General features: G+C 45.0%; 4 protein-coding genes across 6 annotated transcripts; 1 reads left to right on the forward strand and 3 right to left on the reverse strand.

The window, feature by feature from the left end:
- Positions 1–5,656: 5,656 nt before the first annotated feature.
- On the reverse strand, positions 5,657–12,375 carry LOC123167396 (protein NRT1/ PTR FAMILY 2.3). The gene is made up of 4 exons (XM_044585235.1): positions 12,136–12,375; positions 11,820–12,037; positions 11,141–11,700; positions 5,657–6,716 (listed from the first exon to the last, which is right to left on the reverse strand). The coding sequence occupies exons 1-4, from the start codon at positions 12,251–12,253 to the stop codon at positions 5,906–5,908; spliced, it is 1,707 nt and encodes a 568-aa protein (XP_044441170.1). The 5' UTR covers positions 12,254–12,375; the 3' UTR covers positions 5,657–5,905.
- A 4,936-nt stretch (positions 12,376–17,311) lies between these two features.
- Positions 17,312–21,482, reverse strand: LOC542936 (rRNA N6-adenosine-methyltransferase METTL5). Its single transcript, XM_044581497.1, has 9 exons — positions 21,321–21,482; positions 21,172–21,228; positions 20,479–20,576; positions 19,703–19,772; positions 18,854–18,902; positions 18,353–18,441; positions 18,217–18,264; positions 17,964–18,023; positions 17,312–17,768 (listed from the first exon to the last, which is right to left on the reverse strand). The coding sequence occupies exons 1-9, from the start codon at positions 21,378–21,380 to the stop codon at positions 17,658–17,660; spliced, it is 642 nt and encodes a 213-aa protein (XP_044437432.1). The 5' UTR covers positions 21,381–21,482; the 3' UTR covers positions 17,312–17,657.
- Positions 21,483–21,599: 117 nt separating this feature from the next.
- On the forward strand, positions 21,600–25,110 carry LOC123164082 (transcription factor MYB3R-4). Of its 3 annotated transcripts, none has more exons than XM_044581492.1 (4): positions 21,600–21,760; positions 22,709–23,061; positions 23,187–23,313; positions 24,230–25,110. In XM_044581492.1, the coding sequence occupies exons 1-4, from the start codon at positions 21,608–21,610 to the stop codon at positions 24,962–24,964; spliced, it is 1,368 nt and encodes a 455-aa protein (XP_044437427.1). In that variant the 5' UTR covers positions 21,600–21,607; the 3' UTR covers positions 24,965–25,110. The 3 variants fall into 3 exon arrangements, with proteins under 3 accessions (XP_044437427.1, XP_044437430.1, XP_044437428.1); XM_044581495.1 differs by having other exon boundaries at positions 21,629–21,760; positions 22,566–23,061; XM_044581493.1 differs by having other exon boundaries at positions 21,639–23,061.
- A 308-nt stretch (positions 25,111–25,418) lies between these two features.
- On the reverse strand, positions 25,419–32,551 carry LOC123164083 (MADS-box transcription factor 5). Its single transcript, XM_044581496.1, has 8 exons — positions 32,198–32,551; positions 28,680–28,755; positions 27,865–27,926; positions 27,225–27,324; positions 26,998–27,039; positions 26,862–26,903; positions 26,007–26,143; positions 25,419–25,652 (listed from the first exon to the last, which is right to left on the reverse strand). Exons 1-8 carry the CDS (start codon positions 32,380–32,382, stop codon positions 25,613–25,615), a joined length of 684 nt encoding a protein of 227 aa, XP_044437431.1. The 5' UTR covers positions 32,383–32,551; the 3' UTR covers positions 25,419–25,612.
- Between the last annotated feature and the right edge of the window lie 34,298 nt (positions 32,552–66,849).

The following is a 66,849-nucleotide window of genomic DNA, read 5'->3' on the forward strand; positions in this document are numbered from 1 at the left end:
TCCGTCTCTGCCCGCTCCACCGCGCGCCCCGGCCTCCTCCTCGCCGGATCCGGCCGGCCCGACCCCGACGACCTCCCCCCGAGCTCTTCTCCGGCCGCCCCTTCCTCCAACTCCGGCGAAGCTCCGGCCCCGCCTCGGTTCGCATGCCCACGAAGAACCCTAGATCTGGAAAAGGTTGACCCCGAAATCCTCCAAGTTCAGAGATTATCACATTATGTTGCCATGTTCATCATGCCATAACTCTTTGTGTGCTGCTCCGTTTCATGCGCATGATATATCGAAATGTTCATCAGGTTATGCTCTTCATTTTGTTCCATTGTGCCATGTCTGTTTGGGCTCATCTTGATGCCTAAATCTTCGTTGCAAGAGTGCTATATGATGTTTACTGCTGTTACTTATCAGAACTTGATGTTTTGTTATTTTTATTGCATTGGATGTGTGCATCTTATGAGCACGAGCTCTACATGTGTTTTGATCTATGTCATGCCATATTTACAGGGGTGTATGCCATGTATTTTTCTGATCTATGTGGTGACTAGCACAAGCATGCAAACTAGGCTTTGTGATGTTTCTGTTTTCAGGGACTTAGAATTTTGTTGTCTTTTCCTGTTGTTATTTGGATGCCATGTATCCATGTGGCTACAGTGAGATCCATGCTTCTTTTGAGTATGTTCAGTAAGGATGTTTTGGACATATAGTTGTTCTCTATCCATCATGCCCCTGTTTGCAATTATGGAGTGCCCTAGCATGTCTTAATCTTGCTCTACTTTTGCTATAAAATGTTCCTAGCAGATTGTTAACATGATATTCAATTTTGCCATGGATGTTGCTAGTGATCCATGCATGCTATGAACTTGATCTTGCCATGCTTAGCTTCATGAACATGTCTTCTTGCTGTAGGTATGCTTGTTTTGTCATGCATTGGTTTGTGACGACTGAATCGAGCTCGCAAAGATGCCTTCATAATTCTGTTAATGCCATGCTCTGTTTTCTGCTAAGTCTGAAACCTGTTAACGAAACTTGCTATGTTCACATGGGTGCATTCATATCTTCTGTGCCTTTTTCGCTCATGATCAGTAAGGGACTTTTGTGCTATGCATTTAGTAGATTCATTCTGTGCCTTTTTTTGCTATGATAAGTTTCTGCAGCATCTGTTTTTCTTGCTCTGAACATTGCTACCTGATGCTGTTTCAACCATGTTCAGTATTTTCACTAAGTCTGTGAAGCTGATATCTTTTGCACTTTTGCCATGCTTGTTTGAACCTGTAATTGTGTGATCTAACCGTAGCTCAGTGTCCATCTTTTGTCAAGCATCTCTTGTAGATCACTACCATATGCTTTGTTGCTATGTTGGGGTGCTGTAGCATACTTACTTGATGTATTCTAAGTGCTATCATGCTGTTAATCGCAGAATTGTGACATCCTTGTTTTGCTTGCCATTTGCAAACCGTGCATCCGTTTCCGGTGATCTTTATATCGATTTCGACCGAAATCATCTCATCTTTCCAGTGGAAAACTTGGTTTGCCAAGTTGATGCCTTGTTCATCCTTTTTCTTCCGGAGCACGCATATGCATCGCATATCACATCTTGCATATCATGCATGTATTGCATCATGTTGCTTGTGCATTTCCCGTGATTGATTGTGGTTCCATTGCTTGTGTTCTTGCTGTGGGTAGATCCGGGAGACGAGTTCGTGAACGAGGAACCTGTTGAGTACGCTTACGAGGATCAAGCTTTCAACAACTCTGAGAACCTCGCAAGCAAGATGACCATACCCTCGAAATCACTTCTATCTTTGCTTGCTAGTTGTTCGCTCTATTGCTATGCTGCGCTACCTACCACTTGCTATATCATGCCTCCCATATTGCCATGTCAAGCCTCTAACCATCCTTTCCTAGCAAACCGTTGTTTGGCTAAGTTACCGCTTTTGCTCAACCCTTCTTATAGCGTTGCTAGTTGCAGGTGAAGTTGAAGTGGGTTCCATGTTGGAACATGGATATTTTGAAATATCACAATATCTCTTATTTAATTAATGCATCTATATCTTTGGTAAAGGGTGGAAGGCTCGGCCTTATGCCTGGTGTTTTGTTCCACTCTTGCCGCCCTAGTTTCCGTCATACCGGTGTTATGTTCCTTGATTTTGCGTTCCTTACGCGGTTGGGTGATTTATGGGACCCCCTTGACAGTTCGCCTTGAATAAAACTCCTCCAGCAAGGCCCAACCTTGGTTTTACATTTGCCTACCTAAGCCTTTTTCCCTTGGGTTTTCGCGAGCCCGAGGGTCATCCTTATTTAAACCCCTGGACCAGTGCTCCTTCGAGTGCTGGCCCAAACCGGGCGATGTCCGGCGCTCCCTAGGCAACCAGGGTCTATGCCAACACGACGTCTTGCCCATCCGGTGTGCCCTGAGAACGAGATATGTGCAGCTCCTATCGGGATTTGTCGGCACATTCGGGCGGCTTTGCTGGTCTTGTTTTACCATTGTCGAAATGTCTTGTAAACCGGGATTCCGAGACCGATCGGGTCTTCCTGGGAGAAGGTTTATCCTTCGTTGACCGTGAGAGCTTATAATGGGCTAAGTTGGGACACCCCTGCAGGGTATTATCTTTCGAAAGCCGTGCCCGCGGTTATGTGGCAGATGAGAATTTGTTAATGTCCGGTTGTAGAGAACTTGACACTTGACTTAATTAAAATACATCAACTGTGTGTGTAGCCGTGATGGTCTCTTTTCGGCGGAGTCCAGGAAGTGAACACGGTTTGGGTTATGTATGAATGTAAGTAGTTTTAGGATCACTTCTTGATCTTTTCTAGCTTCGTGACCGTTGCGTTGCTCCTCTTCTCGCTCTTATTTGCGTATGTTAGCCACCATATATGCTTAGTGCTTGCTGCAGCTCCACCTCATTACCCCATCCTTCCTACAAGCTTAAATAGTCTTGATCTCGCGGGTGTGAGATTGCTGAGTCCTCGTGACTCACAGATTCTACCAAAACAGTTGCAGGTGCCGACGATACCAGTGCGGATGACGCAACCGAGCTCAAGTGGGAGTTCGACGAGGAACGTGGTCGTTACTATGTTTCGTTTCCTGATGATCAGTAGTGGAGCCCAGTTGGGACGATTGGGGATCTAGCATTTGGGGTTATCTTCCTTTCTTTTGGATTTGACCGTAGTCGGTCTATGTGTGGATTTTGGATGATGTATGAATTTAATTTATGTATTGTGTGAAGTGGCGATTGTAAGCCAACTCTCTTTATCCCATTCTTGTTCATTACATGGGATTGTGTGAAGATGACCCTTCTTGCGACAATACCTACAATGCGGTTATGCCTCTAAGTCGTGCCTCGACACGTGGGAGATATAGCCGCATCGTGGGCGTTACACATACCTACTGCCTTTCTATACAACACTCTCCATTCTTCTTCCGTGACACTTGTGGGTATTTTGTCTTTCACAATTGGCTTATACAAATCCTTGCAATAAAGGATGTCTTTCATCATGGGCTTCCATAATGAGTAATTGGAAGAATCAAGTTTTATCATGCCACTTGTAGTAGCGCTTTCTTCCAAAGCCATTGTGAGCAGCACTTCCAGCAACAATCAAGCAACTGAGATTTGCAACCTTCTAAGCAACCAAGGCTCTGATGCCACTCTGTTGGGAATTAGCACACAAATGCACTTGTGGTTAACTGAAAAACTGCAGCGGAAACAAATAATCTCAGCACCACATTGTGTACTAACTCAAGGATCGTTGCTTAACACGGAAGGAAATCATCTCAGCAGCATATATGGAGGCAGAAAATATTACTCAGCAGGCAAGACACTCCTCAGCCTAGTGTCTTGTGGTAGGAGTAAGTTTTCCTGACAGCATCAAGCATCAACAAAGAGACACCATATTTTTACGTGGAAAACCCCTCAACTTGAGGGAAAAAACCACGGACCGAAGCCACCCAAATCCTCTTCCACTCTTATCAAATGTGGGATACAACAAGTTCTTCTCTAGACAACACTAGAGGATCTCATACATCAAGATTTCTGAATCTTGGATGAACACAACAAGATTTGGGGCTCAAGAACTAGTGATTGGAACAATCTCACCAAAGATGGTGGAACCGAAGCTTGAAGAAGGCAAGGTAATGGATCTGGACCATCACAACCTTGGGGAGGAGCTCCCTTTGCTTCTTCCTTCAACCTTCCTCTTCTTCCCTTGCTCTCTTGGTTTTCTCTCTTCTTCTCTCTTGGAGGATAAACTAATTTTCGTCACTCTTAGTGCTGGCTGCTGGATGGAGGGTAAAGCATCCCCATCCACTCATGTGCAAAGTCCAAAATGACCCTAGGTCATAACCCTAATGGGTAGTGGGCTTCTGCACCTTTTGGGCTGCCTAAAAGGTCTCAAAGGGTTCGGCTCACCTGCAGGGATCCCTGCAGGAAATACTGTGCAGGGCCAATAATAGATCGCCATGTGTCTGCGTGGGCCAACTTCTCCAATTAAAAATAGACTTAATTTGATACGAGAAGAGCTCGCGGGGCAGTTAGGCGAGCATGGAGGACTCAGGCGACATGCGGCGCGCTGGAACACTGACGTGAGCAGCCTGTGCGGCCGAGCAGAGCATCGCCGCCGTCCGGGCGGTGCTGCTCCTCCATGATTCCCGGGGCTCTGGCCGTAGTGACGCCACCAGATGGCCGCGCTCGTCGCGCCCTCGTCCCTGACCTCCGCGGCTTCAGCGACTCCGGCGTCCCAGCCGACCCCGCCGTCTATGTTGTCGTGCTCCTCGACAACCTCCTCGAGGCGATGGGCTCACTGCATCACGCGGTACCAGGTGGCATGCCATCTCCTGTGTCTTTCAGCATACGTTCTTCTTCTTCTTTTGACAGGAGCATACGTTCTTCTTGTTTATCAGTTAAAGGAACTGAGTTTTGTGAATGAGAGTTCACACAACCAATCGAATAAAATGTGAGCAAGTAGTTTGGAGCAGATGGTTTTTCGAGGGGGCTAGTTGAATGAGCCTTTCAACCTCGATGACATGGAGAACGTTGTACCACTGCAGCATGGCTGGTTCTCACGTGAATATGCTAGAGATGACTCCAACCGATGCATATGCTAGGACGTCCATATATAGTCGCTGCATCAAACTCGGCATGGATGGAGGCAAACTGCACCGCCACATCCCGCATAGCAACAGCGCTCGACAACATCCTCTGCGAAGGAGAGACCAGTGTGGACCGTCATCCCGGCAAGGACGCAACCGCAGCGTGCACCTAGTCGAAGGAGAGACCAGCGCCGAAGCCGCGGAGGTCGCGGACGAGGACGCGGCGACCGACGAGCGCGGCCATCTGGTAGCGCCACTACGGCCAGAGCCCCGGGAAGTCGTGGAGGAGACCACCGGACGGCGGCGGAGCTCTGCTCGGCCACGTGAAGGGACACTGCTGCTCACGTCCGCGTTCCAGTGCGCCGCATGTCGCCGGAGTCCTCCATGTTCGCCTAACTGCCCCGCGAGCTCTTCTCGTATCAAATTAAGTCTATTTTTAATTTGAGTAGTTGGCCCACACAGACACGTGGCGGTTTTTTATTGGGCCTGCACAATATTTCCTGCCAGGGATCCCTGCAGGTGAGCCGAACCCGGTCTCAAATGGTCATCTCCTTACATCCCACATGAGGAGGATATCCCAACAAAAAGCACGGTTTATCCAGCTTGTTACAGAACCGACCATACAGAGAATGGAGATGGTAGCATGCATTTAGTTGGAAGCTCATCAAAATCCACACAGTAATAACATCTCTTCTCAAACCAGGCAAACCGCACAGAGTTGGAAGCTTCATAGCTCTGCCAAAACTGTCGTTCATCACACCCAAATCAAGCACACACACACCATGCCATATAGAGCAACGATTGTTGTCTCCTGAGCTTGAGCTACTTGCCGATGTTCTGGTACCTGTAGAGCTTTGCGCACGTAAGGAAGTAGCCGAAGTTGAGGGCGACGAGCAGGGTGAGCAGCCAGTAGAGGTTCTCCAGCCTGGAGGCGTTCATGTTGTCCGGCAGCCAGGTGGTGGCGCGCTGGACGATATTGACGAGGGCGGTGCTCAGGTAGAACCCCAGCGCCACGATCATGGCCATCATGCCCGTGGCCGTGTTCTTGAGCGACGGCGGGAACTCCTGGTAGTAGAGCGTCACCTGCGCCGGGAAGTGCAGCGCCTCCCCGGCCCCGGCCACGGCGAACGGCAGCACCAGCCACATGGCCGACAGCGGCGACACCCACGCCGGGTCGCCCTCCTGGCCGTGCGCGCGCACGGTGGCGGTGCGCTCGCGCTCCACGAGGGCCGACGCGGCCATGCTCAGCACGGTGAGCGCCTGGCCTGCGCCCACCAACTGCAGCGGCGTCGGCGTGTGGCCGGTCACGCGCCTCCAGAGCGGGAGCAGGACCCGGTCGAGGAGGCCGAGGAAGATGACGACGGAGATGAGGGTGCCCACGATCATGGAGCCCGCCGGCACCGTGAATGGCCCCACGGCGCGGTCCATGACGAGCGCCTGCAGGACGGTGAAGTTGATCTGCACGCCGATGGCCACGCTCAGCACGATGGCCGCGCTCCAGATCGGCAGGATGCGCAGCACCGTCTTGAAGTCCTCCACCTGCTGCACAGTGCAGACGCGCCACGGCCGGAGCGCCGAGCCGCTCGCGCCGTCCACGTCGCCGTCCGTGATCACCGCAGCACGGTTCAGGAAGCTGCACGCGATCGGTTAGCGTGGAATTAAGCGGATGTCATTGTCGTGGATGATTTCTCAATTATATGACCATGCATGTTTACAAGAGTGCCATCCATTAGTTGTTAAGATCTTCATTTCATCCATCTTAATTAATGGCGACCATTTGTAGTTGCAGTCGTTGAGATTCAGGTGACGTCACACTTGATGCTTTCATATTGAAATGTTTTTATAATCATACCTCCATAATCTTGCTTTCATTATGTTACTCAAGTTTGTGGGTGAGACTAATTTGCCGAGCTGAAATTTCAATTACAGTGACATTTTGGTTCTATAGAACGCACGTGAGCTTAAATTATAAATTTATGATTGTTTAAGCTCTTGGTCCTGGACTTCTCTTTTATCACTCAGAACTGGTAGCATATATTGTAGCCTCCTCCTGTGCATAGCGCTTAGATGAGGTGCTAAGTGCACAAAAAAGTTTAGCAGCTCTGCTCTTCAATGCATAAGTGATTAGCTTCTTGTTGCTAAGTTTTCTTCATTTAATGAGTTGTAAACTGTAAATTGTGCTTTAATCTAGGTACATGGTACTTATAAATAGTACTTATATTTGTGTGTGAGACTAATTTGCCGAGCTGAAATTTCAGTGACAACGATAATTTGGTTCTTGGATCCATGTAAGCTTAAATTATACTCCCTTTGTCTCAAAATAAATGCCGTGGTTTTAGTTTAAATTTTTTCACTTATTTTAGGATGGAGAGAGTATTCTTTTTGGCTCTCTCTGGACCTATTGTTTTATTTTATTAGCTTTTTAGAACCGATAGCATATATTCTAACTGATGAGCTAGTGCATTCCTTTACTAGCTACCGCCTAGTAGCTAATACACTACTTTTCTGCATGCAATCTTGGTATCCAGGATATGGACGGGCTAATAGTTTGATGGGCTGTAAAGCCAATATTTTTCGTGCCTGAGGAGTTTACTAATCAAGAAAATTAAGCACCATTAATTTGTGTAGCATGATGGTGTGATAATATGTCCATGTCATTGCTTCAATGGTAACCATATGATAAGATTATTATAGCGCGAAGGTGGGAGTTAACTTGCACTGGACAGGGACATCGAGGCAAACCCTTGCCCCACACATACCCAACACTGGCCCCATTATGCTCAAAACCAAATTTGTGTAGAGTTGATTGTAGATTTATGTCACGTTTTACAAAACTCTGCATAACCACCAATAGGGACAGATGAAAAGTAGTGTACAAACCTACAAATTTTGACGGAAAGAATATTTCCATTTTCAGTATGCATGAAGATGAGGAAGAGAGGCTAATATAGCTAGCAAATAATAGTGATGTGTTTTTTTTTGGGTGGAGAATATAAGCTTCTCACAATATTACGATATTCTAACATATGCTATTTTCTGTTAAAGAATCTCTAGCCATTTCCCTAAAATTTAATCCCTACACTTATCCCGAAGCCTTAACTCCCCAAATTGAAGGAATAAAAAACTAGGAGCTCATATTTTGCTTGCTCAACTTGGAGTGGACCTTGCAAGGCCTATGAATTCAAGGAGGATATGAAAATAACCTTCGATCTTGGGCCCGAAGATGAAATTGACAATAATATCGACATTTGGGTGGATGTGGACACACTTCCAATTCTACCTTTTTGTGAGTTTGTCAATAAAGTTGTTAAGTAATTTATATTGTTTATTTAAAAATCATTGACGACCTATTTTCATTAACAACTTATTTTCGTTCTTCAAAAAATGTACGAAAAATAGTAGACAAAACCTACTACACTGATGGCTCTGAACTAACTTATGAGGAGAAAAATCATCTTGTCTCATTTATTATTGATGTTGAGACCTTCAATAACAATTATGAAACTCCTCCACATTATGGTCAATATGTGCCTCTAGTCCACGTGTTGAACTATGGTAACATCCATGGAAATGGCATGGTAAGATTTTTTACTATTATGACACTAGTACATCTTTTGCATACATTCTTCTAAAGCTAAACTACATTGCTAAATACGTTATTATTATGCTCTTCAAAAGAAAATCCCGAAGGATTGTGTGCCACATCTGATGCATACGAAAGGTCGCATTGAAGTTATTAGCCTACAGCAAAGTCTGCAACCGTTGTGCATACATGATTTCTCAAAGAGATGAAGACCTCACAATCAAAGAATGAAAAAAAAATTGTGAATGATCGCAGGGAGTTACTTGGAGGCAAAATGGTCCGAAGCCACGAATTGGAGACAGGATAATCTCCATTCTCCATAATGGAGAGTCAGGGGCTATCCTGTTTTACACTATTTTACCTTAGAGGGGGTAGCAGGTCCTAGCTAGCTAGTACTCATGATAATATGCTAAGAACACTTCTAGTGTTGGTTATGACTATGATGACGAGGAGGAGTTGTTTTTATGATGATGATGATGAGTGATATGATGTACTACAATGATGAGTTGTTAGATGACTATGATGATGATGAGTATGACTTGTTATTATGATAATGATGATGAGTTATTATGATGATGATGATGTTGGGTTGTTATATCATTATGAGCATGATAAGTTATTATATCAGTCGGTGAAAGAAACGTGGATTAGATTCAAGTGGAGGCAACTTACTAATCAAATTAGTAGTACTTTGGATCTGCACCATGTTGCCTCCACTGAATGTAATCCACGCTTTTTCACCGACTGATATAATAACTCGTTGTGATCATAATGATATAACAATCTCTAAATTGCTACTGTATCAAAACTTGTTGAACGGTTGATAAATAATTAAATACACTACACAAAAAAATAGACAAATGAAATACAAGACGAGCAGTAGTAGCCCGGGTCCTGGACTCGCTGCTAGTATATAGCCGTGGCGCGGTCTTTGGGACACCCCTACTGCTATCTGATTTATCAGTAGTGCCATGTCAACCGCACTACCGTTAAACTTTAGTTGTAGCGCTGTACTAGTAGCGCGCCCCCCGCGCTACTGCTAGGGTTTTCCCTAGTAGTGGGACGATGTGGAAGATGAGAAATCGAAGGGAATCCTCGTCAGAGGTCATAAGGCCATGGTCAGGGACGACAGGGAGGAGCGTCGTCGTGGGGTTGGTGGGAGAGAGAGTGCGTGTGTCGCAAGAGGAGAGAGAAGTTACTGATAGAAAGCTTTTTGAAAGGATTAAAAGATTTTAGAGGAAGTGTTAGAGATGGTCTTACTGCGCAAAAATGTATATATCTAACCTACATATATTGTTTTCATGGGCAAAAGTATTTATATCGAGGATAAATGTTCTCCACGGATGTTGAAAGATATGGCACCACGGGTAGTTACATCTGACGGAACCAATTCTCAAGTATTGTGCTGTCGGACGGAGGAGACAAGGAAAGGGGGCCGTAGCCACTGCCACTCCAATTGGAAATATTAATATTCTGAGTGGACGTGGTAGCTATAGCATTTTGGAGCAAAGGTGTCGGAGTTGTGTACGATCCAACAGGGTCCACACGCGCAATAGTTGAAGATTGTGCGCCATCGGTTGTGGCACAATCGTGCTAAGCAAATGGCAGGAATATATGTATGTACATGTCAGAAAGGATTGCAGGCACATATGCTAGCTATAGATGCCCGTGAAAGGCTAAGCACGGTTGGTACACTCTATGATTTTAGCCACGGAGAGGATGTGCTTATGATCGTGGCCTTGCTTGTTTTACTTGTATGTCAAGCTACGTAGGTGCAGTGCAGCAGGGCCCTTTTGCACATACTTTTGTTACTCGGTCGAGGATGGGCCGGTACAATACGAAAGCAGCACTATCCTCTCATTAGTTGGTCAGCCTTTTATGGTGAAATCTGCTCATCTAAATTCAAGTTCTAGAATCTAGACTTAGCATGAGTGTTTCCTGGATTTATTTCAGAATTTAACAATTTTATTTTTCAGTGATTAGTGATGGGCCAACAGCAGTGATGCACTTGTGGAGCTTCGTCAATCTTAAGACTTTGACTTCGTCAACATTAAGATTTGTTGAACCAATCTCTTACAGGTGCTCATACGAGTATTATATGCGTGTATGTCTTCATTGAGGTGAATGTATGCATGCATGTGTTCGTGAGCGTCTATTTCTATGTTTTGCATAAGAAAATCATCCCGGCGAGGAAAAACCAAAATAAATTCATATTGTTCTTTCACATTTCCCTACTTATTACTAGTTCGTCCCATAATGCAAGATGTTTTTGACACTGGTGAGACAGAGAGTAGTTATTATTCCCTACTCCAATCATTTTCCCGAAAAAACTATTTGCACCATAGGTTTCTAAAATTGGCCACGATCTATTAAAATTTAATTTCGGACGTAGTGGGGTGGATTATATAATTATTACTTTTGTTGGGGAGCAGATTCAGCATGCACATGCATGTGCATGTGAAATCTTTTCTTACCTAAAGCTGTCGCTCGGAGGAAGGACATCGTCGCCGCCGTTCTTGCCGTCGTCGTCTTCCCTACGTAGCCCGTGGTAAAACTTCAGCTCCCCCGGAGCCACGACACTGACCTTCCTCTTCCTCGCGGCGGCGAAGACCACCCTGGCGAGCCCCGTGAAGGGGCTGCCCTGGGCGGCGGGATGACGGTAGTACCGCGCGCCGAGGAGCAGCGCGGCCAGGCCGACGACGCTGGCGGCGCAGGAGATGCCGAAGCCGAGCGTCCAGGACACCGTGTCCTGGACGTAGACGATGACGGTGGCGCCGAGCACGGAGGAGGCGTAGAGGAGGATGAAGTACCAGTTGAAGAAGACGTCGCGGTCGGCGGCCGCCTCGAACTGGTTGGCGCCCATGGTCGCCTGGTTGAACCGCGCCCCCGCCGCGCCCAGGCAGAGCAGGAACACGGCCGCGTACAGCGCCGCCATCTGCCCCGTCGACGCCTGCTCGCACGGGCCGGCGCCGGGCTGGCACGCCGCCGGCCGCAGGCCCGGAAGGCTCGCCGTCAGCGTGAACATCACCAAGGACTGCACGCACGCATGTACGAGGGAAGCAAAAGCTTAATATATGCTTGTGCTGTGCACACAGGCGCAGACCGATCATCGGCCGTTTAATTTGGAAGGAAGTTGGTGTGAGTGTGACTTACGAGGACGGACGTGGCCATGGCGATGGCGACGATGGGGTAGCAGCCGAAGAAGGCGTCGGCGACGATGGCGCCGGCCACCGGGGCGACGCTGATGGAGCCGGAGATGATGGTGGAGATCTGCGCCGCGTCGACGCTGGGCACGTGGTACTCCGTTATCAGGTAGACCACCATGTTGGACATGGCGCCCCCGCTCGCCAACCCGAGGCACAGTATGGCCACTGCAAACATCACACACACAAACTTGTAAACATGCCTGCCTTTGTCTCGGTTTCCTTGAGGAACTCGTCATCCTCAAAGAGCTAGCTGAGGCACAAACCTGCGAGGAAAGGGAAGGTGATCCACCCCCCCTTCCTCTTCTTGGGGTCCTTGAGGGACTCGTGATCACCGGAGCTGAGGCGCCGAGGCTCCTCCTGCTGCGACCCGTTGGCCTCCATGCCGTTTCTGCTGCTGTGTCGTGTTCTTTCGCCCTTGCAATGATTGAGCTAATTCAGCTGGCTCGCCCAAAACAGTTATATATAAGAGCGCAAGCGTAACAAGTGAGTGTGACTACTGTGTGAGTATGTGTAGTGAGAGTGAGGCACTAGCTAGCAAGCAAGCTTATTATGGACGCAGACGTTTGGTTCCTGGGTGTATCTACATCCTATATGAAAAAAAATTAGTAATTCAACAAAAAGTCAAAAAATTCTAAAAATATTTTTAAATAAACTTGATCTTTCATTGTACTTGTTTGAAAAATTCCACGAAAAGAAAATCCCCCTTCGACTTCTTTTAAAAAAATTACAAATTTGTAGCTAAAATAGTGTGAATAGTGACCAATAATAGCAAGTAAATTTTGTCTTTTTTGCACTAAAGTCACGTTAGTTTTTTTTCTTGAAAATTTATATACTAGTGCGAAATTAAGTCAAGTTTATTCAAAAAAACTTCTAAACTATTTTGACTTTATGTTTAATTATTTAAAAAAAATCTTCATATAAGGTGTATATACAATCCGGCTCCGAAGTGTATTTCTCGCTTATTATATACTCACATTATCTCTAGGAGAGCTGTTGATTGCAACTAGACTGGTAGACAGTGGAGTTGGCCAGCCATCTCCTTTAATAAGACAAAACAATCAATCACGGAGAGCAAGTTAAAGCTCCACGTGTGACTCGTGTGGACAATAGTCTTGTCTACCTCTACAACCAGCTGTCAGTGACCCTGGTTTTTCAAAAAGATCAACTATTGAATATCGATATATGTTAATTTGCTGGTAGCAAACCGGGGGCAAATTAAAAATCAGAACTTGTTAGTACTCTCATGTCGATTTTACAAGACCTGTTGGTTTGACTTAAAGTCAAACTTGTTTAAATTTGAGCAGGCTTATGATATTAACATCAACAGCTTCATATAAACACAATATAAAAATATATTTCATTTCATATCAAGTGGCATATGTTTGGTGTCGTAGACGTTAACATTGATAAATTCTACATAGCCGCATCAAACTGAAAAGGATTTGATCTAGGACAGACAAACGGAGCTTTGTGAATTCATCCGTAGGTATAGACGTATAGTGCCCTGATTTTATATCCAAGGCATAATGCGTAACCTTATAGATTAATAAAGCTACAACGACAGATACAAAGTGTTGAAAATCAGCTGACATGCAACGTACGCATCAAGCAAACATAGAAACAGAAGAAAGCAGCTTAACGTCGAGGCCCTCATCCAACCTCACAGTCATGGTAGATTTATTTTAGAGAATAGACGCTTACCCGATTTTAGCAAACTGAAGCCCTTAAAAGTTTACAAACCATGTCTGAAACAAAGAAATAAATGACACAAACACGCGATACAAACCCCGTAGGGGCCTTGGCTCAAAAGCCAAACATAACATAAAATAGTTGGCGACGAAATCCCTCCGACACCTCAACAATCGGGGATATTGCCGTGAACCATGGCATGAACACGAAGCTTTGTGCAGAGAACCTCAATCGCTTCCGCCCCTGTTTGTAAAGGCCATCAGCCGGGTGTTTAAGGAAAGTGCCTTCAATAAGCGTTTTGTTACGGATTTGCCATAAAGACCACGAAATCGAAGCAACAAAATCCAGGCATTTCTCGCCCGTATACTCGTCCGACCTGTAATTTTTTTTTTTGCCGCGGCCAGCAAACCTCACCCCCGATGCCGTATATCTACAGGTTTGCGGGGCAGATACGGGTCGAAACCCTTCCCCCCGCCGCCGCGTTTCGCCGCGATTCCCCACTCTCTCCCTCGCATTTCTCGCCGCCGGTGAGTGTCGGGGTTATGATCCTGACAATGAGTACCAGGGGCACGAATAAGGGGCAGAGCCTAGCTACGGCGTAGGTATAACACTCGTGTTTAACGAGTTCAGGCCCCTCACTCGGTGGAGGTAAAAGCCCTACGTCTCGTGCCCTGAGGCTTGCTTTGATTTGATGGATATGGTTACAAGGGTTGAACGTGCCCGACTATGGAGAGGGGAGCGGCTTATATGGAGTGTGCTGCAGTCCCATGTCTCCCACGCCGCCGGGGTAATTAATGCCATTGAATGAGACAGTGACTAGTGTAATGAGCCTCTACTACAGCGGTTACAGGTAACGGTAGCTGTAACTCTATTTAGTGGATGACTTAGGATTCTTCAACCGTTGCAGCTCCCACGACGCCTCCCTGTCCGGTACGTCCGAGTGGTAGTTCGTCCGTCAAGTGACGTGTGGTTGTCCGAGTGCTGCAGAGCAGTCCGAGTGATCCTTCTGATGTATCATCCGAATGCTGACATGGTCCAAAGACCTACCTATGATGGTGAAGGGACCCCTATGGGTCCCGGATGATGGGCCCTTGACCCTACCTGTAATAGGTGACCACATCATTAGCCCCTGAATCAGTTGGGATTTCGTAGGACAAACAAACCAATTCTTCAGTTGGGTCCGAGTGCTGCAGGGACGCTCGGGATATGTTTCCGGACCGTGATTTGTTTTCCCTTGGACGAAAACACAACAAATTCTGGACTTTAGTTTTACCCAGATGACCGGGTGCTGTTGATAGTCGAGAAAAAAACCCAATGGCATTCGTTTTGTCTCTCGGAGATGGACTAGGAGCCCGAGTGAGGGCATGCCATGGCAACTCGAGTGGCGACGCCGGCGCGTGGTTTGACTCTCCAAAGAGATGCCACTCCTTATCCTAGGGGAACGCCAGCGCAGCCCTCCTACGAGTCCGGGTTTACGAGTCATGCGCCTTGGAGCCTACCGAGAGGGCCAAGTGAACCCGCAGAGGGGCGTCAAGCTCGTCACATAACGATCCTGAAGGGGACTTCGGTCGGGTGTTTAACGTGGCCGAGTGCACGGGTCCCCATGGTGGATGGTCAGTCGAACTGACGCACGCCCTTCAGGAAAGGAATCGCTGGTAATCAATCGGATTGATCTGTCCCGGAAATCTCGGGATTTGAATTCGCGTGTTCGGGCAATGAAGCGGTAACGTCGTGCGTTAGTGGGAAAGTGGAGGGGCGTGGCCGGCGGGGCCGGAGTGGTGGCCGGCGGGGCCGGAGTGGCGGCCGGCGCTTAGGAGGAGGGGGAGGCGCTCCTCTCTGCTTGATTAGTCAAAACTTACTCGTATGAATTTAGAGACCTTATTTGAGGAACATGTAATTCAAATTTGAATTCCATCCACCCAACAGCTCGAAATTTATTCAATACCTAAATATTTCAGAAAATTACCTAGGTAGATTCTGCGTTAATAATAATGTACTATTATGGTACATTTCGTGTAGAAAAAAAAATGTTGGATAGTTTTGGATGAATATTTAAAGGCACCTTAACTTACTGGGACTGCGATGCAGTTGAAATGGAGTACCCGCGGCAAATCTCGTGGTGTGTGAGATGTGTGCTCGCATTGTGCGACGCGACCTCGGCGGTGGAGTGCCCGCACGCACGAACACGGCCGCGCGGGCTTGCTGTGAACTGTGATGCCGTTGGCGAGATGCGTGGAGGTGAGAAACAAGTGTAGGATCCAAAATCGATCACCTCTAACGTCGATCAAGTCATCCTCCGGGCGCCCACCATGGTCATCAGTGCCTGCCTGTCTGCACCAGCGATCGATCAGTTGAAGGCCGGCCGCTCGCTTCGCTAGTGGTGGCTACGTATCGGGCCGGGGCAAGGCCGGCCGGCCGGCGCCACGGCGAAGCGGAGCCGCCGCCATCAATCACGTCACCGTCACGTCGCACGGGTGTGCTTGTGACGTCGCGATCCCTTGCCCCGTTAGCGTTGCGCACCGGCGGGAAAGCTGGCTGGACGACTGAATGATTGAGCGGTCAGCAGAAGCACTGGGCTATATAATCATCAGCGGATAAACTCAACTTTGCCAACGCGGTGGGTATAAAAGGCCAGCAATGTGGCCGGCAGATGCATGCGTCTCACCAGTGAGAGTGAGAAGCAAGCCGGACGTGTGTGTGCGCGCTCCTGTGGCCACTGTGGTGGTGGTTGCGTGCGGTACGCGAGTGCGATCCTCGCACAGCACGTAATAAAAGTTGGCAGATCTCCCTCCCACTCCCACTCTGACCTGCATCCGCTTTATGTGAACCGGCCGGGCGGGCAGGCGTATATGCGCGCGCGTGGCGCACGAGACAGGCGGACAGGAGCGAATGAACCAACAGCTGACCCTCTCCGACTCTGAGTGGAATGTACAGTAGGCAACATCACGTCATATGTAATGTACCCACGGCCGGCGCGCATGTCACCACCTGCAGAATCGACGGCTGCAAGTTTGTAGGTACTAGTATATATCTGGATGTTTGCTGATGGAGAGGAGAGGCCCGTGCAGTACAGACTGGCTGTGACCGTTGACACAACACAGTTGGAGCACTTGGAAGCCACGCGAATTCCTGCGTCAAATTATATGCTATGGGTGCTGACTGCATGCATTGTCGGCTTTCCGCCGGTTCAACTTTCATCGTGCACACCACCATGGCATTGCCATTGCCATGCATCAGGACAAATAGGCCACAGTGTGTGTACCTGCCTCTCCATCTTCTCTCCTGACTTTCCATCGTGCTCTCAGGAAAAGGACCGCCCAAGAACGCCGCACCACATCCTGGCTAATCTTGTTATGGAAGCTCTGTGCTCTCTTCTCTCTCTGCATGCATGCATGTGGAACATCCGTGCCCTTCTATCATGTACTCCCTCCGTTTCATATTAGTATGTACTCCTTCCGTTCCATATTACTTGTCGCTTAAACGGATATATCTAACACTGAAATACGTCTAGATACATCCATTTCAGCGACAACTAATATGGAACGGAGGGAGTAGTACACCAGTACCGGGATGTGGTCTACTGGACCGACCATTTGCCATCACCCTCCTCTGCGCAAGTCCATGCGTCTAATGTCCTCGCTGATTCAGCAAAAACAAATACTCCCTCCGTCTCAAAAAATAAGTGTCTTAACCTTACTAGAACACTTATTTTGAGACGGAGGGAACATTACTCGCAGCAAAAAATTTCACTTTGCAGAGAATAACTGGGCGCAGAGACGATGCTCGCCGATTTAACTCTGAATTTTGTTCCAAGACGCTGTTTCTCTCTGATAGTATAAAACGAGAAAAAAAACTGAACAAGTGCTGGCACAGAGAGAGCACCAAACCTGCCTGGCAATGTGCTGGAAAGCCCTATCACTGCCCAGGGTGGGTATGGCTGCTAAACTACTGGGGTTTGCCTGCCGCTTACAAGGGGGGTAAAAGTGTGTAAATCGCCCATGCGTTTCCTTCTTCTAGCAAGTCCAGCCATCACGCTGTGGTGGTTCAACGAGCGTGATGTCACGACCTCGTCACCTTGCCACGTCATGCTAGGCTGCTAGCTTGCCCTTTCGTCTCGAGCTTGAGGGACGAAGCGCCACAGATCGACTGCGATATCGAGCTCCTTTTGCTTGTGGAACCTGTAGGTCCGAGGTAGATCGTAGCGCAGCTGTAACAAGGAGAAAAAGGAGCACGTTGCAGATATTACCACAGCAGGTGCGAAACAAAAGACATGGTTTGGGCCCAGAACCCCGAATGCAGAATAACCTTCCCATGAAAAACAAAAAGTACTTGTCTATCCTGGTTTTAAGCAAGACAAGAAAGGCTGGCTAATAGTGTATTTCTCTGTTTCAAATGACATTACCTCACACAGAACTTCGGCACTGATTGCGTTGCAATTACGCAGGGCTGCCTTCTTGATGTACTAAAAGATTAGAAGCACAAAAAGAAAGTGAACACCAAATGAACATTTCTTCCACATGAAATGTACAAAATGGAAAACGGACAAATATCGACTATGGTTAGGTTCATCGTGTACAAAATTGAGTAATTCCTTTTGGAGCTCCAATGTTCTCTACAAAGATGGCATTAGAGATGTACACGGCACAAGAACTTACCTCTCTCGTGGAGGTCTTGTGCAGAGAATAGACAGCTTGAGCTGCAACCTGTGAATAATAAACAGATATTAGAAACTTACTACAACACTAAGAACGTCTTTCATTAACTGGTATAGTAAACTGTTGCTCTGACAACCTTCAAGCCCATAGAAAGGAATTCCATGTCAGCTCCTTTTCTTTTTGTCCCGAAGGGAGGATTCATGACAACAGTGTCAACAAGAAGGCCTGCACCATATCTCTTATAAGGCACTCAAAAGGTTATGGACACTTTTCAATGTTAAAAAAGCATCTGTATTTGTGAGACAATATAATTCATTCCAAGAACCACATTTTACAAGTGTGGCTTTTGATAGCATGATTATATTTCATCTACTTACTTCTACCTGTGCAAGCTACACCAAATACTGAAGACTGGGAAGTAATTCAGCCAGCTTGGAAAGCATGTTCAGCTAGGATACTAAATTGTTCGTAAAATGATTTTCTAGACATTATTTACTTATTTATTGAACATACAAAAAGGGCACTAGAGAAGAACAATATTGAAAAACCCTCCATAATGGTAACAGAAAACAGTGTATCGTAACCAAAAGAACACTGAAGTTTCAATGAGCCTACACATTACCACTTAAGAAAATACCTTTTAAATTTAAGTTCTTTATGTCACACTGAATTAAGTCGATATCCAGCTGCATAAGAAAACATTTGATGAAAAGAAACATGTCATTCACATGTTAAAACATAGTAGATTCTAGAAATATCAAGTTACTGCGTCAATCCTCTCACGTACTACTTTCAGCTCTACCTCTACCTCACCAACATGTACTTAACCATTTAAATTTGATCACTGGTACCAAAAGGGTAAAAACCATGCAAGAAGAACATCAGAGTCAACACACCGAGGTTGTTATTGCTGAAGAAAAGGCAGCAGACAATAAGGATGTGACAGGCTAGCTTAGCACATCCATGGAGTACTGAATGCAACATAACTGAGGTGAATGGTTCTGTGGTTTGAGGGGTGTGATTCTGACTAGTATTGGAGTTAAGGGTTTAGGGGGGTAATGCACTTATCTCATATAGATACTATATTTAGGGGCGCCTCTATGACATTGTGTATGATGTCTACAAGTGCAACCAACAGCTTGGTCAATTCCGGAATTACATTCTCCTCGCCAAAAAGAACCCTCCAGAACTATATTTGATACAAGCTAAGGCCCACAACCTTGTCCCTACGAATTTCTTAAGAAGCACATAACGTAATGCTAAAGGCAACAGAAATTGGGGACCTAAACAGTTTTCAGCTAACTGCACTTGCAAGTTGTTATCCTTTGATCAACTGTAGTAAGCGATCGAGATAATAGACCAAGCAGACCCACAGAAAATTCTGCGTGATGTTTGACTCATTATAGAGGGAAAAGAGTCAATATGAAGGTTTATTTGCTTCAGATAAAAGCAATTGTTGCAATTGGAAATGAAAGCAACAGCATACCTCTAGATCAGTAGCATTTTCTTGAGCAAGTTCAAGGGACTGGAGGTCAATATCAATACCAGTAACATGCCTGTCATTCCACAATCGTGATGAATAAGATTAGGGATATCTAACAACAGAATAACAACAAAAATCGTAAGATACCCAACTGGTACACAAACACGTCGGTTTATAAGTTCATGACAATAATGGACAACCATTTCAAATATTGTGCAGTATATGAGTTTGTTACATGCCATGGGAATGATAGTGCCACATAATGATTGTTACGCAACATAATTTTGACCAGCATATAGAAATTTCAAACCAAAAAAATATGTGGTCAATTAAAGTATAATAATAATAGAAACAGTTTTATTTTCTTAGCTCTTCAGTACGAGTGATTAAGTTACAGACAGGGCACTAAGGGAGGTGGATCAGTGAGCCTGTATGGTAGTATACTGTCTAGTAAGATCAAATACTGGTAAATCAGCACATAAACATCATGAAGCAATGTACTGCCTACTAGTTACACCCTTAGTATCCCCCAAAACAAGGTATACCATATTCTGCACAATCAATCAGCAAATCATGGCAGAGGTAACCACTCTTCAGTTCCCCATTTAGCTACTGTTTAAAGCAGGTGTGCGAATTATGGCACCGGAATTATAAAAATGGCAACGCTATTGTACGGTTAAGGAGCGGAGATCTCTGCTGATACCAACTCAGAAGAAACGACTCTGAACAAGAACTGAAGGAAACGATTACCAAAATACTAAGAGCTTCAACGCACTCACTCAGCATCCAGCAGAGCACTCGCAACAGCCAGGGTACCACAGCCGCACCCAAAATCAGCCACCACTTTACCAGATATGTCATCGAAGCTGTTCTCGGCCTGACAGATTCAGCAAATCACCATGAAAAAGATACAACAGAGGCACACCACAAGCCTATATAGCTACAACCTCCGTTCACAAAATAAGATGTTCTAACTTTTTTCCTGAATCGGATGTATACAGACACGTTTTAGTGTGTTTGTTCACTCATTTCAGTCCGTATGTAGTCCATATTGAAATATCCAAAACATCTTATAATTTGTGAACGGAGGGAGTATTTGTCTACCTTATGGTTTCAGATGCAATGTTCAGATAAAATAGCCAGGTGAGGCATTCCTACAGGTCGAGGCACAACTTGCAAGCAGCTGAAAAATCAAACATTCCCAGCTTTGTACTGCAGAGAGTAAGCTTACACAGAGCCAAAAGAACTAAAGTGGGAGCAACAACATGTGCAGAATCTTCCATGGCAAAGCATGGGAGCCGCCACAAGCCTACTAGCCCACTGCCGGAGTAGCTTGCCAGTTTTGGGCATGGAGCCGCGGCCGCGCGCACTCGCGGCGTCCAATTGCAGACACAATCACATCACAGCAAGTACCAGGATCGCATCCATGCATAAAGGCAACAAGGCATATGGGAATCGGGGCGGGGCGCTACCGTGTAGAGCATCCTCGAAGCGATGTGGGGGCCCGTCGCGTACTGCTCCAGCTCCACCTGTACACACGGCCGCCGCCGGCGACGGCGGCGGCGAAGCTCGTGTAAATTCACTGCTTTGTTCCGGAGGCGAATCGAGCGGCGGGGTGTACCTTGGGGTCGGAGAACTGGGTCAGGCCCCCCAGGAGGCCCTCCAGCTGCTTCAGCTTCATCTCCTCCTCCTCCCCTCGCCGTCGCCGTCGCCGTCGCGGAGTTGGAGATGTGCCCTCTCTTCCAGTGGCGCCTCCGACGGCCAGAGGGCGGCCTTTTTCCCTTAGGGCCGGACCGCATACCAGGCCTCTATTCTGGCCCGCCTGCAAGGCCCAACTCCAGCGGAAGAGCCCATCACGCCCGACCCAAAACGAGCCCAGTACGAGGGGGTGGGAACTCGGACAGGCGGATGGTCTCTCTCTCTCCTTCCCTTCCTTCTCGTGCCGTGCGGCGGCCGGTGGACTCGAGACCGCCGTCGCCGTCGCCACCGGTTACCTCCCGCTCCGTCCGTCCCCGCCCCGTAGATACCAGCGCTTCCCGTGGGCGGCGGCGCACGTACAAGGTACGTGCTGCTCGCTCCTCCTCCGCCCCAGTTCTTCGGCTATGCGCTTGAGCAAGCAGCATTTTTTCCCCCTGCTAAATAAGCTAGTAGATTTCTTCCCCTCCACAAAAAGGGGTTCCATTTTGTTCCAGTGCGTGATGGTCTGAGCTCGTAGTGTCCTTCATCTTCAATCTATACCGAAGTTTAATTATAAGGCTAATTAATCTGTACCATCTCTGAAGTATTATTCAGTTCTAATTGCTTGAATATATACTTCCATGCCCCAGCCAGAAACAAAGTCTTGCCATTTTCCATAACATGCGAGTATGATTGATCCTACTTTGACATGAATTCTGTACTCTTTGCGTAAACTGCTCGAAGCGTCACAGATTCAGGCGCAGAAGGAATGTACAGCCCAATATTCTACACAATTTATTATTTTGTTTTAGCAGAGTTCGTGTGCTTTACTTTTACATCACAAAGGAAAACGAAAAGACTGATGCTACAGGCATATAGCATCGCATGCCATGCCATGCCATGCACTACTGCGGATGTTAATGACTTCTCGACTTGACCAGCATCTTGCAATGGGCACGGGTGGTGTGTGTGCCACGTTTTCTGAATAATGCATGCTGCTTAATTAACCATAGTTTTCTTTCTCTTGCATGAAGTAATCTATTTATGAAAGTAAATGCCCCATTAACAACGCAAGTTAATAAACCCATAAAACCCCCTTGGGTTGTGGCCATTAAGGGGCCATAAGGCCGCTCTTGTCAAGATATAATGTGACACGCCATGCCAATGTCTCCTCTTCCGAGAGATGCAGGTAGACAGGAACCGGCATCCAGCCGCTCCCTCTTCCCCCCACCCCTAGCAGTAGCCAGCTCCTGAAACCCCTCCATGGATTTCGGTTGCTTCCAGCCCCACGCAGGGAGCTGCGATGACATGCCGCTTGATTTCCATGTGCAGCAGAGTGCCCACTATGATCTCCACTCCCTTGATCGTTCGTTCGAGCCTGCCGGCGGATCGATCGGCCCCTTTGCGGCCTTCTATCCTGACTACTACCCACAAGGCACCGCGACGAAGGCTATCGTCGGCGACACTTCATCGGTCGGCGACACTTCATCGGTCGTTCATAGTTCTGGACCTCACCTCCCTCTGCTGACGCCGAAGCTTGAGGTTTCACATCTCATAGGAGGTGGCCTTGGATCATACAAGACCTATGAGATGAGCCGCAGGTTTTTCCCAAGAAAGAAGGCCTCCAGCAAGGCTCTCAAGAGGGCTAATGTTGTCAAAGGGCAATGGACGCTGGAAGAAGACAGGTAAGAATTAGATATGTTGTTTCATGCTTAGTTCAGTATTTTCTCTGTTTGCAGCACTGTAAGTCTGTGTTATTACTTGCTATCCTGCGATGGTATCAAGAAGTTCGTTCTTGCAAATTTTACAGGAAGTTGGTGAAGTTAGTGGAGCAGTTTGGATTGAGGAAGTGGTCTCAGATTGCGCAAATGTTGCCTGGAAGAGTTGGAAAGCAATGCAGAGAAAGATGGCACAACCATTTGAGACCTAACATCAAGGTTTGTCTCTCCAACTTCCATTTGAGCTGAACCGAGGAGTCAAATCTATTTTAATCTCCTTTATATTCTGTAATAAATGGAATGCCTGCAGTTATGTCTTTTGCTTTGACCGTGTTTAATGAAATAGTAAACTAATTAAGCTCCAAAAAAACTAATTTGAACACATTGAGTGAGATTTGAATGTCGTTGGGTCAGTCTGCAATTCATTATGGGTGCAGTAAATTTTGGGAATTATATACACGACGTCATTTTTGGTTTGCTTAGATCAGATTCATGGGTGGGGATGGTATTTAGTACTAGATTTGCAATCTAATTCAGCTTATAAAAACTAGCTTGAATACATTCAGGAAGATTTGAATGTCATTGGGCCAGCCTGCCCTTTATTAAGGGCGCACTAAATTTTGGGAGTAATATAAGCTATGTCTTTTTTGGTTAGCTTTTATCAGGTTGATGGGTGGGGAATGGGTATAGTCCTTAGTACTAGAATGGTTCTTATCCATGATGATAGAAACTCAAACCGGCACTCAAAAACTAATTTTCTACCCTTCCAGTGAGCCAAAGAGAAGAAAATTCTAACCTGACATGGCCACATGGGACAAGAAAACATAAACTGAGGGGAAATATGATTTAGGAAAAACTAGAAACAATGCATCGTCATGGAAAATCATGTTGTTGACCAGAGCTATAGAAGTTCAAATAACCTTTGCCCCTATTAAATTTTAGAAAAATACAAAATGTTTAATGGTAAATAACAATAATGGGTAAATATCATGGTGAAATCCAAAAATGGGGCATGGATGTTTCGAAATCTGAAATATTTTTGTCAAGTTCTTTTTCCTGAAAACTTCTCATAGTATCTGTGTAGTATTCATGCTTGAAATAAACTTTTTGTGCGTGGATGAAACCACAAATGCAGAAAGATACTTGGAGTGAGGAGGAAGACATGGTTCTAATACAAACACACAAGGAGGTTGGCAACAAATGGGCAGAGATAGCTAAGCGCCTCCCTGGGAGAACTGAAAACTCCATAAAAAATCATTGGAATGCAACCAAGAGAAGGCAGTTTGCAAGGAGGCGGACCCGCACAAGCGCCAAGAATCCCAAATCTGGGACCCTTCTGCAGAACTACATCAAAAGCCTTGGAATTGGCTCTAGCAAGGTCACTGCTGCTCCTCTAGCCCCAAAAGAACCTCCACTGTCACCATCTTCACCAGCACCCCCAACACAAAATCTGGCACAGGTGAATGACAGTTGGTCAGAATCCAACCCATCCAGCACAATGATCACCCAAGGACTATTCAGCACAGATGACAGAGAGGCTGACTCTTGGGAAGAAATTCTAGTCCCAACATGTGATGATTTTTCTGTTGACATGTGTGATGGTTTATTTGACACAAAGGAGGATGCGCAATACCCGGTTTACAGCATAGATGATGATGTTGACATGGACTATATCTTCAACCATATGGACTACACTATTAAGATTGACCATGAGATAGATATGGAGATGGCATGGTGTGATGACGCACTCGCAAACATTGAATCTGGATCATCGCCATTGGTGACAGCGGTAGGTCCAACAGAAATCAAGACTGTCCAGGTGAAGGAGGAGATGGATCTAGTTGAGCTGGTCACACGTACACAGACTTGACACTATTATATATGCATGCTATTTATAGGTGATATGATGACCTTTTGGATGTTACTATGGGGCATGCTATTTATAGATAATATGACGACCTTTGTTTTCATAGATTATATATATGACGACCTTCTGGATGTTTCCATAGATTATATGACGACCTTCAAATGTATTATGGAATCCATATTGACATGATAAAAATGGTAAATAAGACCATGTGTATATGGCTTGAAAATGAAGTGTTTATTATATATTGAATTAATGTTCGAAACATGTTTCTCATTTCATAATTATGGTATAGTTACCTAATTTTTACTTTATTTTCGTTATGGAAATGGAGATGAATTGCTATACTTTTATGAACATTTATGGATAACATGTTAGTGCAGTGGTGACTTATTGTTTGTAGCTATGCACTGACACGGTGCACTTATTTTCAGTACCCTCAGTTCAAACTGAGAGATTGTGTGGTCAATTCAGCATCCAACATTCAGATAATTCTCCTCTCAAGTTTAAAATAGCACACAATATGATTGAATAGTACATAATAGGTTGTTTTAAGCTAGAACCCATGGATAAAAGAAAGCATTGCATTAAATTTATATCACATAGACCCAACATAGGACATCTGCGCTCAGGCTCAGCTAATACAACCATTCATTCTTTGTTCAATTGATCCAGGAAATTTCGTTGATACCTGCACACGATCGTAATAGGTAGTTACGAAAAAAAAAAAGACAAAGACATGTTTAAAAAGGAAACCTGTTTATTGATTCTGCACAAGTTGTTCTAGTGTGATACTTCAGTTTCTGTTGGTAATGCAAATTGGGATTTTATCCCTTTTTTTACATGTTGGCAATCTTGCTCAAATATAGTACTGTATTCCTTTCAAAAAGAATGTTTAAAAATCAATTCCTATAATTTACTAAAGTATGAGCTGTTGATATGAGTTTTCCTTTTTGCTGAGATTATTTATATTTAAAGAACATAGTTAATGTTAATAAGGCATCATGCTTGGAGTCTTTTATTAATAGCTGAAGAAAAAAATTACCCTATACGCAGGGAAGGGTCACAAGCAGGATGAAAATGCTCCTGTTGATTAGCTTGATTAGCATGGCCACTAGACCCACTAGGTCCAACATCCTGGCAAGACATTTGCAGCACATTTTGCGCAGTAGTTTCTTGTATCTGGTACAACAAAGAGGTAAAAATTGAAGCATGCATAGCTCACACTTCTTTTGAATATACGTGACGAGCTCAGCCACTAATTTACCATTTCCAAGAAGAACCACAGCCATGGAATTTTAACAACAATATAAATACCTTCTTTTGCCAAGAATTCTATGGTCAGTTGTGCATTTCCATCGAACAAGCAAAGATACACATATTCAGAAAAAAATTGAAAGAGCAGGACTTTCTAATTGTGCCGTGTCTCATATTTTTCAGTTGCACGATTTTTCTTTAGTTAGGAGAAAGAAACTAGATGATTGACAATTTAATGAAATAACCGAGACAATACAAAGTCGGCTAGTGCTAACTTTCCCTTCATATATACTCCCTCCGTTCCTAAATATTTGTCTTTCTAGATATTTCAACAAATGACTACATACAAAGCAAAATGAGTGAATCTACACTTTAAAATGTCTACATACATCCGTATGTGGTAGTTCATTTGAAATGACTAGAAAGACAAATATTTAGGAACAGAGGGAGTATGTTTTTATTTTATCACTGAGGCTTCCCTGTACTGTGTATGGAACTCCTGAGCATGTCTAAATGAGGATTAACCAAAATAGTTTGTGTATATATGGCACATTCAGGCTAAGCCGATGCTGGAAATAAAAAAAATTGATTAAAACCCGTGAGGGAAGAGATGAGGTTTATCACTCATATTGACGTATTATACCTTCTTCCGTAAGTCTTTATTAACATCTTGCAGTTGTTGTTCCTGCACAAATTAGTAATTAGTAATTCTGCGGCCTCTACGCTGAAAGAAATATATTGAACAAGATCAGGGCTTAACAAGACGACACATGAGTTACCTTGCGCTTGAGATCAAAGAGCTGATCAAGTGACTGCTGGCTCTGTACAAGTCATACACAGAAATAGCTAGTCAGCATGACATTCTACAAGTTAAACAGATCTGATCTCAAACATTTATATATTATTACAGCATGCATCTGAAATCTGAACCTACGACTTGAGAAATACATATATATATATGTAGAAATATGATCACCAATGAATTTACTTGACTATGATGATGTACCTTTGTCGCCCTGATATGTTTGAGAGATATCTCAATTTGGTTCTCAAGCTGTTCAAGTTCCTTCATGTTAAGTGGGCCCAAGTCCTCGCCAAGAAGATTTCTGTAAAAGATCAAAAAATTTAGGCACTAACAGCTCCTCTCTTCTCTCTGTTATCTCTCTATCTTCTCTCAACTCTCTAGTACACACATAATGAAAAAGGCTCAACACATTCACACGTACTGCATTAATCACTCCATGCTCTCATCACTTCCTAAACTCTCTCCATGATCAAGACGACCCGGGAACCATCCAAGCAAACTATATGCTAGTGCTTCTCCTTATCTATGCTACATGATCTCTTCTTGCTTGCAGGCCATGCGACCACACTTAATCCACCAACTAATCTTCTAATGCAGCAACTAAAACGCACGGAGCCACACAACCACACACATGTCTGCGTCTACTAATGTGTGTTTGCCTCCATCTCCCTCTAAGAACACGCATGCTAAGTCCATGTCATCCATGCTCGCTTAGCCACTAACTCGACTCTAAAATGCATGACAGTATTAAATAGCAATCGATCACCTGGTAAGTAATTAATGATCCACATGATCGATATATCTAACATTTCCTATAGTTGGCTAGGTAGGGACTGCATACCTCTGAGTTGTCTGTAGGAACTCAACTCTTGTCTTCAGCTTTAAATACTCCTGGTAATTGCTCTAGTTTGGATAAGAGAAATTAACAACCCACTGGTCAAGTAATCGAGTGAAATCATGACTATAATACAGAACTACATTATGCATAAACCATAGATATGTATGGTTGTTTACAAGGTACTGCAAAAACTTTCTAGAAGATAATAGCTATGTCACAATGAAAATAGAAGGGCATGACATACTATAAGATGCTGCTAGTTAAGTATTCCAAAGTTGATAATATGAACGACAAAGCGTACATAAATTAGCATATATAGTAGTTTTTACATCACATTGAAGTTAGGGGATAAGTCCTCTCCAGCGTTAATTAGTTTTGTTTTTCACAAAGGGATATTAGATCCATCATGTGAGAGCTCTGTGCATGTGCAAATGTTCAGAAAGTTTTACTTAATTCCATTAAATACTTGATGCTACTCAGAAGCAGTAGATGGAGCTCTTATATTTCACCACATACCACTGCATTTACTTAACAATTTAGTAGATCCAAATATCCAATTTGAATTATTATTTTGCTTTCTATATTGATATTTGATTCGCTATGACCCGTGAAATTACATTAAACACATTACTTCCAGTCATCAAATTGCCATCATCAGATCCTGATCATAAATCCTATCCAAGACTAACAATTCACAGAACGCACGTGGCATATATATGCCATGTATATACTTCTAGAAACACCGCTCTAGTGTCTAGTACACACTGTTTGGTTTTGCACATAAAATGTATAAGAAGCAACAGTGTTGAAAAGGTTACTAGTTCAATCTCCGGAGCTGCAGTTGCCTCGGAGTTGAAGTTGCAGCTGCGGTACCGCTCCAGTGTCTTGTACATGCTGTTGAACAACAAGAAAAATGGATTATAGACAAGCTTTTGAAAGAAGAAAATCATGATATATCTCTGACCCAATTAATCCTACGAGTTCATGTGTGACATGACCAAACGAATTTGGCATGGTTAAATCGTTTGGAGAACAGTTTTTTCTAAGTCGACCAAATCGGTTAAACAATTGGATGTAAACATAGAGCACCTTTGGATTGAAGGGTTTCTCTAAGAATTTGTAGGATTTTAATCCATCGGAATTTTCCCTATGAAGGATCCCGTTCCAAAGGTTTGAGGCGAGGAGCACAGCAAGCCCAAAAGAAAAGAGAAAGGAAAAAGAAAAACAAGGTTCCATAGCATGATGGCTCGTGATCAATGCAAAATAAAGTAGGGGCACGTACTACATCACTTTTTTCTTTTCTCCCCGAAAAAAAAGTCGCTTTTTTTTCTTTTCGAACAGGTAGTACCACGGCCCTAATAATACTCTCGAGTCCCAGTACGCGTCTTCACGTGTTTGCTACGACTGTACTACTTTTGCACTCCTGGCTGGCCTGGCCTGGCCTAGCTACCGTAGTACTTCGAGTAGCAACATTTCACCCGTCTGCCCGTCCCTGTAAAAGTTCCACGACCGACCGGTAGAGACGACGGCGACGTAGCACCGACCGGTCGCAGGCATGCATGCCAGGAGGAACAAGGTACGTAGGATAGGAATAGGATAAACCCCTGACGGTCGAGCGCATGGATCGACACCGGCCTCCATTTTCTCCGATCACTTCTCCGGCCGTCCCCGTCCTGATCCCCTTGCTGCCTGCGGCCGCACGTACGGCCGCGTCCCCAATGGAACAGTAGTAGTGCAATCTATACCTAGTGAGCAGAATTAAGGCGGAGTTAATGATACCGCTAACATTCTAACGGACTGAATTTCCAAGCCTCAACTCTAGGATTTTTTTTTATTTTTTTGCGAATTTCAACTCTAGGATTTCCATTTAGTGGTTACACCTCATGGGAATTTCCCCTTTTTTATGTGCACCTTTTCTATATTTTGTTTTTTGCGGGGGATATTAACACCTTTTCTGGCTCTTCTAGTTCACGTAAAAAGGACTTGAAGTATCCAAATGGTCGTATCTACAAAATCATGCGCATTGGTTTCAGATGACATTTGAATGCTACATTAGCCTATTCATGTCTTTTTGTACGTAACTCTAATAGTAAATAACTTTCCCCGTTCCAAAATGATTTATTTAGGTTCACCCGCAAAAAAAAACTTCTATTTAGGTTCTTCGCAATGGATTCCCGTGAGTTTTGGAAACAACCATTGCACGTTACCAAGGGATATAGTGATTTATTTGGTAAATAGTATTTTATTTCGGCGGGACCGCATTAGAGGGGCAGGGTGCTCCTGCGATTTCACTAAGAAGAAGAAGGGAGTTGTCCCGATTTGTAAGAAAAACTAGGTCAAAAACCGCACAACGTTATTTGGTAAATTCTATTCTAAATGGATTTTATTTGGTAAGCATTTTTTTAGAAGTGGTAACGCTTATCAGTTTACGAATGAACATGGTTTTATTTGGTAGGTTCACAAAACATGGGACAATTATGGCGGTTTTCAGAGAAGACCGGTGAGGGAAAGCAGAGATGGGAGAGCAAAGAAAAATCAAAAGAGGAGGGAACTAGAGAGGTCGGACGAATGGTTGACGTATGATGGAACCTCACGTTCGTTTTAGACAGTAGAGATTTCTCGCTACTTCCTCTATTAATTTGATTCGAAAGTACATGTTATTCTGAAAAAAAACAAATGCCAGTAAATCTGTTTAACACCGTCTACTCCAAGATATTACTCCCTGCGTCCCATGTTAATTGACGCTGAGGAAGTAAAAACCATTCGCATTTTGAAGGTGAAATAAATATGTTGATGCCATTTTTGGAGGGCAAAAAAGAAAAACCGGATGAGTACGGTACTTTTTTGAGGGTTGATGAGGACTGTACTGGTAGTATAGTACTACGGCCGGCTGATGTTTCTCCAAGCTCCGGTACGCGCACACTTCACGTGTTTGCTTCGTGCCGTTTCGTTTGTGAACTGTGGCTTGTGGTCTGTGGACGAGCGACGGCACGTACACTGGACTACCAGCTGGCGTTTCACCCGTCTGTCCGTGTCCGTCCGTCTGTCAAAGTTCTCTACCGCTACTAGGATAACCCTGAGCCTGACGATGGAGCGTACGATGTCGTTTCACCGGATTACTTCTCCGGCCGGGCCGCGTGCACATACGATTAAGGCGTGACGACGGAGCGGCGCACCACCGTCGCCGTGAGCGGTCGCCACGCCATGGCGTCGATCTCTCCGGTGGACGACGACGAGGTACGTACGTACGTACCACGCCTGTCCGTCTGTCTGTCAGATGTCTACGGCCAGAACGCACTGCTAGGCTGGTACCGGCCGGTGAATTCATTCCGTCGTTCACATGCGGCCGGAGAGCAGCATGGTAGTACTCCGGTCCTGCTCCGGCATAAGATCGCTCCTGACGAGGACTGGCCAAGTGACGGGCCGGCGCGTACACCGATACACATGGGCTTTCTCCATAACTTTTGCTCTACCGGTCGCGTGCGCGTACGGCCCCTGAGTAGTCACCCAGACAAGACGGGGGGAGAGAGAGAGAGAGAGAGAGAGAAGGGATGGGAGGAGGAGGAGAGAGGGCCGGGGGCTCAATGGAACAGTAGAATTGGATCCGGATGAGTGGCTCCCAATGGAACAGTAGAATCTCCACACACACAAACACACACCAGAGAGCCAGAAAGAGAGATCGAGAGCCAGATCTCCCAAGAACTCGACGAATGGAAGATCAAACATACATACATAAAATTAACACAGGAGAAGGAGAGTAACTAGTACTAGCTGGTTGATTTGTTTTCTGTGCTGGGCAACAAGCCGGCCGGCCGGTAGGGGAGATCGGGACAAGCAGTTAGTAAAATTGCTTGTGTGATTCTTACAAACAAAGGTGCTATGTGTACTCTATGTGTCTGCCTGCCCAGATCTGGGTGTGCTAGCTAGGGAAAACGAAGCAGCTAGTGGTTCTGATTCATCGGTCGATCGGCATGTGCGTGGCTAGTGAGGAGCACGGCACGGGTCTGCCGGAAAGAAAAGAGCTGAGGCGAGAGGCTAAGCGCTACGGGATATAGCTAGGATCGAGCCTGGATGACACCATCAGCTGCCGCTTACAGCGAGCTCGACTCGCGTAAGCACCAGAAGAGGGAAGGGGAAGCATCCCGCCGCGCGCTGATGGATGAATGGATGGATGGACGGACGATAGGGAAGAGAAGACGCGGCAAATCAAATCCTTACCCAAAACAGCAACAAGAGAAGAGGGGCTACCATGGTAGCCATGCGTCTAGATGAGCAACTTTTTCATACAATAAAACAAATCAGAGAGTAGGATGAGTCGGATGCAGCGGTTGGGTACCATGAGGAGGTGGAGAACTCGAAGAGGCGGCCGCGGGTGGAGAAGATGATGAGCGCGACCTCGGCGTCGCAGAGCACCGACAGCTCGTACGCCTTCTTGAGCAGCCCGTTGCGGCGCTTGGCGAAGGTCACCTGCCGGCTGATCTTGTTGTCGATCCGCTTCAGCTCCACCTTGCCGCGCCCCATCCTCTTCTTCCCCCCTCGCCTCTCTCTCTCCTTTCCTCTTCTCCTTCTCCCCGCTTGCTTGCTGCTCGGATACCACTAGCTAGCCGGAGGAGGAGGACGAGCTGCTGTCGTAGAGTACTTACCTCTCTTTATGGTTTATTATGCTATGCCATGGCAGGACGGACGGATGCTACACGCTGGCCTGGCGTGGCCTACCCATGCATTGCACCTGCACGTACGGTGCTATCCTGTCCTGTCTTTGCTTGGGCTCGCTCCGTTCCCTTTCCGCTGTAGAGTATCTCGCTCCAAGATTTTCTACCCCTCTCCGCCTCTATCCTGTCGTCCTGTCAGCCGTGCTCTCTCTGTCACCGCCGTACTGCGTGGCCCGCCCGTCCCGTCGATCGTCGCTCCCCCCTAGGCCCTACGACCTAGCTTGGCAGCGGCCATGGCTCTCGCAGCGGCCGCCCGCTCCGCAACAGTGACGGGTGGGGCGGGCGGAGGGGCACGATCCAACGTGTCGACTGCTTCCATCCAGGCCCCAAAGGCACCAACAGATGGACACCAGAGCTAGCTCCGCCATCATTTCGTCGAGAGAAGAACTTCATTTTAACTTCGCCGGCCCAGATGGATCATCGATTGGATGGATCATGGATGGACGGCGTACCGGTACGATTGGACTCCTCCTCCCTGCTCGGGTTATGAGACACGTACGTCGTGTTTGGGAGACGTGAAAATTAGACGTTTCAGCCACAATTTGTTCCCTGTTTGATGTGGTGGGAATTAGCGGCGGGAAATCGGGAGGAAGCTCTATCCCAGCTAAAATTAGGAGGGGACTAAGGTGGTGTTTGGTTCTTTAGTCCTAGGACTTTTTCTAGTCCCAACTAAAAAGTCCCTAGTTCCTAAAAAGTCCCTCCCTGTTTGTTTTCAGAGACTAAAAAGTCCCTAGTCCCTTCCTAGAGGTTATTAAATGACCATGTTGCCTTTAGTATATAGAAAAATAACAATCAAACAACACCATGGGGTGGCGGGCCAATGGATGCATGGAGGGGCATTTTTGGAAAAGTCCCAAAAAGTCTTAAAAAGACTCTCCAAATGCCTAGTTTAGTCCCTAAAAAGTCCCTCCCGTTTGTTAAAAAAGTATTTAAAGGGACTTTTTCTAGTCCCTACACAAAAAAGTCCCTGAAAACTAACACCCCCTAAGGAAGAGACGCCTGTGAATTGACCTCACCTCTTTAATTCCCTTTCCCCTTCCCTCATCAACTCCTTTACCCCCAATCAAGCACCCTTTTACTCTCATTCCGTATCACTATTTTCCACCAAACAACGGCCTGATTGCTCGCATATGGATTCCGTGATTCTTTAAAGAATGTAATTTTTTTTTGCGAACCAACGTGTGATTGGATGGTTAAAGGGACTGTGGTATCCCAGCCCACCAGGGTTCAAGTCCTAATGCCTATGGTGACTTCGTAAATTTCAAGATGATATGCCGGCTCAGTCTTTCGGAGGTGCTCATTGGGGTAGGGTGTGTGTGTGTGCGTTCATAGGTGAGTGTATGCGCATATATATGAGCGCTTGCGTCTGTACTGTGTTCAAAAAAATGTGTACATTTTTCGCACGTCAAAAAGGGTAGCTGCAAATTCCTACAAACGCAGACCCGTGTAGATTTTAAAAAGCAACTGCACAGCAAAATAAAAATGGATCCAAATCAAACCTACAAAATATAATTATTTTTTTGCGTGAAATCTGCAGAATATATTATAACATACAAAGCCAATATCCAAATAAATACTACTACAAATTATATATAGGGACAACGGTCGCGCATTTGTGAAGTGCACAACTGGTGAAGGATTTACCGAGTCGATATAACAACTAGAAATAAAGGATGGTTGTATTGACTTGAGATCATAGCATACGTACATGTGATGTCATTCTATATGTTATATATTGTTCTCGATCAACTTATCTTTATTTATATACCTTTTTTTTTCCTTACCGAGACGTAGTAAGCTCGTTGTAATTTTTTCACGTACTCCCTCTGTCCAAAAATACTTGTCGGAGAAATAGATGTATTTAGATGTATTTTAGTTTTAGATACACTCATTTTTATCAATTTCTTCGACAAGTATTTTCGGACGGAGGGAGTATGTTATCTTCGTTTTGTTAAAATATATTGCCCGGCTCTCTCCATCAGTTCGGACTTTTGGATGAGTTAGATGTAGTATGGATTCAGTATTCGAGCCAAGAGATTTTGAGTTCAAGGCCCTGCCAATGCAGTACTAAAAAAGATTCTGCGGCCTACATAAATCTCACATCTAAAGACTAAATAAGCCTAGACGTGAGGGGTGATGTTGAAATATATTGCCCGTCTCTCTCCATCAATTCGGACTATTTAAATGAGTTGGATGGAGCATTGATACGTCCATTTTGCATCATGTTTTCCTACTGTTATTTACAATATTTTTAATCATTATAATACTTTGTGATGCAATTCTAATGCTTTTCTCTCTTAATTTGGAAGATTTACACAAGGGAGATTGCCGGCATCTTGAATTCTCGACCTAAAAAAGTTACATCAGAGACACCTATTCTGCACAACTCCAAATGAGCTGAAATTTCACGAAGAATTTTGATGGAATACATAAAAATACTGGGGCAAAGAAGTACCAGAGGGGACCCACCAACTGCCCACAAGGCACCTGGGCACGCCTAGGTACCTTGTGGGGCCACTGGCAGGCCCCGGCCCCATCTTCTGCTATATGAACGGTTTTGACCTAGAAAAAATAAGGGGAAAACTTTCAGGACGAAGCGTCGCCGTCTCGAGGCGGAACCTGGGCAGGAGCACTTTTGCTCTCCGTTGGAGCGGTTCCGCTGGGGATACTTCCCTCCGGGAGGGGAAATTAAAGCAATCGTCATCACCAACGACCCTCTCATTGTGGGAGGACCAATCTTCATCAACATCTTCACCAACACCTTCTTATCTAAAACCCTAGTTCATCTCTTGTATTCAATCTTTGTCTCAAAACCTCATATTAGTACTTGTGGGTTGCTAGTAGTGTTGATTACATCTTGTAGTTGATGCTAGTTGGTTTATTTTGTGGAAAATTATATGTTCAGATCCTTGATGTTATCCAATATCCCTTTGATCTTGAACATGATTTGTGAGCCGTTGCTTTTGTTCTTAGGGACATGGAAGAAGTCTTCTTATAAGTAATCATGTGAGTTTGGTATTCGTTTGATATTTTGATGATATGTTGTGATTTCCTTAGTGGTGTTATGTGAACGTCGACTACATGATACTTCACCATACTTGGGCCTAAGGGAAGGCATTGTGGAGTAGTAATTAGATGATGGGTAGCTAGAGTGACAACTTAAACCCTAGTTTATGCGCTATTCCGTAAGGGAATGATTTGGATCCATATGTTTCATCCTATGGTTAGATTTATCTTAATTCTTCTTTTATAGTTGCGGATGCTTGCGAGAGGGGGTAATCATAAGTGGGAGGCTTGTTCAAGTAAGAACATCACCCAAGCACCAGTCCACCCACATATCAAATTATCAAAGTACCAAACGCGAATCAAATAAACATGATGAAAGTGACTAGATGAATTCCCATGTGTCCTCGAGAACGCTTTCCTTATTATAAGAGACCGTTCCGGCATGTCCTTTGCTAGAAAAAGGATTGGGCTATCTTACTGCACCTTTGTTACCATTAATACTTGTTGCTCGTACAAATTATCTTGCTATAAAACTATCTGTTACCGATAATTTCAGGGCTTGTAGAAAATACCTTGCTGAAAACCGCTTGTCATTTCCTTCTGCTCCTCGTTGGGTTCGACACTCTTACTTATCGAAAGGACTATGATTGATCCCCTATACTTGTGGGTCATCAAGACTCTTTTCCGGCGCCGTTGCCATAGAGTGAAGCACCTTTGGTAAGTGGAATTTGGTAAGGAAACATTTATATTACGTGCTAAAATTTACTGTCACTTGTCACTATGGAAAACAATCCTTTGAGGCGGTTGATTGGGGGTATCTTCACCTCGATGGGAAGCAATTATAGTTGCTCCAAAAATATTTATTATGAGATTACTTCGGGTATGATAGAAAAACCGCTAGCTAATCCTTATGCAAGAGATGGAACAGTACATCCCGATATGCACTTAATATATGTGGATGAAATTTGTGGATTGCTTAAGCTTGCAGGTTTATCCGAGGATGGTGTTAAGAAGAAGATTTTCCCTTTATCTTTGGGGGGAGGCATTGACATGGTATATGCCATGTGATGATATTGGAACATGGGATTGGAACCGACTGAAATTGGAATTTCATCAAAAGTTTTATCATATGCATTTGGTTCATCGTGATCGAAATTATATATATAATTTTTGGCATCGTGAAGGACAAAGTATCGCTCAAGCTTGGGGAAGGCTTAAGTACATGATGTACACATGCCCCAATCATGAGCTCTCAAGATAAATTATTATACAAAATTTTTATGCTTGGCTTTCTCATAATGATCGATCCATGCTTGGTTCTTGTTCTACTGGTTCCTTTATAAAGAAAACTACTGAATTTAAATGGGGTCTTCTCGAAAGATTTAAACGCAACTCTGAAGATTGGGAACTCGACAAAGGTAAAGAGTCAGGTATAAAACTTGAGTTCGATTGTGTTAAACCTTTTATGGAAACGGATGCTTTCACAAGTTTAGTACTAAATATGGACTTGACTCTGAGATAGTAGCCTCTTTTTCTGAATCTTTTGCTGCTCATGTTGATCTCCCTAAGGAGAAGTGGTTTACATATCACCGCCTATTGAAGAAAAATTATAGGAACCCGTTATAGTTAAAGAAGAAACTATCATTTACAATGTTAATCCTGTTGTGCCTACTGCTTATATTGAGAAAACCCCTTTCCCTGTTAGGTTAAGGAACATGCTAAAGTTTCAACTATAGTTAACAAAAGTAATATTAGAGCACCTAGACCTTCTGAACTAATTAAAGTTGTACCTAATGTTGATATGTTTAAGGATCTCTTGGTTGATAATGTTGATGGCACGTCATATATTTCTGTAACGAAGCAATTAGAATTGCTAAGCCTGATACTAAAGATAAGAATAAACCTATTGTTGGGATGCTTGTTATCTCTGTTAAAATAGGGGATCATTGTTACCATGGTTTATGGGATTTGGGTGCTAGTGTGACTGCTATTCATGTTACCTTATATTAAGAGATTATGAATGATATTGCACCTGCTGAGATAGAAGACATTGATGTTACTATTAAACTTGTGAATAGAGATACTATAGGCGTATGCCTTTTGGTTTATGTAATGCACCTACTACCTTTCAAAGATGTATAACTGCTATTTTCTCTGATTTTTGTGAAAAGATTGTTGAGATATTCGTGGATGATTTTTCCGTTTATGAGACTTCTTTTGATGATTGCTTAAGCAACTTTAATCGAGTTTTATAGAGATGTGAAGAAACTAATCTTATCTTGAATTGGGAGAAGTGCCACTTTATGGTGAATGAAGGTATTGTGCTTGGGCATAAAATTTCTGAATGAGGTATTGATGTAGATAAAGCTAACGTTGATGCAATTGAGAAAATGCCATGTCCTAAAGATATTAAAGGTATAAGAAGTTTCCTTGGTCATGTGGTTTCTATAGAAGGTTCATAAAAGACTTCTCTACAATTTCTAGGCCTCTTAGAAATCTTTTGCAAAAAGGTGTTTCATTTGTTTTTATGATGATTGCATAGAAGCCTTTGAAATACTTAAGAAAGCCTTAATATCTGCACCTATTGTTCAACCACCTCATTGGAACTTGCCCTTTGAAATTATGTGTGATGCTAGCGACAATGATGTTGGTGCTGTTTTAGGATAAAGAGTTGATAAGAAATTGAATGTTATTCATTATGCTAGTAAAACTCTAGACAGTGCTCAAAAAATTATGCTACTAGTGAGAAAGAATTTTTAGCAGTTGTGTTTGCATGTGATAAATTGTTGATTCCAAAGTAGCCATGCACATCGATCATGCTGCTATTAAATATCTGATGGAAAAGAAAGATGCTAAACCTAGGTTGATTAGGTGGGTTCTTTTGCAACAAGAATTTGAATTACATATTATTGATAGAAAGGGAGCTGAGAACCCCGTAGCTGATAATTTTTCTAGAATGGAACATGTTCTTGATGACCCATTGCCTATTGATGATAGTTTTTCTGATGAACAGTTAGCTGTCATAAATACTTCTCGTAGTACTCCTTGGCATGCAGACTATGTTAATTACATTGTTGCTAAATACATACCACCTAGTTTCACATACCAACAAAAGAAAATGTTATTCTTTGATTTAAGGCATTACTTTTGGGATGACCCACATCTATATAAAGGAGTGGATGGTGTTATTAGATGTTGTGTACCTGAGCATGAACAGGAATAAATCCTACAGAAGTGCCATTTCAAGGCATATGGAGGACACCATGCTGGAGATAGAACTGCACATAAGGTATTACAGTCTGGTTTTTATTGGGCTACTCTCTTCAAAGATGCACGTAAGTTTGTCTTTTCTTGTGATGAATGTCAAAGAATTGGTAATGCTGTTAGATGTCAGGAAATGCCTATGAATTACTCACTTGTTATTGAACCATTTGGTGTTTGGGGATTTGATTACATTGGACCTTTTCCTTCCTTCCTTCCTCTAATGGGCATACACATATTTTAGTTGATGTTGATTATGTTACTAAGTGGGTAGAAGCTATTTCAACTAGTAGTGCTGATCATAACACTTCTATTAAAATGCTTAAAGAAGTCATTTGGAGTCCGTAGATATATAACGACTGATGGCGGTTCACATTTTATTCATGGTTCTTTCCGTAAACTTCTTATGATGCTAACCATAGAATTGCATCTTCTTATCATCCTCAGTCTAGTGGTCAAGTTAAATTGAGTAATAAAGAGATCAAATTAATTTTGGAAAAGACCGTTAATAGATCTAGAAAGAATCTATTATATATAAAAAGTGCTTTGCGGACTAACCAGAAAAAAATATAATTATCTAGAAAATCCCGTAAAAATCAGTAACATCTGATCGCCTATTTAACACATCAGTAAAACATGACCAATGGATATTATTTTACTAACAAAAGTTAGGAAAATTACCCATCTTTGTCATTATGTAAAATACATCATTTTATTTGCCACCATAGAAAACCTTTCCTACCAAAATAAAAGGCCCTGCAGCTTCATCCATCAAGCTGCCACACGACAGGGGATGCCCTAATTTAATTTAATGGACTGCCAGTGTGTGGACGGGACGACCAACTTAGCAGGACGATCGACGACAACCTCTTTTGGGCACGGCTGCCACGATGACCTTTCCATGCAATCTATATATTGTGGATCAATAAAGCAAACACAGGTGTGTTCATGTGTTTCCAAACAGCCAGAATCGATCAGCCACGGTAGTGCACGCGCTTGATGTGAATTTGTTTCCGGTCGGCCGCGCGTCGATTAATCATTGCAGATGAGACTGTGTGTACTTGACTCCAGGTTAATCATTCATCTACGGCCGTTAGTGAGAAGTACTCTGGCCAGATTGGCACCACCACGCCATCCCCATCGTGCTGCATGCCATTGGAGCCTCCTAATCTAATCTCAGCACATCACTAAAAATTGTATACCAGGACCATGTCAGATCTGCATAGGTATTCATAGAGGGGAGGTGGAGTTGAAGCAACAAGCCTAGAGTCAACATGAGACAACGCTGGGCCATGGAGGCGGACTAGGGGCACAATTCTTCTAGAGGCCAAGAGATGGCGAGGACGACAACTATACGTTGGTGAAAGGGGAGGAGGGCCTAGGTAGTGCGCCAACTGCATGAGGAGGAACCTAGAGGCGAACAGGCGAGGACGACTCGCGCGGCTGCGAAGATGGGGTAAAAAACTAGCATTACTAGGCTATTCCCATCCCCGCTCAAACCGCCAGAACCTCCCAACCCTTCTCCTTTCTTCTCTTTAGAAGTCCAGCAGCGATTTGTACCATCTTCCCAAGAATTCCTGAGGTGTTCTTGCCGAAGAGCTAGATTTTTGTGCCAAAATTTGATCCTCCCCCAAAATTTGTTCGCTGTGTCCCATCATGATAAAGCGGAGTTCCTATCGCCTTATCATGCCTCTTCACATGGTCATTTATCGTCATGGACTTTTCTTGCTATGGACAACTTTGCTATGTGCTGCATGTGTGTGGAAGAGAAGACGAGGAACCACTCATATATATGGATGATTAGGCTTACAAATAACTTGGTACTATCAAAGATATGAATCTGCTTCATCCCAAAGTCATATTCTACTTTGCTACTTGATTGACTCTATGGGACAGTATCCAGTGCTCGCTTTCGTCCGTATGCATAAGCACATGCATGTTTCAAAACGCATGAATGCTTCATGCTTGGGCATACAAGCAATGGGATCAACGCGCGCTGGTGTTGTTAGCCTGTTACTCTCTACGACCTTTGTGTTGAAAATTTAAAGTGACACATATAGAGATTTAAGAATTATTTAGAAATAGTAATTGGATAGAGTAGGATAATTCTTATCGGCACACAAAAGACAAAAGACTGACTTGATGTTTTTCAGCCAATGTGTCACCGACCGGCGGGCTAGGGGGAGGAGTACGCGGGTGTCGCGCGCGTCCATATCGTGTCCAGGCCGATGCAAACGAGGCCTAAATTTGGGCCAGGAAAGGGTCAGGCGGCGGACAAAAAGCGGATGTGCGTCTGTTTGGGTCGCTGCGTTGGACCGACTTTTCTGTTGAGGAATTGGTAAAAAACTTGATGATGCATGGGCATACAGAACTTCTTATAAGAATCCTATGCTTGTGTCTCCATATAAAATGGTCTATGGAAAAGCATGTCACTTACCTCTTGAGTTAGAACATAAAGCATATTGGAAAATTAAAGAACTTAACTATGATTTCAAACTTGCTAGTGAAAAGAGGTTATTTGATATTATCTCTCTAGATGAATGAAGAACTCAAGCTTATGAAAATGCCAAGTTGCTTAAAGAAAACGTTAAAAGATGGCATGATAGCAGAATCAAAAACGGAAATTCAAAGTAGGTGAGCATTTTCTGTTATACAACTCTCGTTTCGGATTCTTTGCAGGAAAGCTTCTCTCCAAATGGGAAGGACCATACATCATCGAAGAAGTTTATCGCTCCGGAGCTATCAAGATCAATAATGCCGAGGGCACTAATCCGAGGGTGGTCAATGGTCAACATTATATCTCAGGTACACATATTAATGTTGAAACTAACATTGTCCAAACTATCACACCGGAGGAACACATTAGAGAGACCTTCTGGAGTACTCGAGAAACATGAAAAAGGCTAGGTATGTTGATACGGTAAGTAAACCAACTACAAAAATTCCATAAAAAAAATATTTTTGTCTGATTTGGAATATTAAAAAAAAGTAAAAAAAAGAAATAGTCGAGAGGACCCATAAGGAGGTCACAAGGCACCTGGGTGCGGGCACGCCCTAGGTTCCTTGTGGGCCCCTCGTGTGCCTTCCCGACTCTGTTTTCTTTTGGAATAATTGTTCTGCAAGATTAAATTCTTTACATATACTCCCCGGATGTTTTGACCACCGTATCACAAGTTTCTCCTCTGTTCTTGTTTCGAGAAGTTTTTCTGGCAGATTTGGAGTGCTATGTCATCGCAAGAATCAGATGGAGAGAGCCATGTTTCCCACCTTACAACAAATCCTAGAATCTACGGTGATGTTGACCCTTACGGGTGGTCGCTCGATGAGGAGGTGGAGGATGACTTGAGGAGGATGGACTCTACAGGAGAGGAGCAGGAAGAAACCTCGCTAACCCAACCTGGAGATATGCATGTGGAATTCAAGAAATCAAGCTTGCCGGATACGGTTAAACCTCCCAACACCCGATTTATTTCTGATCGTAATTTAAGAAAGAGTGTTGCTTGATCTTCTTCAACAAGGGGGCATCGTTGGGTGGATGGTTCATTAAGCGTCACCGCAAAGCTTCGAAAAGAAATCATGGATCTTAAGCATCAATTTAATAAGCTCGAAGAGGAGAATCGCATCCTCAGGGGCATCATCACCAAGAATATCGCACCACCACCACCAAAGAAGGAGACTTGAGTACACGGGTATGGGCACCACCCTTAGCTTGGGCCAAGCTTGGGGGAGGTGCCTTGGTATCGTACCACCACCACTTTTATTATATTTACTTATCTTAGTTTGATCCGTAGTTATTTCGTGATTTAGAAGAATAAAAGTTTGGTATGATCTATTTTCAAGGCTAGTTTCGTGATCTATCTATCTATGTAATCGAGTTGAGAGTTATATAATAAAGAGTAGTTTGAGTTTTTTTCTTTACTTTTATGTTTCTATCTTAGCAATGAAAATAATGAAAAGATCATATGCTAATCCCATGGAAAGTAATGACCTTACATAAAAAGTATAAGTGGTAAAATTTATTGAAAGATGACAAACATAGTATTGGTCAATGGTACAATTCATGAAAGATTAGTAAAGGAAGAGAGGATTCACATATAAATACACTATCATGGACATTTTTTATGATTGTGAGCCCCCATTAAATATTTTATGACAACTAGTTGATGTTGGACAAGGGAGACAATGTAATGAGTTATGTTTGCTCGTATTCACATAGAAGTTATATTGTCATGGATCCTCCAACATGTGGTGCTTGCTCAGTATCTTTTGCTAGCCAAAAATCCGCACCAAGTAGAGATACTTCTTGTGCATCCAATACCCTTGAACCCAGTTTCATGCCATGAGAGTCCACTATATCTACCTATGGATTGAATAAGATCCTTCAAGTAAGTTGTCATCGGTGCATAAAGCAATAAAAATAGATCCTAAATATGTATGACCTTTTATTGTAAGGCAAAATAAGCTATGTACGATCTTGTGATGGTAAAGAAATAAAAGCGACAAACCGCATAATAAAGTTTGCTATCACAAGGGGAAATATAAAGTGACATTCCTTTACATTAAGGGCTTGCACATCCAAAAATAAAAGAGCATGACAACCTCTGCTTCCCTCTGTGAAGGGCCTATCGTTTACCTTTCTGTATTTACTTTTTATGCAAGAGTCAATAGTGTTCTTCTCTATTCCTTTTTCTCTTTGCAAGCATCATGTGGTGGGGAAAGATCTAGGCACATATATCCAATTGAATATGAGTGATCATGAGCTATTATTGTTGAAATTACCCTTGAGGTAAATAAGTTGGGAGGCAAAACTATAAGCCCCTATATTTCTATGTGTCTGACTGAAATTTTTGCTCCATATATATGTCGTGAGTGTTGATTTCCTGTATCTGCGTTGGTAATTCCCCGAAGAGGAGAGGATGATGCAGCACAACAACGGTAAGTATTTCCCTCAGTTATGAAACCAAGGTTATCAATCTAGTAGGAGAACCAAGCAACAGTACTATGTAAAAAACACCTGCACACAAACAACAAAAACTTGCAACCCAACGCGTAAGAGGGGTTGTCAATCCCTTCTCAGTATTGAGATAGATTAAATTGTATGAGATTGGATAAATAGATCTAGCAAAAACACAAAATAAAATACATCAAGAAAAAGTGCAGCAAGGTATTTTTGGTTTTAATATGATAGGAAATATACCCCGTGTTGGGGATATTACCACTGGACGTAAACCGGCCAGGAGAGGCCGGGTTAACCCCATAAGTAGTTCATCTGTATCTGAAGTCCATGAAGACAGACGGTGACGCTTTATGAAGGCCCAGGGCCCAAAGCCGGTTTAAGGCCTGTAGACATAAACCGGCATTGATATGTAAACTTGTGTTATAAGATAGAAGTAGCAGAGACCGAGCCGGACACGATTATGAGCCGGCCTCGGGATTCTGTAAACCGACGGGCGTCAACCCATGTATATAAGGGGACGACCCGGCGGCGGTTCAAGGACAATAGACAACAACTCGAGACTCAGGCAAAGCCTATTCGCTCCCTGGTCACCGAAACCCCAGCAATTCCATCACAACTAGACGTAGGCTTTTACCTTCATCGTAAGGGGCCGAACTAGTATAAAACTCTCTTGCGTCCCTTGTCCGCTGTAACCCCTTTAAGTTAACCCGTAGCGATGGCTCCACGACTAAGTCCTTTCTCTAGGACATCTACCGTGACAAAACCACGACAGTTGGCGCCCACCGTGGGGCTATCGCACGATGGTTTCAAGTTCTTGGAGGGCAACTTCGAAGGACTCAAGGGTTACTCTATGGGCCGGATGACCAAGAGTCATCGCGGTAAGCTCTACATCGACGATGCAGGCTGGGGCCCTGAGGCCGGCTCAATTGAGTACGGGTACCAGGTCCCCTTTGGTGGCATACACGTTTTCATTGGCAAGATCGACGAACCGGGCCCTGAGCCGGACATCTACACCGACCTGGTCGAAACGGCTCAGCGTGCGAGATCTGCCCGGGTCAAGCCTGTCATGAAGCGTGCCTTCGTGGGAGTTATCCATGGAGGGGAATCTGAGGATAGATCGGAATCTGGTGGTGAGACCGTCGTTTATTCCGGCGACGAGTCATCGACCGGAGAGACCGAGTCGTTATATCAGTTACAAGATGGCCGGATTGGGGGCTGTTCCGATGGCGACAGTATTCCGGACCCCTTAGATATGCCAAACCAGGTTGCGATCTTCATGGCCGGTACGCAACCGGTGCTCCACTCTTCGACCGCAGCGGCGATGATTTCCGGATCGGCAGCGGCAACAGCGGCCGGGGCAGGAGACCCTGTGCGACCGCCAGCTCAGGTTCTATCTGATTTGTTTGACGCGTTGGCAACGCTGATGGCGGAGGTTAACCCGGCGGATCAGGATGCGCACAATGCGGAAATCGCTAAAGTGAAAGATCAGATCACCCAGGCCAAAGCCGACTTAGCAGCTGAGGATACCAGGATAGCCGCGGAGCGGGCCGCTTTGGATGCACAAGCTTACCGGATTATGCTGGATCAGTGTGCGTCGAACGAAGTCCTGAAGAGGAGGCACCGATCTCGCCTGCCGCCGGTTTATGACGCTAGAAATCTCTTTAACACCCCAGGAGCAGGGACCAGTAATCCGCCGGTGGTAAACCGGGCGGAGGCACCTGGAGCAGGAGCGACGGTTCAGCCACGTTTGGTGGATCCGCCTCGTCAGAACAACATTGTAGCACCGCATGTCCCCATGCCACCGGGTCATTATTCTAACCCGATGGACAACATTGTCGCTGCCGCTTCACGGCTGGTGGCCATCTCGATCGAAGGCGATTCTCCGGCGGCGGTCGAGACGCGTCGGGTTAAGGAGCTTCTTCAGACAGCCTTGGTTCAACAGGAGGCTTATTCATATAGTCGCGATCGGATTCATTCCATTCCCCGTCCAAGCCGGAGTTACAGCAGGCGTATGGATGAACCGGCAGTGTCAAGCAATGCGCGGAACCGTGATCCGCCCCGTGGCAATAACCCGGCGGGTGGTGCTGGTGATGCTCAGGAGGTGGTGGACCGGGCTCGGGCACGCAGAGAGGCCGAGTTAGCGGCGCAGCATGAAGCCCGTCAGCTTACTCCGGTTCGTCCAACCACATCGGTGGAACCAGGAGTTACCTCTAGTTCTTTGGGAGTGCCGTGTCTCGTCCCGGCGTTACGCAATGTGCGCCTGCCCAAGGATTTCAAGGGCCCGCGCAAGGTGTCGAATTACACCGCCGATTTATCCCCTGAAACATGGGTCGAAAGCTATGAGATGGCCATGGAGATGCTGTATGTGGATGATGCGGCATGTGCGAAATACTTCACCATGATGCTAGAAGGGACAACCCGCACTTGGTTAAAGAGCTTACCGGCTAATTCTATCAGGTCATGGGCCGAGTTGAGAGCCCGGTTTATTCAGAATTTCAAGGATACATGCAAGCAGCCCATGTCAATTGTGGACTTAGCTGCCTGTGTCCAGGAGGAAGGAGAGTCAATAACCCATTGGGTGCGCCGGGTTTCGGAGATTTTGCATTCATTGGACCGCATCAACGCTGACACCGCAGTTTTAACATTGGAAGGCAATTGCCGGTTTGAACCCTTGAAGTTGAAGTTGGGACGGCTCAAACGTCATTGTAATGACATGGGAACCCTCATGGATGCACTGGTGAAGTATGCCGACTCTGATAGTACCAAGGATCCCGAGTCTGATGATGATAAGATAGGGAAGGGAAAGAAGAGCGGCAACGCCAAGGAGCAGCACCACAACCCGGCGGGTCATGGAAACGGCGGCAAGCGTAAGGCGGACCACGGTTTAGACTTTGTGGCTAATACTAATACACATGACAAGGGCCAGCGGCGTAAGGGTAAACCACCCCAGCGCGGTGGAAGGCCAAGTCCTAATCCGGACCGTTTGTCTTATCTGTTGAACCAGCCCTGTCCAAAGCATGGGACGAAGGAGGACCCGTCCACGCACCTCTGGAAAGATTGTTACATCATGCAAGAGTTCAAAAATTCTGATTCTTTCTGGTATGATCATGGACCAGGAGGCGGTTCGGGCCCCGGCTCTCATGGGCCGAGTTATGGCGGAGGAAATTCCGGTTCAGGCTTCCACAGTAATCAGGGTGGACATAACAATCAAAGTAATCAGGGTAACCAAGGTGGCTATAATCATCAGGGCAATCAGCAGCAGCAGCAGCAGTCGGGTTACCAGAGCAACCCGAAGCAGTTGAATAGCAGACAGTATCATGTCTTCACCACTAGCTTGGACAGGCGCGATCAGAAGCTTCGTAAAAGGGCGGTGAATTGCGTTGAACCGGCGGTCCCCCGATACTTACGCTGGTCTGAACATCATATTGTGTGGAGTCGAGAGGATCATCCACCCCGGATTGATAATCCGGGTCATCTGGCGTTGGTGGTGGCACCTCAGGTGGGAGGCTATAAGTTCACCAAGGTACTCATGGACAAAGGGAGTAGTATCAATATCCTTTATCATGAAACTTTCCGTCGCATGGGGTTAACAGATAAAAATCTTAAACCGTCCAACACGGTGTTCCATGGTGTGGTGCCTGGTAAATCGGCGTATCCTATTGGTAAGATAGCTCTGGAGGTGGCTTTTGGAGATGAGCATGACTCAAGATCAGAAACTTTGACCTTTGAAGTGGTGAAAATCAAAAGCTCGTATCATGCCCTATTTGGACGGCCAGCTTATGCTAAGTTTATGGCACGGCCTTGTTATGTCTATCTGGAGCTCAAGATGCCGGGTCACAAGGGAACTATAACCGTGCATGGGAGCTGCAAGATTGCTCTGGAGTGTGAAGAAGGTGATGCGGCTTATGTTGAGTCGGTTTGTGCAACAGAAGAGTTGAAGTTTTACAAGGACAATGTTGATCCAGCAGATATGACTTCGTTGAAGAAACCAACTACAGAGCATGATCTGACCCTGAAGTTTAAATCGGCTGATGAGACTAAGCTTGTTGACGTCGTGCCTGGCGATTCGTCCAAGCAGTTTAGCATTAGCGCTAACTTGGATCCGAAATAGGAAAGCGCGCTCATCGAGTTCATCCGTGAGAATCGAGACATCTTTGCATGGAAGCCTTCTGACATGCCAGGTGTACCGAGAGAACTCGCTGAGCACACTCTCAATGTTGATCCCAAGTATAAACCGGTCAAGCAGTTTCTCCGCCGGTTCAATGAAGAAAGACGCAAGGCTATTGGAGAAGAAGGAGCCAAACTCTTGGCGGCTGGATTTATCGTTGAAGTATTCCATCCTGAGTGGTTGACTAATCCGGTGCTGGTCCTCAAGAAGAATGGCACTTGGAGTATGTGTGTAGACTACACAGATCTCAACAAAGCTTGTCCAGCAGATCCTTTTGCCCTTCCCCGTATTGATCAAATTATTGATGCTACGGCGGGTTGTGAGCATTTAAGCTTTTTGGATGCATATTCTGGTAATCATCAGATCAAAATGGCAGTTAAGGACCAGGAGAAGACAGCCTTCATAACTCCCTTTGGAGCCTTCTGCTATGTGTCCATGCCCTTTGGGCTCAAGAGTGCCCATGCGACTTATCAACGGTGTGTGCAGAATTGTCTTCATAAACAGATCGGCCGCAATGTTCACGCCTATGTGGATGATATTGTGGTAAAATCAAGGAAGAAGGAGACATTGATTGATGACTTGAAGGAAACCTTTGATAACCTGTGGGTTTATAAAATGATGCTTAATCCGGCCAAGTGTGTCTTTGGTGTACCTGCAGGCAAGCTCTTGGGCTTTTTGGTGTCTAACAGGGGCATTGAAGCTAATCCGGAAAAGATCAAAGCCATCACCTCCTTGGCTAAACCGAAGTGTATCAATGATGTTCAACGCCTGGCAGGCCGGATTGCCGCGTTGAGCCGGTTTGTCAGTCGCCTTGGCGAGAAGGCCATCCCTTTGTATCAGATGCTGAAGAAAATGGATAACTTCGTCTGGAGTGACGCCGCTAATGAAGCATTTGAGGACTTAAAGTGGCAACTAGCTAATCCGCCGATTCTCGCTGCTCCGGTTGACAAAGAACCATTGTTGCTATATGTGGCAGCTAACGCTCGGGCTGTTAGTGTGGCTATTGTGGTGGAGCGCAAGGAGGCAGGAAAGGAATATCCGGTTTAGCGGCCGGTTTACTATATCAGTGAGGTACTTATTGAGTCCAAGCAGAGGTACCCGCATTGGCAAAAATTGGTGTACGGGGTTTTCATGGCAAGCCGGAAGCTTAAGCAGTATTTCCAAGGTCATCCCATCACGGTGGTCAGCTCTACTCCTTTGGGGGATATAATCCAGATCAGGGAAGCAACTGGCCGGATTGCTAAGTGGGCTATCGAGCTCGGGCCTCACGGGTTGAAATACATACCCCGAACGGCGATCAAATCTTAGGCACTTGTGGATTTCATCAATGATTGGACAGAATTACAAGCGCCAGAGGAGACGCCGGATCATACTTATTGGACTATTGATTTTGATGGGTCCAGCCAATTGGAGGGCTTGGGGGCTGGAGTCGTATTAACTTCCCCACGAGGTGATAAGTTTTGTTATGTTCTCCGTTTAATGTTCCCTTGCACTAACAATGCAGCTGAATATGAGGCTTTACTCCATGGTCTTCGGATGGCTAAGGAGATGAACCTAAGCCGTGTTAAGTGCTTCGGTGACTCGGATCTGGTGGCTCAACAAGTGTCCGGCACTTGGGATTCCAAGGACCCACTAATGGCAGCATATCGTCGTGAGGTGGATATTGTTGCAGGTCACTTTAAAGGTTATCAGGTGGATCATGTGGACCGGCGGAAGAATGAAGCGGCGGACGCTTTAAGCTGCCTGGGTTCCCAACGTAAACCGGTTCCACCTAATGTCTTCCTGGATGTTTTGCATAATCCGTCCGTCAAGCTCCCTGGTGAAGAGGATTTGGCTGTTCCTGATCCGGAGGCTCAGTTGGTGGCGGCCCTTCATGTTATCCCGGATTGGACGGTTCCATATCTGGCGTACATGAACCGGGGCGAGTTACCAGAGGATGAAACTCTGGCCAGGCAGATAATCCGGCGGTCCAAGTCCATGACTATTATCAATGGAGAGTTACATCATTGCAGTGTGACAGTGGCATTTCAACGCTGTGTGTCTCCTGAGGAAGGCCATGAAATTTTGCGTGAGATCCACGAAGGAGATTGTGGTCACCATGCCGGTTCAAAATCTTTGGTGGCCAAGGCGTTTCGTCACGGTTTCTATTGGTTGACAGCTCATGCTGATGCCGAGGACTTGGTTAAAAGATGTGATGGCTGTCAGAAATTCTCAAGACGCGCTCATGTACCGGCTCAAGAATTGAGGATGATTCCAATCACCTGGCCATTTACAACTTGGGGGCTGGATATGGTTGGGCCTTTCAAGAGGTCCAAGGACAAGAAGACCCACCTTTTGGTGGCGGTTGATAAGTTCACGAAGTGGGTGGAGGCAGAGCCAGTTAGTAAGTGTGACGCAGCCACTGCGGTTCAATTCATCAAAAGGTGATCTTCCGATTCGGCTCTCCACACAACATTATAACAGACAATGGTACCAATCTGTCAAAAGGTGCCATGAAGGAGTTCTATCAACGTGAGCACATCCGGCTTGACGTGTCATCAGTGGCTCACCCACAGTCTAATGGTCAAGCGGAGAGGGCCAATCAAGAGATCTTGAGAGGCATCAAACCCCAGCTTATGGTTCCTTTGCAACGGACGCCGGGTTGTTGGGTTGAGGAGTTACCTTCTGTGTTGTGGAGCATCAATACCACACCCAACAGATCGACAGGATACACACCATTTTCATGGTTTATGGAGCGGAAGCAGTTCTTCCTAGTGACATCCGTCATGACTCGCCTCGTGTAGCGGCATATGTTGAAGCTGACAACGAGAAGGCACGGCAAGAAGCTCTTGACCTGTTAGATGAGGAACGTGACATGGCGGCAGCCCGTTCGGCGATTTATCAGCAAGATCTGCGTCGTTATCATAGCCGCCAGGTTAGAACCAGAACCTTTCAAGAAGGTGATTTGGTGCTTCGGCTCATCCAGGATCAGACGGATATGCACAAGCTATCCCCCCTGGGAAGGACCCTTTGTGGTCAGCAAGAATCTACACAACGGGTCGTACTACCAAATCGATGTTCGAGAGCACAAAGACTCACGTAAATTGGAGGAGGAGACCAACCGGCCGTGGAATATTGCTCATCTTCGGCCTTACTATACTTGAGCTATAGGCTCTGCTTATGTACATATTATGACAATGTATATATTATGATCAATATAATAAACCGGAACCTCGGCTAAAGCGGGGCATCTGTTGTTTTTCTTACATCATGTGTGGTTACATGGAGCTTACAAAGCGGCGTCCGGTTTACCCCTTGATTTAGCTTCTCTAAGCTTTATATTGCATCACTTGGGGGCTTGGTCGTATCCGAACCATAGCTACACCTCTTGATCGGCGCAATGCCACAACATCACTTGGGGGCTTGGTCGTATCCAAACCATAGCTACACCTCTTGATCGGTGCAATGCCACAGCATCACTTGGGGGCTTGGTCGTATCCGAACCATAGCTACACCTCTTGATCGGCGCAATGCCACATCATCACTTAGGGGCTTGGTCGTACCCGAACCATAGCTACACCTCTTGATCGGCGCAATGCCACAGCATCACTTGGGGGCTTGGTCGTATCCGAACCACAGTCACACCTCTTGATCGGCTCAAAGCCACATCAATCCGGGGCCAAAGAGAGTATTGTAAAACAACAGCTCAAACATAGGCACCCACTGAGCACAACTCACAATGTTGCTTGGGAATTCTTTGCTGTTGAATTTAGGGCCTGGCAGCCCGTGAAAAGCCTAGACTACAACGGTTTTCATTTGCCTTTTGCTAAGTTTTCTTTGTTTTCATAAGATTTGTGATGCTTTTAAACCGGTGTTTATCAACCTGGTTAGGCTGTCAACTACAAGTTGTCAGTACACGATCAAATTATAATCCGGAGACTATCAGCCCGGTCTGGTTTTGACTCAAAGTCACCAATATGGAATAAGCCGGTGTTTATCACAACCCGGAACGGTTTTATTGTAAACCGATATCATATAACAGGAGTTACTTATCCTCTAGGGTAGGGTTATGGCCCTCACTACAAAGTTGGTCAGCCAACATCATGCCTAAAGGTCCCAGGTATCATATATTTCCATATTTGGTTATCTTTTACAACCTTGGTTATAAACCGTGGTCATGTATATATTTGGGTATCATAACCCGCCCGGTGGTAAACCGCCAGGGCACTTTAAGCTTCTTATCTACAGGAACAACTTGAATAAATAGCTATGGATTATGAACATCATATCTTAAAGCATGGCGGATTAACACGCATCAGTTGCAGATAAATATGCACGAAGGCATAACAGACCAAGTGTTTTAACTAGCCTATTACAAGGCGTTTCAGTGCCCAAAGGGATAATTGTTTCTCAATAAGCATTGCAACACGTGGAAGACTAAACCGGCCCCCGGATTATGATTGCTTATCAGCTTGACCCGACGGCCGCGGATCATCTTTCACCGGTTCATTTTCTTCGTCTCTACCCAGTGGCTGGAAGTCAACAGTTGTCCAGTCGATCCCAGTTAAAGCTTGGAACACAGCTTCGTCGCTTATAAGGGTTGACGGTTCAATATCGGGGGCATAAGTGTGCTTACGGATTGGAGGGATCAGATTTTGCGCTTCCAGAATTGGTGCAGCAACCCGTCTGTTCTTGTCATCATAACTTGCCTGATAGTATGAGAGATCAGCTTCTTCAGCCAATTGACAAGCCAGTGGACGTACTTCTCGGTTTATGGCGCGGAGATCCTCTTGGCCAAATTCCGATCTGTCTTCTTTTAAGCTTGGGAAGCCTTTAGCCACGTCCACCGGATCAAGATCAGGCACCCACGCCTTTGCCCGGGTTAGAGCGGTCAGAGCTCCGGCCCTTGCCGAAGCTTTCTTTAGTTCTTCAACCCGGGCAGGCAGCATGGATAGCCTTTCTAAGGTGTCCTTGATCAATGTTGGTGGAGGTTTATTGTGTGAAGCGGTGCAGATGATCCGCTGCGCACCGGTATACAGCTGCTCTATCAGAGTATAGGCCGCTTTCAGTTTCTTCTGTACGTCGGAGCCCAGATGGCTAATACGAGTTCCTGCATCATTATAAATGTCAGTAAACCAGCAACACATGGGAAAATATGTTGAAAGTATAAAGCAAGGATGCTTACCAAACACAGCAGCGGTCATCGCATGTACTTGCCGCTTTACACCAGTCAGCTTGTCTACCACCGGTTTGAGAGCTGCCTCTGCGTCTTCAACTCTTTTCTGCAAAGCGGATTTCTCTGTGTTCCAATCCGCCCGCTCCTTGTTGAAGCTCTCCTTTAGCTTTTCCATAGCGGCTAAGGCGCTCGTCAGCTCATCTTTTGCCTTGGAAGCTTCGGCCTGTTGGGACTCGATATTTTCTTGCAGATCGGCGATTTGAGATTCCTTTTTGCTCAGCTCAGCCTATAAAGAGACAGATATATAATGAGTTGACAGTACATATTTGAAGTACCAAACACATAACAAGTTATGCCCTTAGTACTTGGGGGCTAATGCATATTTGCTCTTAATCAGAAATTTTTACAAGTCCCAAGCACAATACAAGTATTAAGCTTGGCACTTGGGGGCTAATGTGTATTTGCTCATAAAATGCTGATATGGGAATTCTTCTACAGAGTCCTGGTTCATCTTTATAAAGTTAAACCGGCCCTTGGGGGCTACATCAGTGAAGTTAAGATGCATTGTTGCAAACATGAAATTGTTACTAAGTCCCGGTTTAAATTGGTATCTTAAACCGTCACTTGGGGGCTACTGGAGTTGATAAGCTGCAATTAAATATAAGAGAGAAACACTTATGAAAGTTACCTCATATCGCTCCTTCATCATATTTACCAAACCGGCTTCATAGTCACGGCTGGTGTACAGACGGTTCAGGAAGCCAGAGTGAAGGTCTTGAGCATTCAGATGGGCATAATTTGACAAATCGGCGTTCCATTTGCCTTTGCCAATTCCAGAGAGCTCATCTTTGGCAGTATGCTTTGACAAAGCGACAGGACTGCCCGGAGCGGTATGGCCAGTGCCAGTAATCATAATGTCATCATCTTTGTCATCAGCAGCCGTTACTGGGGTTGGCGGTTTGTCAGTATTCTTAACTGGACTTGCCGGTTTATTGTCAGTTCGGACAGGGCTGGTTGGCTGGTCAGCATGGCTTGTGGTGTCAACTTCTGCCTGCTCAGCAACGAAGTCATGATCTTGAGGCGGTGGGTCATTCAGTATGGCATCAATGTTGGTCTCTTTAGGATCTGGAGTTTTCTCCGGTTCAACAGCCACGTCTTCATTAGCCGGTTTATTCAACCGAGCTTTCTTGCTGGGTCTGGGCTTGGCGCTGAGAAAAATAAGCATAAGGATCAGTACAGTATATCAAAATAGCAACATCAAGGATAACAACAAGTGTATAGCTCACCCAAGAACCGTTTTGAGGGGTGGAAGTTTTGTGGCCGACGACTCGCCAGAAGATGAGTGAGAAGTACCCCGATAATTTGAATCAGACGGGTTAAGAGGCTGGCGGAAACAACCTGCTTTGGGGCATGAAGTATCAACGGGATAAGAGACCTCTGATCGGTGTTTCCGAACCAGACTGTTCGGTAAACCGGCGGAGGTAACTACCTGGCCGCTGTGCCGGGTTGTGCGGCAAGCCTCGTGCTGCTGTGTCTTCAAAAGAAAGTTTGGGTCCAAGTAAGCAAGGGGGTGAGAAAATTTTACTTACCGGTTTGCTCGACGGATTTTTGATGTCGGCAGAGGATCTGAATCGGAGAAAAGAATGATTACCTCTACATCGTCAGCATGACTGCCTTCAGCGTCGTCCTGATAATAATCATTGTCAATGAGGTGTACGAAAAATGAACCAAGAGAGTCAAGTTCTACCTCTGGTTCCGGATTACCCACATCGTCATTAGCTGGTAGGTCGGAGGATGCAGTGGTCCTTCTCTTGGCAGGTTTTTTAACGACTTTGGTCTTTGGACGAACTGGCTTGACCGGTTTGTCTTGCGGCTTTGCCGGTTTGTCTTGTGATGGTTTCTTGTTCCAGAACGGATCATCACCCTGTCAGAAAATAATCACACTTTCAGAGAATATTTGGACAGAAGCAACTTCAGGTAAAAAGATTATATGATTCTTACAGCTGGTGGTTTGTTGAAGGTGCAGAAAGGGAGTAGTCCGGTTTGGGCACAGACAGCCTCCGGTTCGTTCAATATCTTTTTTACAGCCTCAGTGACTTCTGCATCTGTAAGCTGAATGTCAATGTGCCGCTGAGCATCCTTCAGACTCCCCGTATACTCACACATCAAACCGGAGCGCCGACTTAAGGGCAGAATACTCCAGCTTATCCAACAACGAGCAAGATCAACTCCTGTCAAACCATTTGCCATGAAGGCTCTGAGCTTTGATAATTGAGGAGCATAGTTGGCCCTTTCTCTTGCAATCAACCTCTAAGGAAAAGGATGTGTGTTGCTCAGGCGTTCAGGGTGGTAACCCGGCAGGGGGTTTTCATCAGATGGAGAGGTATCCATGCAATAAAACCAAGTCTGGTTCCACTCTTTGGGGTGACTGTAGAGTTTGGGATGAGGGAAGGTGACTCCTTTCCTTTTCTGAACTGCCATTCCACCCAGTTCCGTATGGGTCCATCCGAGAACTCTGTGCGACGGTTTAAGTGAAAGAAATCCCTAAACAGTTCGACTGTAGGTTCCTCTTGCAGGTAAACCTCACAGAAGACTTGGAAGTGGCAGATGTTGGTCACAGAATTGGGACCGATGTCTTGAGGGCGCAGCTGAAAATTGGCTAGTACATCTCGGAAAAATTTCGAACCGGGAGGGCTAAAACCTTGACTCAGATGGTCAGCAAACACGACTACCTCTCCGTCCTTGGGTGTAGGAGGATTTTCCGAGCCAGGGACCCTCCAGTGGATGACATCTTTCTTGGTTAAAGCGCCCGTTTTAACAAGATTGTTTAACTGTTCTTCGGTTACTCGAGAAGGAGCCCAATTGCATTCATAGACTTGCTTGGCCATGGCAATGAAAGATCTGAAACATGATTATTGCCGGTTTAAGATTTACAAAGGTCAACTATACAACGGTATAAGGATGTAAGCATCTTGTTAAACCGGAATTGGTTATTGGTAAACCGGAGTCTGACAATGGAAACAGTACAATGATGAATGCATTGGCGGTTCAACAGGGGACTAATGATATCTACTGGGTCATCATTCTGTATATGAAGTTAAACCGCCCAATCTGGTATTGAAAATGTATAAGTGAAGGAAGAAACAAGTTCCACATCTTGCCAGGGTAATTTCAGATCTACCGCGCACTGGAAAAACAAAATATATTCTGACCTAATTTCCAGCGTGTTAAAGGTTCACCAAGTTTAGATGAGTTGGATATCAAGCAGGTGCCTTAACAAGAGGAAAGGATTCTAAACTACAAAAGGCGCTGAAAATAGTCAGATCTAACCGGCCATTGGTGCTACCGAAGGAGGAACAGCTTCAAGCTATGAAGAACACCGAACCCTAATGGCGGATCTAGGGCGAGAAGAAGAGGGACTTACTGGTGCAGGAGGAAGCAGTGGAGGATCACCGCTTTTCTATGGTACGATCAGGTTGATGCAGCGGCCTTTGTCGAAGCAGAGGTGAAGGACGACGACGGCGGCAGAGCTTGAGGGTCGGTCGGCGCGAGGAAGACGACGACGCGAAGAGGCACGAGGGGGAAATGGAAAGACCCCCTGGCCCTATTTATAAGGGCAGAAAGATAAGCGTCAGGCGCGAGAATCTCGAGGAGCCTAAATTTTGGATATGAGGCGGAGCTGTCGCCTCAATTGTCAGAGGCTCATTAATGAAGGTGGATTATACACAGTTTTAAATAACAGGTGATGTCATGCCGGTTTACCATGGTCCTAGAAGATGATGTCATGGCGGTTTACAAGATTATGTGAAGATGTTGAAGAAGAAATTTTCTTAAGTATTGAGGATTGACATGAACCAGTTCAAATCAATCTGGGGCCTAATGTTGGGGATATTACCACTGGACGTAAACCGGCCAGGAGAGGCCGGGTTAACCCCATAAGTAGTTCATCTGTATCTGAAGTCCATGAAGACAGACGGTGACGCTTTATGAAGGCCCAGGGCCCAAAGCCGGTTTAAGGCCTGTAGACATAAACCGGCATTGATATGTAAACTTGTGTTATAAGATAGAAGTAGCAGAGACCGAGCCGGACACGATTATGAGCCGGCCTCGGGATTATGTAAACCGACGGGCGTCAACCCATGTATATAAGGGGACGACCCGGCGGCGGTTCAAGGACAATAGACAACAACTCGAGACTCAGGCAAAGCGTATTCGCTCCCTGGTCATCGAAACCCCAGCAATTCCATCACAACTAGACGTAGGCTTTTACCTTCATCGTAAGGGGCCGAACTAGTATAAAACTCTCTTGCGTCCCTTGTCCGCTTTAACCCCTTTAAGTTAACCCGTAGCGATGGCTCCACGACTAAGTCCTTTCTCTAGGACATCTGCCGTGACAAAACCACGACACCCCGGGGCCGTAGATTTCACAAGAGGCTTCTCTCAAGAAAATAGCATACGGTGGGTAAGCGAATTACTGTTGGGCAATTGATAGAAAAGCGAGTAATCATGACGATATCCAAGGCAATGATCATGTATATAGGCATCACGTCCAAGATTAGTAGACCGACTCCTGCCTGCATCTACTACTATTACTCCACACACCAACCGCTACCCAACATGCATCTAGTGTATCAAGTTTATGGAAAAACGGAGTAATGCAATAAAAACGATGACGTGATGTAGACAAGATCTATTCATGTAGGAATAGACCCCATCTTTTTATCCTTAATGGCAATGATCCATGCATGTCATGTCTCCTTCTGTCACTGAGATTGAGCACCGCAAGATCGAACCCATCACAAATCACCTCTTCCCATGGCATGAAAAATCAATCTAGTTGGCCAAACCAAACCAAAGTTTCGGAGAAGAAATACGAGGCTATAAAAATCATGCATAAGAGAGTTCAACAAAGACTCAAATAACATTCATGGATAAAACTGATCATAAACTCACAATTCATCGGATCCCAACAAACACACACCACAAAAAGTCATTACATCAAATAGATCTCCAAGAACATCGAGGAGAACATTGTATTGAAGATCAAAAAGAGAGAAGGAGCCATCTAGCTACTGCCTACAGACCAGTAGGTCTGTGGTGAACTATTGATATGTCTCCAACGTATCTATACTTTTTGATTGTTCCATGCTATTATATTATCTGTTTTGGATGTTTTATATGCATTAATATGCTATTTTATATTATTTTTGGGACTAAGTTATTAACCCAGAGCCCAGTGTTAGTTTATGTTTTTCCCTTGTTTTTGAGTTTCGTAGAGAAGGAATATCAAACAGAGTCCAAACGGAATAAAACATTCGCGATAATTTTTCTTGGACCAGAAGACACCTACGAGACTTGGAGTTGAAGTCAGAAGACCCACGAGACGAGGACAAGCCGTAGGGGAGCGCCCTATGGGGGGTGCCCCTGGCTTGTGGCCCCCTCGGGAGTCCACCGACCTCCCTCTTCATCCTATAAATTCATATATATTCGCAAACCCTTAGAACAAGCCACAAAAATACTTTTCCGCCGCCGCAACCTTCTGTTCCCGTGAGATCCCATCTTGGGGCCTTTTCTGGCGATCTGCCGGAGGGGGATTCGATCACTGAGGGCATGTACAACAACCCTATTTCCCTTCCGATGAAGCGTGAGTAATTTATCTCAGACCTACAGGTCCATAGCTAGTAGCTAGATGGCTTCTTCTCTCTCTCTCTCTCTCTATGATCTTCAATACCATGTTCTCCTGGATGTTCTTGCAGTTCTATCCGATGTAATCTTCTTTTGCGTTGTGTTTGTCGAGATCTGATGAATTGTGGATTTATGATCAGATTATCTATGAATATTATTTGAATCTCCTCCGAATTCTCATATGCATGATTTGATATCTTTGTATTTCTCTTTGAATTATCGGTTTTGTTTGACCAACTAGATTGGTATTTCTTGCAATGGGAGAGGTGCTTAGTTTTGGGTTCAATCTTGCAGTGTCCTCACCTAGTGACAAAGTTGGGTAGCGAGGCACTATTGTATTGTTGCCATCAAGGATAAAAAGATGGGGTTTTCATCATATTGCTTGAGTTTATCCCTCTACATCATGTCATCTTAATGAAGGCGTTACTCCATTCTTTATGAACTTAATACTCTAGATGCATGCTGGATAGCGGTCGATGTGTGGAGTAATAGTAGTAGATGCAGGCAGGAGTCGGACTACTTGCCACAGACGTGATGCCTATATGCATAATCGTTGCCTTGGATATTTTCATAACTTTGCGCTTTTCTATCAATTGCTCGACAGTAATTTGTTCACCCACCGTATTATTTGTCTTCATGAGAGAAGCTTCTAGTGAAACCTATGGCCCCCTGGTCTATTTTCCATCATATATTTTCAGATTTATAAACCAAAAATACCAAAAATACCTTGCTGCAATTTATTTATTTTTATTTTGTTTTATGTTCTAGCAATCTTTTATACCTATCTCTATCAGATCTCACCTTTGCAATTGACCATGAAGGGATTGACAACCCCTTTATCTCGTTGGGTGCAAGTGTTTGATTGTTTGTGCAGGTGCATAGACTGGGGACTTGCTTGTACCTCCAATAGGATTGATACCTTGGTTCTCTAACTGAGGGAAATACTTATCTCTACTTTGCTGCATCACCCTTTCCTCTTCAAGGGAAAAACTAACACAAACTTAAGAAGTATCAAGAAGGATTTCTGGCGCCATTGCCCGGGAGGTCTACATCAAGCCTACCAAGTATGCATCATAAACTCTCATCTCTTGCATTACATTATTCGCCATTTGCCTCTCGTTTTCCTCTTCCCCACTTCTAAAACGATTTTTTAGAAAAACACAAAAAGATTTGCCATTTTATTCGCCCTTCTTCCGTTTGTCTTTTCGTTTTCCTTTTGGTTTCTTGTGTGCTAGATCGGTTTGTTGCCATCATGTATGAATCAGGGGAGGTTATTGTTGAAAATTTTGAGAATATTGCAGGCATAAATCTTGAGGAAAAACTTGATGCTTGTTCTTTGGATAACGAAACTAAAAACCCTCCTAATTATAAAGCGAAAACTTTTCATGTAGGAGACGGTAATATTATTGGGAAAAGTGTTATTCAAGAATTCTTTGATTGTACGGGAACAATGCCTATTAATAAGAGTTCTATTCTTCATGATACTAATTGTTATGCAGATGCTATTGTCATGCACATTGATAAATTAGAGAGAAAATTCGTGCACATCCATCCCACTTTGCAAAAGGTGTTTTACGAACTCCCCAATATTAATCATCCTAAAGCCAAAAAGATTTCCACTATTATCCTTATGCGGGAAGTTGATTTTATAATACAAGAGGCTAGGGAAAATTTTGCTTTCTATAATAATGTTATTGAACATCCTCCTATTGAAGAAATTCTCCATGATAAAGAAACTTTGCGTAGTTTGGAATCTAGAGATTATCAATCTTACAGTGACAATCTTAGGAGGAGAGTTCCCTACTCAGAAATTACCCAAACTATGTACCTTGAAACTTATGATAAATTTGATTGGATAACTAGGGGAATTTATGTAGGATTCAATGATGATTTGTTAGAAGATAAGATTAGGGAACCTTTAAAAATGAGATAGATATTTTATATGATGATATTTATGGAGATGATCCGGATTATGGGTTTATGAATGTCAAAGTTACCAATCAAAGTCCTTTTCATGAATTAAGTTCACCCACTAGAAGGGAAAAGAAAGAAATAAAGGATTTGCTAAAAAGGGTTTTGGAAGATTTGGTCAGGAAAGAGTTGCATGCCAGTACCTAGATCTATTGCAATATGCCTAGCTAGGGGCGTTAAACAACAGCGCTTGTTGGGAGGCAACCCAATTTTTATATTTGTGTTTTTTGTTTTTTCTACCATTCTTGAATAAAATACACATCATTACCTCTGTATTAATTGTGTTTTGCTATTTTAATTAGTGTTTGTGCCAAGTAAGACCTTTGGGATGGCTTACGGTGATTGTTGAATTGATCTTGCTGAAAAACAAAAAACTTTTGCACCCAGTAAAATAATTTTCATAATTCACAGATGCGCGATAAAATACTGATTATTTTTGCACAAGATTGATATAAAAATAGCCCATGTTGTCCTAATTTTTCAGAATATTTGGAGTTACATAAGTATTCAAAGTTTACAGATTGCTACAGACCGTTCTGTTTTTGACAGATTCTGTTTTCTATGTGTTGTTTGCTTATTTCGATGAATCTATGGGTAGTATCGGGGGGTATGAACCATGGAGAAGTTGGAATACATTAGATATTACACCAATATAAATAAAGAATGAGTTCACAACAGTACCAAAAGTAGTGATTTTATTTTCTTATACTAACGGATCTCATGAGTTTTCTGTTGAGTTTTGTGTCGTGAAGTTTTCAAGGTTTGAGTAAAAGATTTGATGTACTATAGAATAATGAGTGGAAAGAGCCTAAGCTCGGGGATGCCCGAGGCACCCCAAGGTAATATCCAAGGAGAACCAAGAGCCTAAGCTTGGGGATGCCCCAGAAGGCATCCCCTCTTTCGTCTTCAATCCATCGGTAAATTTACTTGAGGCTATATTTTTATTCACCACATGATATGCGTTTTGCTTGGAGCGTCTTGTATGATATGAGACTTTGCTTTTTAGTTTGCCACAATCATCCTTGCTGTACACACCTTTTGAGATGGACACGCATGAATCGTGAATTTATTAGAATACTCTATGTGCTTCACTTATATCTTTTGAGCTAGGCAATTTTGCTCTAGTACTTATATCTTTTTAGAGCATGGCGGAGGTTTTATTTTATAGAAATTGTTGAACTCTCTTGCTTCACTTATATTATTTTGAGAGTCTCTAAACAGCATGGTAATTTTCTTTGGTTATGAAAATTTAGTCCTAATTAATATGATGGGCATCCAAGAGGGATATAATAAAAACTTTCATATCAAGTGCATTGAATACTATATGAAGTTTGATTCCTTATATATGATTGTTTTGAGATATAAAGATGGTGATATAAGAGTCATGCTAGTGAGTAATTGTGGATTGGTAGAAATATTTGTGTTAAAGTTTGTGATTCCCGTAGCATGCACGTATGGTGAACCGTTATGTTATGAAGTCAGAGCATGATTTATTTGTTGATTGTCTTCCATATGAGTGGCGGCCGGGGACGAGCGATGGTCTTTTCCTACCAATCTATCCCCCTAGGAGAATGCGTGTATTACTTTGTTTCGATAGCTAATAGACTTTTGCAATAAGTATGTGAGTTCTTTATGACTAATGTTGAGTCTATGGATTATACACACTCTCACCCTTCCACCATTGCTAGCCTCTCTAGTACCGCGCAACTTTCGCCGGTGCATTACACCCACCATATACCCTTCCTCGAAACAGCCACCATACCTACCTATTATGGCATTTCCATAGCCATTCCGAGATATATTTCCATGCAACTTCCACCGTTCCGTTTATTATGACACGCTTCATCATTGTCATATTGCTTTGCATGATCTTGTAGTTGACATCGTATTTGTGGCAAAGCCACCATTCATATTTTTTTATACATTTCACTCGTCAGTCATTGCACATCCCGGTACACCGCTGGAGGCATTCATATAGTGTCGGTGCAACAAACCCTAGGCCCGTTGCCCAGACTGTGCACATGCACGGAAACAAGATCACAACACCAAGGTCAGACTAAAGCACAAGAGATTAGTTCTTCGAGGGACCGACGTGCAGCATAAGAAGATCAAGAAGAGCCAGAAGAGTAAGATACTGCTAAGGGAGAAACCACCCTTTCCGGGCAGGCGAGCCTGGCAAGGACGGGGTCACACCCGGAAGCGCGCCTTTGAATCGTCCCGGCAGGCCTGTCGGGGCTTACGGAGGCAGAACCACCTCACCGCACCACCTCATCACGATGCACGTCATCGATCGGTGGAGTTTCAAGCTCCAAAGTGACTAAGTGGCTGCTATTTTCCACATGGTGGCCACTTCCTAAAGGAAATCCCTACAAGCGACACCCGTCCTGCGACGTGTCAAGCAAGCAGACGCCAAGCTGGGAAAACAGCCCGACAGGGCCTGCCGGGCAAGCTACGATGTGACATTGAGCGGCGCATTTAATGCGCTCTGTCAGCCTGTAGAGTTAGGTATGATAGCACTGTTTGCTATCTAATCAGTGCATAATGACTGATTTGCCACTGTGGTGACCACTTTGTCTATAAAAGGAGGCCCAAGACAATCGAAGAAAGGGTTGGCCAATCCATCCCCACACATACTCATACGCGCATAGCCGCTTGCACCCCGAGGCAACCCTGCCGGGCAAGCGTGTTGCGCTCACCACCATTTTTTCCACCATCAATCCACCAAAGCAGGAGTAGGGTTTTACACCTCATGGCGGCCCGAACCTGGGTAAAGACTGCCCGTGTGATCTCTGCCGTGCTGTTCCACTCTCCTCTGCTCTTTGTGCAATGTGACATCCCCCCGCCGAACCAGCAAGGGACCCTTGGTCCCATAGGTGGCCGTGGTTTCCCGCGACATCTTTGGCGTGCTAGGTAGGGGGATCACTTGCTTGAAGCTGAAAGCGTTAGCACCGCGTCATCTTCATCGCCATTTTCATCATCGACGGCTCCATCGACTATGGCGCCCAAGAAGAAACCCGGTGCTTCGGCTCACCCATCCACCTCGAAGGCTCTGCCGCCCGCGGCCACCACGGCCGCGGGGGATGCGGAGGCACACGAGGATGTGGGCGCTGCGGGGGACGCGGCCGGCGCTGGCGGTGCTGTCACCACCTCCCCCACGGCCGAAGCAGGAGTAGGGGGCACCGGAACAGAGCAGCATCAGCAACACCCCAGTGGTCATGCTCCGCGAGGTACGAACGAAGAGGTTATACCGTCTATACCTCTTCCCCTCGCCGAAGGGCACAACCACAACGGTGGCACTCGGTCTGGGGCGAGTCGCCGCCCTCCGACCGCCCCCACCATGGGCGCGACCGCAGTGCGCGCGCCTCCCACGGAGCAGATTGACCCAACCACTGTGCCCAATGGAGCCACTGGCCCTCAAGCGCCTTCACCGCACCGCCATGCCATCCAAGTGGTCGGCTTGCAATAGTGAGGGCGTGACTCTGTCTCCACCGGCACCGTCAGAAGCCGAGCGACGGTACAATCTACATCATCATCACAGATGCCAAGCACCGCTACAGAGGCCATGGCGCGGGCCCAACTGCTGTTGAGGTTCCCACCGGCAGCCGATCAGATGTATGAATGGAGAGCCACCATTCAGAGTCTGATTGGCTTCGCCGAGGCTAGGGGCTCACAGTGAGCTGGCCCACCGCGGCCTCCCCAAGCGACGACAACGGCTCGCGGTGCCGGCCGTACGGAAGGGGCCACCCCCACTGTGCAGTCCCCACCGCGGCAACCAGCGCAAGCGCTGCAGAATCAAGAACATGACAATGTCTGGATGGCCTCTTCTGACCCTCGAGCACGTCCAGGCCAACGGCGAGCCCCAGAGGACAGGTGGAGGGGAGGCGTGATACGTCTCCAACGTATCTATAATTTATGAAGTATTCATGCTATTATATTATCCATCTTAGATGTTTTATATGCATTTATATGCTATTTTATATGATTTTTGGGACTAACCTATTAACCTAGAGCCCAGTTCTAGTTTCTGTTTTTCCTTGTTTCGAGTTTTACAGAAAAGGACTACCAAACGGAGTCAATTTGACGTGCCAATTTTTGATGATTTTTTATGGACCAAAAGAAGACCCCGGAGTAAAAGAGTTGGGCCAGAAGAGTCCCGGGCCGTCCACGAGGGTGGGGGGCGCGCCCACCCCCCTGGGCGCATGGGCCAGCCTCGTGGACGACTCGGGAACCTCCTTGACGTGAAACCAACGCCAAAAATTCCTATAAATACAGAAACCCCCAAAAAATAACCTAGATCGGAAGTTCTGCCGCCGCAAGCCTCTGTAGCCACGAGAAATCAATCTAGGCCCTCTCTGGCACCCTGCCGGAGGGGGCCATCATCACCGGTGGCCATGGAGGAGGATCCCGGAGAGTCCATCATCGCCATGAAGGCCAAGGACCGGAGGGAGAACCTCTCCCCATCTAGGGGGAGGCCATGGAGGAGGAAGCACAAGGGGGAGAACCTCTCCTCCTCTCTCTCGGTGGCGCCGTAGTGCCATCGGGAGGGGAATCATCGCCGCGGTGATCGTCTTCATCACCATCACCATCACTATCACCATCCTCATCTCTTTTACGCGGTCCACTCTCCCGCACCCCGCTGTAATCCCTACTTGAACATGGTGCTTTATGCCACATATTATGATCCAATGATGTGTTGCCATCCTATGATGTTTTGAGTAGATATCCTTTGTCTTTGGGTTGATTGATGATCTAGATTGGTACGAGTTGTATGTTTTATTTTGGTGCTGTCCTATGGTGCCCTCCGTGTCACGCAAGCGTGAGTGATTCCCGCTGTAGGGTGTTGCAATACGTTCATGATTCGCTTATAGTGGGTTGGTGAGTGACTGAAACACAAACCCGAGTAAGGGGGTTGTTGCGTATGGGAATAAAGAGGACTTGATGCTTTAATGCTATGGTTGGGTTTTACCTTAATGATCTTTAGTAGTTGCAAATGCTTGCTAGAGTTCCAATCATAAGTGCATATGATCCAAGTAGAGAAAGTATGTTAGCTTATGCCTCTCCCTCATATGAAATTGCAATGATGACTATCGGTCTTGTTAACAATTGCCTAGGATAATTCCACACACCGATCCATCATTATTCCACACTTGCTATTTATAATATTTAGTAATATATTCTAACTTTATGATAACAGCACCTACTTTTATATTTTAGCTCTCCGATATCATACAAAGTTATCCTCTTCATACCCACAACGTAGTTTTATTTCTCGTTTCTAGTTGGAAGCAAACGTTCGGTGTACGTAGAGTCGTATCAGTGGAAGATAGGGCTTGAGAGAATATTGATCTTACCTTTAGCTCCTTGTGGGTTCGACACTCCATAATTATCACTTCCACCTTTGGAAATTGCTACGATGATTCCCTGCACTTGGGGATTATCAAGCTCTTTTCTGGTGCCGTTGCCGGGGAGCAATAGCGTGGGGTTGATATTCTCGTGTGTGCTTGTTTGCTTTCTTCACGAAGTACATTTTGTTTTTACTTTTTGTTTATGTTTAGTTGTGGGTGAAACATAATTTTTTTTTAAAGAATGAAAAACAAATTACTTGCCTCTCATGCCTAAAAAGTTTTTCAAAAAGAGAAGTGATTGGAAAGTTATGCATTGAAGAAGTGAGGGTCGACCTTGAGCACTTGTGTTCATGCTCACGGAAACAATGTAGAATTTTTCATGGAAGTTTCTCTGTAAATAATTATCCCCTTGTATATTTCCATTGTATTATAAAAATAATGTGCCAAGCTTTGGTTTTAGGATGATTAGATTGCTTGTTTACTATGTGCAGAACAAAAACAGAAACTTTGGCTGTAGTGCGTGATTTTACATTTTTTACTGGAAGGTCATATGGGTCTGAAACTTTTTGCACATTACTTATGTACAAATTTTTCAAATTTTCAAATTTATTTCATAATTTTGGTAGTTACAGTAGTTTACTAAACTTCCAGATTACTATAGACTGTCCTGTTTTTGACAGATTCTGTTTTTCGCGTGTTGTTTGCTTATTATGATGAATCTATGGCTA

Source organism: Triticum aestivum, chromosome 7D (assembly GCF_018294505.1).
Source record: "Triticum aestivum cultivar Chinese Spring chromosome 7D, IWGSC CS RefSeq v2.1, whole genome shotgun sequence".
NCBI lineage: Eukaryota > Viridiplantae > Streptophyta > Magnoliopsida > Poales > Poaceae > Triticum > Triticum aestivum.

Excerpts from the sequence above, each read along its gene's own strand:
- LOC123164083 (XM_044581496.1), bottom strand. The coding sequence starts at position 32,382 with ATGGGGCGCGGCAAGGTGGAGCTGAAGCGGATCGACAACAAGATCAGC. Across the intron at positions 27,325-27,864 it reads TTCCTACAGACAACTCAGAG|AAATCTTCTTGGCGAGGACT; the intron begins GTATGCAGTCCC and ends GATCTTTTACAG. Across the intron at positions 27,040-27,224 it reads AACATATCAGGGCGACAAAG|AGCCAGCAGTCACTTGATCA; the intron begins GTACATCATCAT and ends TGACTTGTACAG.
- LOC542936 (XM_044581497.1), bottom strand. The coding sequence starts at position 21,380 with ATGAAGCTGAAGCAGCTGGAGGGCCTCCTGGGGGGCCTGACCCAGTTC. Across the intron at positions 20,577-21,171 it reads CTTCGAGGATGCTCTACACG|GCCGAGAACAGCTTCGATGA; the intron begins GTAGCGCCCCGC and ends TGAATCTGTCAG. Across the intron at positions 18,265-18,352 it reads TCCTTTCTATGGGCTTGAAG|GTTGCAGCTCAAGCTGTCTA; the intron begins GTTGTCAGAGCA and ends TATTATTCACAG.
- LOC123164082 (XM_044581492.1), top strand. The coding sequence starts at position 21,608 with ATGGTCTCTCTCTCTCCTTCCCTTCCTTCTCGTGCCGTGCGGCGGCCG. Across the intron at positions 21,761-22,708 it reads GGCGGCGGCGCACGTACAAG|CAGAGTGCCCACTATGATCT; the intron begins GTACGTGCTGCT and ends TTCCATGTGCAG. Across the intron at positions 23,062-23,186 it reads TGGACGCTGGAAGAAGACAG|GAAGTTGGTGAAGTTAGTGG; the intron begins GTAAGAATTAGA and ends CAAATTTTACAG.
- LOC123167396 (XM_044585235.1), bottom strand. The coding sequence starts at position 12,253 with ATGGAGGCCAACGGGTCGCAGCAGGAGGAGCCTCGGCGCCTCAGCTCC. Across the intron at positions 11,701-11,819 it reads CCATGGCCACGTCCGTCCTC|TCCTTGGTGATGTTCACGCT; the intron begins GTAAGTCACACT and ends GCGTGCGTGCAG. Across the intron at positions 6,717-11,140 it reads CCTCCGAGCGACAGCTTTAG|CTTCCTGAACCGTGCTGCGG; the intron begins GTAAGAAAAGAT and ends GATCGCGTGCAG.